At 40.5% G+C, this 72,089-nt stretch overlaps 4 protein-coding genes across 4 annotated transcripts in view; 3 read left to right on the top strand and 1 right to left on the bottom strand.

Annotated features, from left to right (window-relative positions):
* faah2a (fatty acid amide hydrolase 2a) overlaps positions 1-10 on the top strand; it is a 10,805-nt gene extending 10,795 nt beyond the window's left edge. The window contains exon 11 of the mRNA XM_079811821.1: positions 1-10. This exon is cut by the window's left edge and continues 1,094 nt beyond it. The gene's annotated coding sequence lies outside the window, so the exon portion shown is untranslated.
* A 3,530-nt stretch (positions 11-3,540) lies between these two features.
* Positions 3,541-8,897, top strand: txna (thioredoxin a). The gene is made up of 5 exons (XM_079813658.1): positions 3,541-3,846; positions 5,425-5,529; positions 5,611-5,676; positions 7,892-7,957; positions 8,120-8,897. The coding sequence occupies exons 1-5, from the start codon at positions 3,823-3,825 to the stop codon at positions 8,183-8,185; spliced, it is 327 nt and encodes a 108-aa protein (XP_079669784.1). The 5' UTR covers positions 3,541-3,822; the 3' UTR covers positions 8,186-8,897.
* Positions 8,898-18,315: 9,418 nt separating this feature from the next.
* vwa10.2 (von Willebrand factor A domain containing 10, tandem duplicate 2) lies at positions 18,316-57,555 on the top strand (the record flags this gene model as incomplete). The annotated part of the gene is made up of 30 exons (XM_079813216.1): positions 18,316-18,513; positions 26,755-27,039; positions 27,281-27,374; positions 27,523-27,651; positions 33,645-33,831; positions 33,989-34,158; positions 34,637-34,746; positions 34,980-35,096; positions 35,185-35,379; positions 35,574-35,706; positions 37,587-37,739; positions 38,757-38,852; positions 40,171-40,442; positions 40,579-40,923; positions 42,710-42,844; positions 43,135-43,428; positions 45,742-45,835; positions 45,930-46,058; positions 46,189-46,375; positions 48,476-48,645; positions 49,088-49,200; positions 49,457-49,573; positions 49,714-49,923; positions 51,927-52,059; positions 52,177-52,332; positions 53,107-53,193; positions 54,469-54,740; positions 54,908-55,219; positions 55,432-55,901; positions 57,504-57,555. 30 exons carry the CDS (start codon positions 18,316-18,318, stop codon positions 57,553-57,555), a joined length of 5,415 nt encoding a protein of 1,804 aa, XP_079669342.1.
* Positions 57,556-61,594: 4,039 nt separating this feature from the next.
* The window catches only part of maml3 (mastermind-like transcriptional coactivator 3), a 142,687-nt gene continuing 132,192 nt past the window's right edge, over positions 61,595-72,089 (bottom strand). Inside the window, exons 3-5 of the mRNA XM_079812486.1 lie at positions 67,004-67,264; positions 66,726-66,801; positions 61,595-64,907 (exon numbers count right to left, since the gene is read on the bottom strand). Of these exons, the coding sequence (XP_079668612.1) occupies positions 63,907-64,907; positions 66,726-66,801; positions 67,004-67,264 (1,338 nt within the window). The 3' untranslated portion in view covers positions 61,595-63,906. The remainder of the gene's footprint in view (positions 64,908-66,725; positions 66,802-67,003; positions 67,265-72,089) is intronic.

Here is a 72,089-nt window from a genome sequence, read left to right on the forward strand (position 1 = left end):
CTAACTCCCTAAAAAAAAAAAAAAATCACAATTTTCAAAGTCATTCAAATTCCTCCATTACGTTAGATTGTGCCAATAAAACAAGTTTTGTTGAAAAACATGTTGAATTTAAAACCACCACAATTTCTACACATTTCAAGAACCTACAAATGGCTTACTTATGTCTTTGCACAATAAACTGGTATTGGAAAAAGTATTTTAACATTAAAAAAAACACATCAAACTCCTGTTTATACATGATATGATCCTTAGTGTAACATATAAATATAATAACAATTTAAATTAAATACAATCGTATTTTTTTTTTTTTTAAATTGCAGAGTAGAAATGGCTTTTAATATTAAAAATTATCCATTTTCTCTATATTTTGTGATGGTCAGTCCAAAGTCATGCATCTTTTTGACCATAGCACTATGTGACCACAAAGTGACAGCATTACACATTACGCATGTCTATTTCTACACTATTTTGGAAAATTAAACACATTATGAAATTTGAATACTGTTTTAACTAGCAAGTTATTTTGGGTACATTTATTATTATTACTATTATTATTATTATTATTATTATTAGCTCAGTTCAGCCAGTTAAAAATTCACATGTTCCCTTTACTCTTATGTTAGAGAATGATCAGTTGCCTTGCTATCAGTTAGTTTGTCCCCTATACCGCTCTGGAAAAAATTAAGAGACCACTGCAAAATTACCGGTTTCTCTGGATTTATTATTCATATGTATTTGTTTGAGTCATTTTTTTATTTATTCTACAAACTACTGGCAACATTTCTTCCAAATTTCAAAGAAAAATAATGTAATTTAGAGCATTTATTTGCAGAAAATGACAACTGGTCAAAATAATGGGAAAAATTGCCATGTTTTCAGACATGCAATCGCAGCTTTCATTCGTCTTGGCATGCTCCCTCAGTCAGTCAATTTGCTGTTGGCCAACTTTATGCCACTCCTGGTGATAAAATGCAAGCAGATTGGCTTTGTTTAATGGCTGGCGACCCTCTTGCTTCCATTCCAGAGATTTTCCTTAAATTTAGATAAGACTGAGGTATTACTTATTGGACCAAAAACTTGTAAACAGAATCTCTTAGAATACAATTTGAATTTAGAAGGATGTACTGTTAGGACCGCAGGACAACGCTCTAATCCACACAGCCAGGCCGATCAAGGTGTCGATGTAGGACCACCAGATCCAGACCCTTTCATGTCCACCACAATCTCAAGAACCACACGGAAAACCTCTGGAATGTCACCAGCCATTAAATAAAGCCACGCTGCTTGAATTTTTCACCAGGAGTGGCGTAAAGTTGCCCAATAGCAATGTGATCAACTGATAGGGAACGTGCCAAATTTGTTTTCTTCGCATTATTCAAGGTCTGAAAACATGGCATATTTTCTCATTATTTTGACCAGTTTGTCATTTTCTGCAAATAAATGCTCTATTACAATATTTTTTTTTTTTGAAAATTGGAAATGTTGTCAGTAGTTTGTAGAATAAATCAAAAATGTCCATTTTACTCTAAAAGAGGCCTACATACAAATAATAAATACAGAGAAACTGCAAATTTTGCATTGGTCTCTTAATTTTTTCCAGAGCTGTATATATTGGGACTATTTCCATGCATGTTTTTAATCTGTTGTTTTTTCTCTTTCACTTGTTACTGTCTGCACTTTACGGCTGAGCTCAAAACACCTAGGAAATGGAATGAGCGAGACAGGTCCACTTTACAATCAATGCTCTATAGCTGCAGACTGATTAGATACTAGAGCGGTCATTAAGGTTGCACAACACTAAACATAGATTGTAAAACTGCTGGCTTTTAAATCGGGTGTGAGATCTGTAGACGATATTTTCAGGACTTGGTGCTTTGGCAGTCCACAAAATGTATTTTTTTCTGTTTTGTTCCTGCAGTTTTGTATGGCATTCAATAATATTTCTGTGAGGTTTTGCATTCATCCATGTGTTTGTAAAATGTACAAAATCATTTGTAAGCAAATTGACTTTTTATTGAGGTAATTGTGCCGATTATCTATTTGATCAGTTGTAATAGCATTCTAACATCTTTACACTGTATAAAACTGGTTGTTTAAACTTTTTAAAAAAGTATGTTTGTGCTGCCTTAAAATGTTAAGTTTAGTCAACTTGAAATGTGACTGTACTAAGTGACAACTTGAATATTTGAGTTGCCTAAACTTACAATTTTAAGGCAGTACGGACACTTACTTTTTTTTACAGTGTATAGTAGAATTTACCCTAATTCATTGTGAACAGGTTTAAATCAGATGTTTATAAATAATTTCTTGGTTCCGCAATGAAAACCTTCAAAGACCTTAAGATCTCATTATTAAACTATAACGTGATGTTCATGCCTCAGTCAAACGTTTAGGTGCTAATACAACCACACTCAGATGACCTTTAAGCGGCTGTAAGGCTCCCTTTCCAAATTATGGAGATATAGGTTCCAGGACACCTGGAATCGGTGAATAGCTGCTACAGAGGCAGTGTTTCGTATCTGTGGCAACATCGTACTCAGAGACTTCAAAGAGCAATTATTCCAGACCCTATTACAACACACTCATCACCACCATCTCATGCATTTTCATCAGTGTTCAAAGAAAATGATTAACATGTGATTCACTGAACAGGCTGAGTGAAATTGAAGGCTTTTCTAGGAACAACACTTGGCACAGACATGAGAATTACCTGTGCACAATAACGGTGACCACTGTTAACATTTTTTTTTTCTTCATAAAAACACATGCTCATTTGAATTTGCATTTATTTATTTTTTCATTTAGCCTACTCGTTGCTTTACCATTAATTTTGACAAAAAAATATTTGTCAAATGATTTTGCGTTCTCTCGCAAATGTTTGTGTTCCCCTGAGAAGCTTTATGTTCACTTGCAAAGAACACAAACTTTTTGTGTGAGTGTTTTGTTTTTTTTTCGAGCTATCGCAAAGTTTCTCAGGGGAACGCCAAAGCAATATTCAAATAATTTTTCCACCCATCTCATTTTTTTTTTCTTCACCATGTCCGTTTTGGGGCTCCATACTACGTCATCTATCACCTCTGGTAGGGCTTGAAGGTCTCAAATACTCATTATTTAGAGCATGAATATTATATGAACATATTTATTTGCATTATTTTTTTTTTCAATGGTGCAAAAGTCCACAAAAAGACAAGCTTATTAGATAAAATATCTGCATTGTGATATAGTCAGAAACCTAATAATGTGTCAGAAATCGAATTAGCCTATGTGAATGCAATTGCAATGCTAAAAAAGTGCCATTTGACAATGGCTACTAAAAGTGGTTTAATATAAATGTGCAATCACTGTAATGTGAATTGTTAGTGTCAATCAGTGTGATAAAAATTTGTTTATGCAAATGTAAAAGTGGTTCGTGTCTGTTTTGATCACAGACGAGGAAAAAATTATGCAAAAAAATGGCAATATCAACAATATGATAATGCAATATAAAATCTGGGTTGACTGGTTTGTTTGACCATTTTAACTACTTAAGAAGTATGTCATGTGACACGTGGATTTAACAACTGTAAAATATCTGACACATTTTACAACGGGAAAAAATCTACAGAAGTTTATTTTAGAAGAATGTTCAGTGCTACTCCCAGATTACAGAGTCCCGTAAAATGCCGTTATACGTAACGTTATATGGGCAGGGCTTTTTTGAATGAATCGGTGCCGTGAAGAACACGTTTGATAGTGTAAGCAAAGCAGACGACGGTCCATTTCTGGGTGAGCGTGTTGTGGAAGGTTTGTTCTCCGAGCTCGTCATAGCAGTAAAGCGATAAAATGATCATCGTCATTGAAGATCAGGTAAGAGCGTTGGCTTCATTCAACAGACATTCATGTAAAAACTTTATTTAACAAAAAAATAAGCAAAATCACGCGGTATGACTAGGGAGGACACGTTTTGCCGACTAACTACTGCACGAGAGCCTTTAGCTGCCCATCAAACCGATTTCAATTAAGTTGGTCGAAAATTGAACATCCCTGTGTTAGAATTCACAGCATTGGCAAAGGATAAGATTAAATATGTCTTCATACTGTGAAAAATATAGTAAGTTAGCCTATCTGCTAACTACTTCTTTACTCAAGCTAATGTCTAACTTACACGTGCCACAACAAAACCTGAAAGCCAAAAATGGTTTAAGCCACCCAAAATGCGGCTCTCTTATCACTCTTATCACCGTTTTGTTGTAAGATTATGAACAAATGCACGTTAAATGCATAGTTTTGCGGCAGCTGGCATGCCGCTTCATGTTACATAACTTCCTGCTCATGGCAACGCGGTGTTGTCTAAACCTACCGTTGAAAAAAACTATCGTTTACAGTGTTCACACGATTAACTAAAATATCACACTCCTGTATCATTTTGTTTATTTCTGTGATCGCGGCCTGATGAAACCAAGCGCGCCATCAAGTCACGTGGTGGGACTCTTCAGAGGTTTTTTCCGTCTTCTTTTTTTGTGTGTGTGTGGATAATTTGCCGCAGTGAAAGTCAAGACTTAATACAAGGACATCATTAACTGTCATCATGTTGATACTCTCTTACTTTTGTTTGATTTCAGTCAAAAGCCGTCATTTACAGATAAATAGCCTAATTGTAACATTACAAAAGTATTGACTGTGGTGGTCTAACGTTACCAGTGTGTTTTTTTTCATTAAAGCAAATGAGATGCACAGAAATATACATTTTAACTGAACAATAATTTATACTATCCAGTTAGGCATGTTCCTTTTAAACAACAGTTCTATAAACAACTTGAGTAACTGACAAAAATGTAGCCATTTAGTTTGTTGTATCAACTAATGTAACTAATGAAAAGCGAGCAAAGATGGGCATAACCAATTTCATCGCATATGCAGATTGATATCTAAAAGTTTATTTTTCTTCATACCACTAACATTTAGATATTTAAATCGAATAAAACAGCAACAATAAAAATAAATGGCTATAGGTTTGCTGATTACCAAAGTCCACATTTTTTGCCGTCAGTTTGTACTGCCGTTAACACTTTCTCCGACAAGCGGATGCAATGAGACCTGTTTGTACATGTGACGTCCGGCATAAAGCCTATTGTTCCAAAAGCAGACAAAGCATCAAGCTTTGTTCATCACTAAGCAAAGCACAGACTAATAAAAACTGGTCTGGAACCGCATGAGGGGCTGATTTTTATCTCTTCAACTGATTCCACTTCCGCTCCACAGTCTGGAATGATGTAAAGGCAGATAAGGTTTCACGTAATCATGTCTTTGTAATTTATTACAATCATGTTGTTTGCCTCAATAGAAATAAGGGTGCACAGCGACACTGTCTTGTTTTTTTTAAGAAATAGCTCTGTATGGTATTAGTGACAGAAAATTAAATCCAGCATTGACTTATGTTCACAGGAAGGCTTTGACCAAGCTCTGTCTAATGCAGGTGATAAGCTTGTAGTGGTTGACTTTACAGCCACGTGGTGTGGGCCTTGTCAGAGCATCGCACCTTTTTACAAAGTAAGTAACCTTTGGGTTTTTTGCATCTGAATCACTGTATTCATTGGGTTATTGGAATTAACTTATTGGACTCACTTCTAGGGTCTGTCTGAAAATCCTATCTATGCTAATGTGGTCTTCCTCAAAGTGGACGTGGATGATGCACAGGTGAGTTTTCTATTGGAGTTTTTTGCCGCCAATACACAACTGTATAATAATGCATCTTCAAACATGCAAAACGCTGTGTTAATGGCATGTCAAAATTTGGCCCTATTTATGAGATTCAGAATTGTAAAAAGCATTCACATCCTAGTAGAACTTGGAATTACAAACTCAGAATTTAAACAAAAGATATACTTTTTAGTTTATTGCAGTCATAGCACAAAGCTGGATACTTACAGGATTAGTTCTCCCAAAAATGAAAATTCTCAACATTTACCTTTCCTCATGTCATTCCAAACCCATAAGATTTTCATTCATCTTTGAAACACAAATGAAGATATTTTTAATAAAATCTGAGAGATCTGTCCTTCTTTTGAAAGTCCATTCACCCAAAACTCTGAGGGCCCTATTTTAACGATCTGAGCGCATGCAGGTGCACTTAGGGCGTGACCGAATCCACTTTTCCTAGTTTAACGACGTGAAAAATGGGCGGCATGTCCGGCAGGTGGTCTAAAAGGCTTGTACTTAGTCTCTTAATGAGTCATGGGTTTTGGGTGGAATGCGGAGTTCACACTGCCCGATTTTGTCCCCGATTTTGACTCGCCGGCAGGTTTTGCAAAATTGCTGACAAATGCCCAAAATCATAGGCAAATCGGTGCTTGTGCACCCAAACCATTTCCTTCGCCATAATCTTTTTTTTTTCTTCTCCTTTTTGTTGCAAATCAGTTATAAGAACCATTCCAGTCTGACGCACGTGTGATCTTGTGTTGTTTCCTTGTCACATCTCCTGTGTGTTTGCTTGTGAAACGTAGTTTGCGGACGGGACAGAACAGTCATACAATGTGAAACCCCATTGTCGCCGGTCCATCGCGCAGTGCAACACAGCAGCAACTGAATGCTGGCCCAGATAGTCATGCAGTGTGAAAAGAGCAGTGATCCGATGAATTTAAAAATCGTGCAGTCTGACCTCGGCATAACGTGCAATAAACCAATCATAGTCTCATCTCCCATTCCCTTTAAAAGCCGGTTGTGCTTGCGCCATGGCCGATTGCTATTTACATGGTGGAATTTGCAAGTGGAAAGACTGAACACTTCTCCGGAGAGGAATCCTTTTATTTTTTTATATTACACAATGGTTTGTGGGCTGCTGCGCGTCCCTGTGTGTGTAATAAGCAGAATGTTGCACCCGCCTATAGACGCGTATTACTAATGTGCTCTTTAAATATAAAAAAAATATATATATATTGCCTTTGGTCCAGGGTTTCAGTTGGTCAATGGCACAGTCTATTTCCGTTGCTTCAAAATAGCAACGCGCCAACAAGGAAGCGCCTGAACACACCTCGTTTTTAGACCAGCACGTCCATGGGCACACAAATGCATTTGCTATTTAAACAATGTGGCACAGGACTTAAATGATAACTCTGTCGGGCTGAAACTAGCAAAAAACACTTGCGTTGCATTGTGCCGGTTGTATGATAGGGCCCTGATGCTTAAACTTTCATTAAAATTTCATATAAATCGAACGGTTTAATCCAAGTCTACTGTTGTCTATCATGTTTTAGCTTCCCTTTACCTTATTTGAGTGATCTATGTGTGTTTGCCGATCAATGTTTATATGTGAGTAAAAGACTAAATTACATCTGTTGTTTCACAGTAAGAGTCACTGGAAATCAGTCAGAGTCTTTCATGATTTTTATTGTTCAATCCATAGTGTTTAGGCCTAAATCCCTTTGGATTTAATGAAATGTAAGCTCTCGTCACCTAACCGTTCCTTTTTTTTTAAGTTCCCTTTTGTAACCTAGATGGACAAATACTTGCTGTGTAGTCATAGCAGGTATTGTATATGCAATACAATGTGAAATGTCTGTATAGGGAAGTACCTGATACAAAGTCATTGGCAGAAAAAGAATTTGCGCTGACTAGGGAAATGGCTTCTAATTTACTTATTTTTAGCGGTCTTAACTCATGACATACACAACTAGAGGGTATGGTTACATTTCAGTCATTCTTTAATACTTTTGCTTTTAATTCCTTGCTCTGAATGTGCCCTGCAATTCATTTTCCCATGGAATCAAACAAAATGACCTTCAACATTTTAACTTAGAAACTTGTCTACGTTAAACCATACATAAAATCTGAAATTCTTTTTTAGCTCAAAGCAATAGAATGAGAGCAATAAAAAGTCCTAAGCAATAAAAACATTATATTCTGTGTTTTTCAGGATGTAGCTCAGTCTTGTGACGTCAAATGTATGCCAACATTCCAATTCTACATGAACAAGAAAAAGGTTTGTTCTGTTGTCTTTCCTGAGTGCTCCATAAAGCCTCTAGTTGAACTAATATTAGTCACACAACTGTACACAGTTGCAGATGTCTTTCTATGAATATGCAGTGTTTAAATCATCCAAACAATAACTGGAAGATAATTAATCACTTGTTTTCTGTTGTAGCTGGACGACTTCTCAGGGTCCAACCAGGATAAACTTGAAAAGATGGTGGTCCAATACAAAAACTAAGCCTGATATGACACGCATAAATGTTTCCTGTGTAGCCCGAGCTCAAAATTCACTAACAATAACTGCCCAGTTGTTGTTTTTGTTATTCACAAAAGGAACTTTCATTTTCTAAACGTTTTACGATTTTAGCAGGTCAGAATCTGACTTACAAAATCTGTCATCCATTTCCATAATAATGATTTCCTCTGTGTATCTCGGTGTGTTCACACATAACTTTTATTAAATGTCTTTTTTTTTTCAAGATCAATAAACACAATTATAAATATAAAAATCTTATTGAGAATATTGTTTTTTGTTCTTCAGAAGTTTTCAAATTAATCTTGCTGCTGAAGTGTATTTCTGCACTGATAGCTAGTTTTTTTTTGGTCCCAGTCCTTGATTATAATGGATGCCTGTTGTTTGCTTGTTCTATTCATGTATTGTTAAAGGATTCTCAAAAAAGTCATTTTTGGAGCTGTATAAATTTCTAGTGGCCAGCTTACATTGCTAGTGCCTCTCCTCCATCACATTATGATTGGATAAGGGAGGTATTACAATGCATCCACCTTGAAAAAAATTGATCACTAAGACCCTTTTATAAAACTTAGAATCCCTTACTGGCTACTATTGAGGGCCTTGTCTTATTTTGCAGCTGTTATTCCTCCTTTTACATGTCAGCAGAAAATGTAATTAAAAAAAAAAACTGTCATGTCAACAGTGCCCAACCCATCATTTATCATATCACACTTTTGCTTTATTTCTTCATACCAGATCATTTTGTATTCTTCATCTAGTTTTAGGATTATTACAAACATTGACACGAGGCATGCATCACTGGGCAAGCTTAGAGCCTGTACGATCACTTTTTATTTGTTCTCTCTCTTTTAGCATCTACTTGTTGCTGGAGGGGTTGGTGGATTCATTTTGTAATGATGACACTTGAATGCGTAGCCTAAATATCCTCCATGAATGCAGGAGGAAGAGAACTGGTTTCAGATTGATTATTAACTTAAAAACATTAGCTCAAACACTTTAAAAAGTAGACCATAAGATCTAAGTACTGAAGTATTTACATATAGAAGAGCAGTGGTGTATGTGTTGTTGATTCTGAGTTTGAATTGGCTGGATCCAAACTGGAGTCACCTCGAGGTGGGCATCCTGAACTAGAAACAAAAGCAAATGGAAAATAATTAGCATAGCTGCTGTTCATAACATTTCAACAAGCAAGAGTCATGTGCATTTGATCTGATATAACTGGAGTGCAAGGTTATAAGATGTAGCCTATTATATGCTTGGCTAAAAGATTTAAACTGGTAGAGTGAGTCTGAGCCCCGGGGGGGGTCCTGCATGCATGTCATGCACCTGTCTGTTAATGGGAGGAAGCCACGCCTTATTTTGGAGGTCCCACCCTGTTTTGGAGATCTCCAGACTGCAGCTATGTCCTTCTCAATGGATCCTTAACCCATCAACAAATCACTGAGGCAGCCTTCCTCTGCAAGATGGCAGAATTTACACTACCTATAGGAAAAGAATAAATCATGGTTGTTAACAAATTTTGAAAATGTGCATGCTGTTTATTTATGTTTAAAAATATTTGAGCAGAACTCATTTGTAGAATGTTATTAATATAATGTTAATATAAATAACAACTGGACTTATTTATATTTGTATACATTTCACCCCAATCTTAATTTGTTCATCTGCTTTTGAAGTATGTCCATTGTAACTGAGAAATACGTTTTTGTTTGCTGTTACAAACTAGGACACAATCTCTCTTTTAAAAATTTTTTTTAACACAGATCACAGATGTTGTCTATAGAATAGGCCAACGTTTGAGTAAGCTCTCTGTTCGCATTCTCATTCATCTCATTAGCAGTTGCTCAGCTGGAGCAGGACTTCCCAAAAGAGATGGCAACCACCACAAGAATGTACACAAATTATTTCACTTTTCAATGATGATGAGCAAGAGTATTACACTTGAATAGCCAAAGTGATATGTCTATAGCAATCCTCTTCTGTATATGGCCAGTATTAGTTAATATGATGTCTTATCATATTAACCATGCATTTAGTGCCAATTACAAGGTTATACAAATGATCTGAAAACTTTTAGGATCATGTAAATTTTTTTCTCTACTTGCCATTCAAATTCATATCCCTCCTTATTAAAAATATAAATTTTCACTCTGGCTATTTCTCAGACTTCTCTTAGCAATGCAGCTGTTGATAGTAAGCAGTTAAGTACTGCTCATCATTTTGATAATGAAGATTTCAGAAATGGATGGGACCTCATCACTCAGGGCATTGCTGCAGTGAAAGTCAGCATGAAACAGGGGAGATATTTGTCTGCCCGCTCCAGTCTGGGGGCTGCATGTCATTTTCCCTCCCCACACAGCATTCCAAAGCAGGAGAAATAGATTCTTGAAATAGTAATTTCTTGAAATAATTTCTGAATATTCAGGTTCTTTCTCTCAGTTTGTTTCTCATGTTTTCTCAATAGAAATGAATAAAAGTTAATTGTGCCAATTGCATCAGTGACTTTATGGAATAGCATAGTTCTAGTAGCGGGGCAAGTTTTAACGCAGTGTTAGAACGTTCCCATCTGTGCAACTGGGATTTAAACCTGGTTAGTGTCTTTTGCTAGTATTAGCATTAAAGAATTATCTCGACTGTTAAATAACAGATATAAGGTTAACCCTCAATCTGTCCTTGGGGTCAATATGACCCCAATCGACTTTTCACTAGTTAAAAAAATGGTTCCCTTCATCTCTGAGGAATAAAATTTTGTGACTTTTCCTACTTTATCTATATATACATACACAAAAAAACTGGCCTTGATTCGGTTGTTCTGAAGGTATGTAAAAAAATGTCATTAATGTTGTCTTCAAATGCTTTGGGGAAGCAATTGAAAATGAATGGGAAATGCAAAAAAAAGACTTTTTTTCCATTTTTCAAAAAAAAAAAATAATATCATTAAACCCAGCATAAATCTGAAAATTTTTACACCGAAATGATGGACTGGTACTTGAGCACAAATGCAATGTAGAACACACACACACACACACACACACACACACACACACACACACACACACACACACACACACACACACACACACACACACACACACACACACACACACACACACACACACACACACACACACACACACACACACACACACACACACACACACACACACACACACACACACACACACACACACACACACACACACACACACACACACACACACACACACACACACACACACACACACACACACACACACACACACACACACACACACACACACACACACACACACACACACACACACACACACACACACACACACACACACACACACACACACACACACACACACACACACACACACACACACACACAGAGACACAGAGACAGGACTGCCACAGAGCATTTGTATAGAATTTGGCAAATAAAATCAGCCACAAATGTAGAAAAAAGATATAAAAGAGTGAGACCTAATGCCCAAACATGCATGCACACACACACACGCAAACACTCTCACACTCTCACACACACACACACACGCGTGTGCACGGCTGCACGCACACACACTCAGAGAGAGCAAGAGAGAGATCAAATGGAGATGAAAACAACTGACCTTTTCCACTTTGAGAAAGTTTATGGTGAGATGTAAGAGTTGCATATGTCTTTTGAAAACATAGTTGTTCCCACGCAAAATAAATAAAAGAGTGCCTTTGGTGTCCTGCACCTGGATCATTCTGTGCTGGCAGTATGGCAAAGAGGTAGGCCTACACACTTCTTGAGACCCTGGACTATGTGCTGAATTCCAAAAAATGTGCTAAAAACTGGAAGACCGGGGACTCTGAGCCAGAGGATTGCTATCCCTTTTACCCGTTTATTTCTGGATAATGCTGTTGGTTTTATTTACACATTATTTATTTTATCTACATTCTAAAGTTAAATTATTATTTTTAAAATCAATAATATGCAACTATAATCTGACTCTGAGTCTTTTGACCTTTAGGTGTGGCTTTTATGGCATTTATAAACAAGGTGGCCACATCCAGTATAATGAATGGCTTTCAATGGCCCTCTGCTGGTCAAAACAAGTTATTGCTTAAATTGCTATACCCATAAATCCAACCACCAGATGGCAGAATTCTACACCCAACACCTAGATCAATATCCAGAAACAATTTAAATTAAATTTAGATCATCATTTAAGTGATTTTTTCATTAAAAAAAATGATATTTCTCATGCAAGCTAATGGTGTAGTTGCAGATTTTTGTGGTAAATTGGTACAAAAGTACTTCAAATCTCCCAAAACACAGCATTAATGTATAGATGAGGAGTAAATAAAAAAAATGATATATTATTTGTATTATTGAAAACGTTTATATTTTTTACAATTACGCTTTCAATTTTGGGGTCACACTGACCCCAAAGACAACATTTGTAAACAGTAAATGAAGACCATTTGAGGGTTAAAATAATATCAGATTTGTCTAATTTTAAATAAACACAAAAATGTAATGGTTAAAAAAAATTCAGTGATCTCTTTCAAAGATTTCTGAATTTTGTATGTAAAAAGAAAAATAATGGGTACACACACAAATAGTTAATTTACAAAAATCAACCATTAATAAAAAAATACACTTAAATTTACATCACAGTTTGGTACAAAAAATAGCAGCTGAAGACACCACTGTATGAGCCACACTCAAAAAAAAAAAAACATTAGCCATGTCTGTCCCTCCACAGGCCCAATCGCAGAGCATTACACAGCCTGTCCTATTCATTCTGAACTTTACAGTGACCTACAGTGAACACTACAGTGGCCTGTTGCACAAAGCTGGTTTCAGTTGCTACCCATGTAAGTTCGAGATTAGATTGAAATCTGTTTTTTTTCTGGCTCAAGAAGGTGGATTGGTTTTTAGCAGTGTCCATCACCATGGTAACTTACACTACACGGCTAACCTGCTCTGGAGCAGGTTTTATTCTGGTTTAGAGGTCGCAAACCCAAACTGGACCAATCAGCTGCAAGTAAAGATGTAATAAAGCCACACACCCTGTATCTCGTTCCAGATTAAAGCATTTTATAGTGAAAAAACTTTAGAGAGAAAATTGCTCATCTTTTGGTGCTAATTATTTATTATATTTATTTATATTAGGCTATATGAATTATAATTACTTTAAATTCATACAAAATATACATATAATTATTATATTAATTGACAAGTAGCCACATAATAATATAAATATAATATATGCATTCATAAATCTTTTAACCAACGTGTATTCATTTGAGCTCTTTTTGAACCTATTATGCATATTTCTTTGATTCACATCATGCATTGATTTTGTCAGATATTCTTTCAGCTGCAGCAACAGTGTTTATTCCTGCTTTGTGAACACATTTAATTTCATGAATTTTCAAAACGATCTCTCAATCTTCAGAAGAGAAGTGAATTGCGCCGTCTCTCTTGTGAGAAGTGATTCAAACTATCAGGTGCATGCGCTTCAGAGTTAATCGCAAACTCTGGATTAAACCCAAGTTGACAGAGAACGTTTATACCAAGCTTTGAGAGACCGTTGAACTTGATCTAAACCAGGTTTGTCGACTCTAAACCTACTCTGAAACTCAGAGTTTGTTCAGCTAGCTTCATGCAACAGGCTTCAGGAGGCAACTACACTATCCGAGCCAGGACTGACCTGAGGCCGGTTGCATAAAGCTAGCTGAACAAACTCTGAGTTTCAGAGTAGGTTTAGAGTCGACAAACCTGGTTTAGATCAAGTTCAACGGTCTCGCAAAGCTTGGTATAAACGTTCTCTGTCAACTCGGGTTTAATCCAGAGTTTGCGATTAATTCTGAAGCGCATGCACCTGAAAGTGTGACATGTGCGCCAAACAGTCAATCACAGTGTCCGTTTGATTCACTTCTCGCAAGAGAGATGGTGCAATTTACTTCTCTTCTGAAGAAAATGATCATGATATTAAATGCGTTTACAAAGCAGGAATAAACACTGCTGCTGCAGCGAAAGTTTGAGAAGGCAGCTGAAAGAATATCTGACAATATCAATGCATGATTTGAATCAAAGAAATATGCCTAATAATTATAGGTTCCCAAAGAGCTCAAATGAATACACATGAAAAGTAAATATAATTCATATAATATAAATATAATAAATAATTAGCACCAAAAGATGAGCAATTTTGTCTCTAAAGTTTTTTCACTATAAACTGCTTTAATTTGGAACGAGAGATAAAAGGGGTGTGGCTTTATTGCATCTTTACTTGCAGCTGATTGGTCCAGTTTGGGTTTGCGATCTCTAACCCAGAATAAAACCATGTAGTGTAAGTTACCATGGTGATGAACACTACAAAAAACCAATCCACCTTCTTGAGCCTGAAATAACAGAGTTTGCTCAAACTAATCTCGAATTTACATTGGTAGCAACTGAAACCAGCTTTGTGCCACAGGGCTTCAGTGTGTCTTTCCCTCGCTCTCTGAACCTCTTGGCAGGTATGTATGTATAGTTGGCTTTAGATAGTTTGGAAGATTCAATGAATCAAATGATTTTTGATATACCACTTAATATAATATATTGAAACAAGTTCTTTTACAACCGTTTCATCATGTGTTCAAACACAACTCTTATTAAATGTCTTTTTTTAGATGAATAAATACAATTTATTTTAGTTAAGATAAATAAATACAATTATGAAAACTTCTCTTATGAATAATGTTGATGTTTGTGCTTTTCATATCAATCTTGAAGCTGAAGTGTGTTAAACAGTGTCACCGATCACAGATAGGCGTTTTGGTCCTACAGTAGATCTAAAATTTCAATGCAAACTGAAACCTCACTAATGTAAATATCAATAATTTTAAGATATGTCATTATAAAAGATGCTCAAGCAAAACAACTAAACATTTTGTCAATGTTTCGTTATTACCAAAACGGGGTATTTTAGACTTTGTGTCTTGTGACAGCTGGGTTTATGTCAGCTAATTACATTGCATGACCCGACCGTGTCTCATTTAACACATTTAAAACGAAAGTATTATTATCATCCGCTTTCTTCATAAGTTAAGAAATTTCCACCCCAGTTCCTTTTGGGGCATGTCGAAATAAAACGACATTGTATCAAATGATTAATTAAAATGTTAGTACATAGTAGTTAAGGCCACCTAATATAAAGTGGGTCCCACATTTCTAATTCAGTCAGCTCAAATGCACAGGTTGTGATCATCAGGCAATTAAAATGTCTCATAATCTTAATTACCTGTCTAATATGCTGTCTGAACATGTAATCCTTTCTTTGTTTAGATTAAGTAGTATGTAGTATCCATCCTAGACAGGTTCAGGCATAAGTGGTGTCAAGAGAACAGAATAGGAATGTCAATCTTCATTCCCGCCCAATTTATTTTCTTCATCATATTTGGCAGTAATAAAGCTGTTTCATTATAGTCTGTGTGATTTGTAAGTACCATGCAGAACCCTTCTAATAGCAGCAGGTTGTGGGGAATGAAGTCTGTATTATCTTATCTGACATTTAAACCGTTTCGCTTGATTTGATTTCTAAGGTTCGACTGGCACGTCCTGATTTTGCAGGCATGCTCCTGGGGCAGCAGGTTTTGCTGGTCCTGGAACAACAATACTGTCAAATTATAACCCAAAACCTAACCTTGATCTAATCCTTAAACTGGAGGAACATTATAGATATATAAGAATGTCCCTATCCCCGTCCTAAGCATAACCCTAACATTAGCCTTCACCTGACTGGTTGTTAGAAATGTTGTTCTATGACCAACAAGGACCAAATCCTTCTTAAAACCATCAGGGTGTGGGGGAATGAAGACAATCTTCATTCCAGCCCAAACAGTGGGTTTGTTAAGGGATTTTAACATTGCACAGACCTTAAGCATGTTACTTTCTTTTTTCGTTCATTCTCATTCATACCTCCTTACTATTTAGGGGTTTCTGTAGGCTTATTTAATAAACAGTCTAAGTGTATGTTGAATGGGTCATTTTTAATTATGGTTAAAATGGAAACAGGTTGTCTTCATTGTTGTTAATCATTTATGCAATCTCTTATCACTTATTATGTGGCATTACAAGATTCACATTGAAGATAGACGTTGACGTCATATGTAAAAGGATATAAATATACAGACGGAACCTGAAAATAAGTTCTTCTCTACCACAAGGTAAAGAAATTATTCTTTTTTTTGTGACTGTGTAATATTAAATTTACTGAGGACATTGCTGGTTGTGTAGTATATATATATACAAGGGCATAGTTTTGGTTTGGTTGGAAGGGTGAACTGTTTTAGTGTGGTCCCAGGGCACGGGGTTTATTTATTTGTTTGCTTTGCAAAAATTGTCTTTTGTGGTATCATCCACACATGCAAAGTTGGAACATAACTGCAATAAAATAGCCTAACAATTACTTGCTTACGTTAGATATTATGATGTGTTTTATATTATTTAAGCACCTAAAACATTATTAGTTTGACAGAATGTCTAATTCAATGTGGCATGGGAAGTCAAACTAGTTTTAGCATTTTTTTGTTTGAATTTTGAGGTCTTTTTTTATTTAGAGCAGGTTTTTCTATGTGTATACTGAAGCATTCCTCGCATTTCTTTCATGGGTCAAATTGCCCCGAGGGATTTGTTACTTTTTTAAAATTCAGTCCTGTCAACTTGAGTTCAGTCAATTTTGTATGCATTCGTGGTTCAATTGCGACAAAAGTCCTAAGGTCTTGGACCACTCCGATTTTAAAAGAAAGTAAAAAAATTAGTTTCGAGTCAAAATGACCCGATGGAAGGATGAGGGTTAGACCAATGTTGACTTTTCTTTTCTTTTCTTTTTTTTCTTTTTTATTAATCTCTAGCATCTGTTAAGAAAAATAGCAGCCTATTTAGAAACTATAGCTGCAAAATGTTGTACAAGAAACAAGAAAATAAAAATTTACCACAACAAATAGGCTAGGTAAAACCTGATCAATTCTAGGGAAGGTAGTCATGAGTAGCTTAAAAAGCTTTCTAATGTATGTCTAATGATGTTTTCTCTTTTCATCAGTCTTTTTAGTTTATGTGGTTGTTTTAGATCATGTTTGACTTTCTCCATAGCGTTTAAGTGTTAAATTCTCAATAGAATTCAAATGGATTGTATATTTTATCAGGAATCATTTTATAGGTGGCCTCACGCAAATGTTTTATACTTTTTTTTTCCAAGGCATGTTTAAAAAAGCTATAGGCTATTGGCTGGTTTCACAAATAAGGCTTACGTCTCAGACTAAAATGCATGTTTGAGCTGTTTAAACTGAAAGCAACTTGGACTGACAGATTTTAAAATACGTCAGTGCCATTGTTTTGTCTCAAGATGCACACCAGTAACACTTTTTTTCTATAGAACATTTATAAAAGCTACTTAAATGTACTAATTGAAATAAGGCCTAATCCTGGGCAATCTAGCCCTTTCTGTGAACCAGGCCTAAATGTCAAAGCTGCTCGTGGGGGTATTTTGCATTTGTGAATAAAGATAGCAATGATGAGATGTTACAGTTTTGTTCAGAAATTTGGAGGCGCATATGTAGTGTAATTTTGACATTTACATTTAAATTTACATTTATGCATTTAGCAGATGCTTTTTTACAATTTACATTTATGCGTACAGGAAGCTATTGGTCGAGTAAGCGCAACAAGTGCCTGAAATACTGAGTCTGTGTACATTGCTCAGTGTAGCACAGGCTAGAGTAGGGAGGGAAAAAGGGAAGAAAGAGGAAAATAAATATTTTTTATTTATTTTTTATGAGGTTAAGTGCTCAAGGAAGAGTTGAATTTTTAGTTGACTTTTGAATGTTGTCTGATTCTACGTTTCGGATGGCGGTGGGAAGATCGTTCCACCACCTGGGAACGTTGAATGAAAATGTTTTGGAAAGGGATTTTTTGCCTCTCTTTTTGCCTCTCTATTTTGAGGCAGATAACAAGCTCTTGAGTTGTTTGACACATTATTCCCCTCACCAGGTTCAGGAACCATAAAAACATTGCATATTTCATAAAAATGTATCGTTTTGTAAGAAATTGATTAATTTTCTATTATGAATTTTCCCACAGATTGTGAACAGTCATGGTTTCAGTGGTTGTAGTGGCTGTATTTCTCCTCTGGGGGGCTCTCTTTCAGCCCCCTCAGGCTGAAGCATTCAAAATCCTCCCTTCTGATGGATCCCTCACACATCAACAAATCACTGAGGCAGCTTTCCTCCGCAAGATGGCAGAAGTGTGCCGTGACGGAGCCGCTGCGCAGGGGCGAGACTTTACACTACCTGTAAGAAAAGAATATGGGCGTGAACCTTTTCCCTGAAAAAAAACAACAAAAAAACCCTGCTAAAACCAGCCTATAGGCTGATTGGTCTTACTTGGTTTTAACTGAAAGTAGCTGGATTAAGCTGGTCTCCCAGACTGGCCAAGCTAGTTTTAGCTGATCTTTTAGCTAAAACCAGCCTGGTCAGCTAAAAAAAAGTGTCTAAAACCAGCCTAGGAGACCAGCTAAAACCAGCCCACCACCTTAGGGCAACCTAACCTAATATAGCCAACACTCCAAAAAATTATACGTTGGATTTACTTAATTTTTTAAATGTCAACAGGTTCCACGTAATTGGGTTATGTTGAATTTAATTAAAATTGGTTATTTCAGTAAATTTAAGTTTTTTACGTAAGGTTAATTCAATGCCATTTAGTTAAATCAGGTTAACATTCTTAATTTTGTCCAAAACTATTACATTTAATTATTCTAAAATGAATATAAAAAACAAATCAAAACAAAAGTAATCCAATTTAATTGATTATTTTTATTTAGTGAAATACAATTTTTACAACATTTACAAAACCTTTTACAAGGTCTTATTAGCTAGCCAGCATATGGTTTTGTTATATCCATGGCATGCCCAAAGTAGTTGTTTTTTATTATTAAAACAACTTTAATTGTTATTTGCAGGTCCTCACCCCAAGCACATGCTCTAAACTTCACCACAATGGGAACCTCCAAAAACACTAACATAACAAAACCTTTTAAATACCAACATAATAAAACATTAAGCATTAAAAAGTCTCTCCATTTTCTCATCTTCACTGAAAAAAAAGATTTTGGCCCGATTAAATTAAAGGGGCTATATGCGTTTTTCTGAAATTTAAACTCGCGACTGACACCTGTGGCCAAAAAACAGAACTGCTCTCATTTTCTGCTCGCTCTCGCAGCGGTGTAGACGTCACATCCGCACGTGTAGACAGCACGGGAAAAGACGACCCGCCAGAAAATAGGAAACGTCCGGTTACGTATGTAACCCTCGTTCCCTGAGGAGGGAACGGAGACGTACGTTAGTGACTAACGAATGGGGGTTTCGCTTAGAAGCCAATCATCTTCATCGTATTCAACAGCGCCCAATGGCAGTGCCAATGCCATGGGCATGCGGAATTTGCATGCGTAACTCCGCCCCACCTCGTGGGTATATAAGGAAGTACGCTGCGAACATCGCATTATGTTACTGCTGCAGGAGCCAAGACTGAACTCCTAGCGTTCCAGGCAGCACAGCTGACGTGGCTAAGGAAACGTACGTCTCCGTTCCCTCCTCAGGGAACGAGGGTTACATACGTAACCGGACGTTCCCTTTCGTTCAGTCACTACGACGTACGTTAGTGACTAACGAATGGGGGAACCTGTAAAACAGCGCCACTCAGCTGTCAACCAGTGCCCTGCGTAAGTGTGAGATCCCGCCACTTAAGGCCCTAGGACTCCCACTTATCACAGGATTACCAAGGTACACTGGGAAGCATATCCCAGTGAGGGAATGCCAAGATGCCTACCGTAGGGAGGACTTAGAGAATACACATATGACCCGCTGAGGGTTGCATATGGAAGATCTCTAGGGTACCAGCCGAAGGTGGATTTTTAACCCTAGGGGTGGCAGGGACTTGCCAAGGGAAAGACACCTGCTCACTGAGGAGGCTTACGGTGGGAATACTCGTGTGGGGGTCGCCAGAGGGGAACCATGCACACGGAGCACCTGGCCGGACATGAGGGTCTGGGCTCGAAAGGGCAGACTGAACTGATGTCGGCGTCGACAGTGCTGGAGGAGCTCAGGGCTCTCGGGGAGCTCACCTGAGGAAAATATCGCACGTATCCAGTCATGGGAGTGGAATGGCGAGCAAGCGAAGACACCTGAGCGTGGTCCATTACCGGCCCCTCGGGGGGGCGAGTACAAAGTCGGACACTGGCTCCACTCGGAGATTGTAGAATCTGGCGAATGTGTTGGGTGTCGCCCAGCCTGCAGCTCTGCAGATGTCTGTTAGCGAGGCGCCATGCGCTAGAGCCCAAGAGGAGGCCACACTCCGGGTGGAGTGTGCCCTCACACCAAGGGGACATGGTCGACCTTGCTGCTGGTAAGCCAAAACAATGGTGTCCACCACCCAGTGAGACAACCTCTGCTTTGAGAGAGCACTTCCCTTCCGCTCTCCACCATAACAGACAAAGAGCTGGTCTGAGGTCCTGAAACACTGCGTCATGTCTACGTAGGCGCGGAGAGCGCGTACTGGACAGAGCAATGCCAAGGCTGGGTCTGCCTCCTCCAAAGGCAGCGCTTGCAGGTTCACCACCTGATCTCGGAACGGAGTGGTAGGAACCTTGGGCACATATCCAGGCCGGGGTCTCAGGATCACGTGAGAGTTAGCCGGCCCGAACTCAAGGCACGCTTCGTCAACCGAAAATGCTTGCAGGTCCCCGACCCTCTTAAGCGAGGCCAATGCGGTCAGCAGAGCCGTCTTCATAGACAAGAACTTAATCTCGGCCGACCGCAAAGGCTCAAAGGGAGGCCTCTGCAGAGCACTTAAGACTACTGAGAGGTCCCAAGAGGGAACGAGAGGAGAGCGAGGAGGATTCAGTCTCCTCGCTCCCCTCAGGAACCTGATGACCAGGTCGTGCTGACTTACCTTTTTGTCTCCCAGGAGATCGTGGTAGGCAGATATTGCGGCCACGTACACTTTCAGGGTGGAGGGAGACAGCCTTCGCTCCACCCCCTCCTGGAGAAACGATAGCACGGACCCGATCGGGCATTTCCAGGGGTCTTCTTGGCGGGAAGAGCACCATGTGACGAAGAGGTTCCACTTCAACGCGTAGAGACGTCGCGTAGACTCAGCTCTAGCGGAAGTGATGGTAGCGACCACCGCAGGTGGAAGGCTACTCAAACCTGCCGTGTCCCGTCCAGAAGCCACACGTGGAGCTTCCAGAACGCTGGACGCGGGTGCCAAAAGGTGCCCCGTCTCTGAGTCAGAAGGTCTGGTCTCAGAGGGATAGGCCAGGGAGGGGCTGTCGCAAGGAGTAAGAGTTCTGGGAACCAGGTCTGGCCGTGCCAAAGCGGGGCGACCAAGACGACCTGCTCCTTGTCCTCCCTGATCTTGCACAGTACCCGTGCAAGAAGGCTCACTGGGGGAAACGCATACTTGCGTAGCCCGGACGGCCAGCTGTGCGCCAGTGCATCCGTGCCGAGGGTGCCCTCGGTCAGGGAATAATACAGGGAGCAATGGGAAGAGTCCTGGGAGGCAACAGATCTACCTGTGCGTCGCCGAACCGTTCCCATATCAGCTGGATCGTCTGGGGGTGGAGTCTCCACTCTCCGGGGAGAGGCTGAAACCGTGACAGCTCGTCGGCTGCACAGTTCAGGTCTCCAGGGATGTGGACAGCACGAAGGGACCTCAGGCGCTTCTGACTCCACAAAACGAGATGGCGGGCGAGTTGAGACATACGGTGGGAGCGTAGACCGCCCTGGTGGTTGATGTACGCTACTACGGCCGTGTTGTCTGTCCTGACTAGCACATGTTGACCCTTCAGCAACGCTCGGAAGCGGTGCAGGGCGAACCGTACAGCCAGTAACTCGAGGCAATTGACATGCAGAAGGCGCTGGGGTCCTGTCCAGGAGCCCGCGGCTGCTTGTCCATTGCACATGGCACCCCAGCCCGTGGATGATGCATCTGTTGTCACAACAACATGCCTGGAAGCTCGTTCTAAGGACACTCCGGTCCGTAGAAACTTGAGGTTCGACCACGGGGTGAGTGTCTGTAAGCAGGCCCGAGTCACTGGGACCCGGAGCGTGCCAGACCGCCATGCCCATCTCGGGACTCGATCGCGTAGCCAGTGCTGAAGCGGTCTCATATGAAGCAATCCGAGCGGCGTTACCGCGGCTGCAGATGCCATATGCCCCAGGAGCCTCTGAAAATGTTTCAGTGGAACCGCACTCTGGCCCTCGACTTGTCGAAGGGCAGTCAGCAGAGACTGCGCGCGCTCGCTCGAAAGCTGCGCGCACATGGCGACCGAGTCGATATCCATACCGAGAAAAGAGATCCTCTGCGCGGGGCAAAGTTTGCTCTTCTCCCAGTTGACCCGAAGGCCCAGACGGGCTAGGTGATGGAGCACCAGATCTCTGTGTCCGCAAACCTGCTCTCGAGAGGGACCCAGTATGAGCCAGTCGTCGAGGTAGTTCAGGATGCGGACCCCGTGCTGCCGAAGGGGCGCAAGGGCTGCCTCGGCAATCTTCGTAAAGACGCGAGGGGACAGAGATAGCCCGAATGGTAGAACTGCGTACTGATATGCCCGCCCCTCGAAAGCAAACCGTAGGAACGGTCTGTGTCGAGGCAAAATGGAGACATGGAAGTAGGCGTCCTTCAGGTCGATCGCTGCAAACCAATCGTGAGGACGAACGCATTCGAAAAGGCGTTTCGCTGTCAACATCTTGAACGGAAACCGGTGAAGGTAACGGTTCAGGATGCGCAGGTCCAGGATTGGCCGTAGCCCACCGGTCTTTTTGGGTACAATGAAGTACGGGCTGTAAAACCCGCAATTCATCTCGGCTGGAGGGACAGGTTCGATCGCACCCTTCGCCAGTAGGGTGGCAATCTCCGCTCGCATGACGGGGGCGTTGGCCCCGATCATGGTGGAACGGACTCCCTGGAAGCAGGGAGGAACCCGTGCGAACTGAATCGCATAGCCGCGCCTGACGGTCCGCTCGACCCAGCGGGACAGCCCTGGAAGCTGAAGCCAGACATCCAGAAACTGCACCAGCGGGGTCATACGGTGTACAGACGTACCCGGTGTGGGCTTGCAGCGATGCAGCGTCACCGGCCCGGACATGGGAGGCTGTGGGGCGTCCCGGTGCGGGGGCACGGTTGACAGCTGCGTCCTGACAGAGGAGACCAGGGAAGGACCAGCGTTCCACTGGGGTCTGCTCTGCCAGGAGGCTGGCGACAGAGTGGGATGCGAGTGGCGGGACCCGTGGGTGGCGCGCACCGTCATCACCGGACTCTGTGGGCTCAGGGATGGGAGTGTTAATTCTTTCTTTGACCAACATAGGGTGCTGCTGACCCGGGGGCCAGCAGCTGAACAAAGGATTCTCCCCCGGCCCTCCCCCGGGGGAAGGAGTGGTCCTGCTACCATCTCCTCGAAAGAATTTCCCATCCCTGAGCCGTCCGTCTCAGGAGCGCCGCTTGGCCTGGCGTTTAGCGGGGCGCGGGGCGGCCTGAGGGGACTTGGACGCCTTCCTACGGCTTCCTCCGCGACCCGGCCCGGGTGAAGGCTGCTGCTTGGACCGGGTGGGAGGGGCGGGAGCCTTAGGAGGGCGTCCTCGGCGTGGAGCAGACTGAGTTGACTGCGCCGGCGGCGGGGTGGAGGCAGCAGCTGGCCGCCGGGGCAGTACGTGCTTAATAGCCTCAGTCTGCTTCTGGGCGATTGAGAACTGTTGGGCGAAGTCCTCAACCGCCCCGCCGAAGAGGCCGGCCTGGGATATGGGGGCATCGAGGAACCGGGTTCGCTCGGTGTCCCGCATATCGGCCAGGTTCAGCCACAGGTGACGCTCCTGGACCACATTTGTGGACATCACTTGACCCAGGGAGCGTGCGGTCACCTTCGTCGCCCGGAGAGCGAGGTCGGTGGCGGCACGCAGCTCATTTAAGAGCCCCGGATCAACTCCACCCTCGTGCATGTCCTTGAGGATCCTGGCCTGGTAGACCTGGAGGATCGCCATGGCATGCAGCGAAGCGGCAGCCTGCCCCGCGGCTCTGTGCGATTTCGCCACCAAGGTTGATGTGAATCGACAGGCTTTGGAGGGGTGCTTAGGATCACCACGCCAGGTTGAAGCGCTCTGAGGACACAGTTGCATCGCAACAGAACGTTCAACTGGAGGGACCCCAGTGTACCCTTTAGCTGCCGCCCCATCGAGGACGGAGAAGGCGGAGGAAGTCAGTGAACGGTCACGGGAAGACAACGGGGACTTCCAGGACCGCGTGAGTTCCTCATGCAGCTCGGGAAAGAAAGGTATTGAGGGCAAGGACTGACGGGTGTCAGCGCGAGCCCCCAAAAACCAATCATCGAGCCTTGAGCGTTCGGGACAGGGTGGAGGGTTCCACTCGATCCCTAAACTCGCGGCTGCCCGAGACAACATGGCTGTCAGCTCTGGATCTGACTCGGGCAATGCTGGCACGCCCGAGGGCGGCAGCACAGCCGAGTCGTCATCTCCAGAGGACTCGAGCCCACCTTGTGATGCGGTGATCGACATCGCATCCTCCTCTGGAGCGCCAAATGAGATGCGCGGGGGGGCCGGAGCCGGCCCCGCGATCTGCATCTGAACACTCGCGGGTTGCAATGTGCAAGACGGGGGTGTGGCCCGAGGCATGAGCGTCGGGGCTTTGTTCCACACCGTAACCGTCAAGTCACCCTGACCACCAGCCGAAGTACTGGGCCTCTGGGACTCAGTAGATCGGGGTGTGGTAGAGGGGACTCTCACTTCAGTACGAAGGTCATGGAGTCTTGACCGCAACATTGCGATGGTCATGTTCCCGCAGTGAGAACATGACTCATCCGCGAACGCTGTCTGAGCATGCTGAAAGCCCAAACATATCAGACAGTGTTCGTGCCCATCAGAAGAGGAAAGCAACCGACCACACCCAGAAGTACACGGACGAGACATCCTGAAAAGGACGCGTCACGTGTAAGCTCTTTTATGAGAGGAAGCTTCGCAGAGAACGCCGAAGCGCCCAGGGACCACACACCAGCTGTCTAGCGGACCACTGCGCAGATCAGCAGGCAGGCAGTATGATGATCACTGGAACGCGCCGTAACACCAACGCCTCTGGAAAGCTGCTCGTCTCGAAAGCTGTCGATGACTCAGATCAGGCTTGTAGGAGTGAAGAGATCCTCTTGGCTCCAAAGCAAAAACATAATGCGATGTTCGCAGCGTACTTCCTTATATACCCACGAGGTGGGGCGGAGTTACGCATGCAAATTCCGCATGCCCATGGCATTGGCACTGCCATTGGGCGCTGTTGAATACGATGAAGATGATTGGCTTCTAAGCGAAACCCCCATTCGTTAGTCACTAACGTACGTCGTAGTGACTGAACGAAAGGGAAAATAGGATACAGACGGTGCACCCACTGTGAGCGGACAAGGTGTCAGTATGCTCATCAGGAGATGTTTGAGTCATAAATGGTAAAATAAAAAGACTATTGTTACGTTTATTTTGGGGAAAAAGTTGCATATAGCCCCTTTAAGCATAATTAATTTGTGCTCGTTTAAATCATTTAAATTTAGTTTTTTGATTTTAATTTAAAAAAATGATTTGGTTCTATGGGCATGTGTTTTTGTTTAAAATAATTGAGATAAAATTAATTGATTGCAACCACTTACGATAAAAAATTGAGTAAATTCAACAAATCATTTTTTTCAGTGTTGTTAAAAATGCATCAAATAGCACTTTATTTAAACATCTACTCTCCGAATTCAGCCCCTTTGTAAAGCATGATGGGAAGTGAAAGTCTTGTTTGATTGGGTTACTTGATTGAAATATGTTATTTCAAAATGAAAACATCAAGTTATGTCAAAGAGTAATGGTTTTAAGTCAGTTTAACGTGAATCAATTTCAACCAGAAACCTGATATAATTGTGTTAAATCAAGATGAATTGCTTAAATAAAGTGAACAGCATCATAAATGTCTAATTTTTTTTTTAATCTACACCAAATCACAAATGTTATTGATAGAGTCTGGAAGATTCCTGCAACCTTATCACACTTTAATGTCTTATAAGTGCGAAATTTTGCGTCAGGAATACGCATTTAATTTTAAAACAATAAGACAAGATGGCGTTTTAATAAAATGTTAATTAAATAAAATTATAATAAATAAATAAATAAAATAAATAAATAAATACATCCACGTTTTAATTTTTTTTTTTTACAAGTAACTACTTACAGGTAGTCTTACGAAGAGAAACAAGTCCAGTTGTAAACCTGTAAACTGATGATCTGATTATCATCATGATATTCAGTGATGATGAACATGACTTTAATCAACTTGTCTTTTAATCCTCTTCTGTGCAAGACCAGATTTATTCATTAATATGATTTTTCTTATCATGAATATTTATTATACATTTAATGGCAGTTATTCAAGGTTTGAAATTTCATAAATACACATTTTTGGAAAATTTTATTGGATCTAAGCTAACATTTTTTCCCCTCACTTCCAGATCAACAACAAACTGACTGCAACTGCCGTCCAGAGAGCCTGCTCAAATTCATATCCCTCCTTATTAAAAATATCCACTTTCACTCTGGCTATTTCTCAGACTTCTCTTAGCAATGCAGCTGTTGATAGTAAGCAGTTAAGTACTGCTCATCATTTTGATAATGAAGATTTCAAAAATGGACGGGACCTCATCACTCAGGGCATTGCTGCAGTGAAAATCAGCATGAAACAGGGGAGATATTTGTCTGCTCGCTCCAGTCTGGGGGCTGCATGTCATACTTTACAGGTAAGCTGCTAGTCCATACTAGAAGTGTGGAGTATGTTTTTAAATCCAAATCAACAGATTAGAATGCAATCAGAGGAAAAACTGCTAACTATTGTTAATGTTTGAGGAATTTGAAGGGAAGTGTGAAATGTATCGTTCGGTTAGAACAGTACTTTGTTCAGTGATTTATAATAAGCTAAAATAGGATTACATTGAGAATATAAATGTGCAATTTAGTGAATAAATGTGTTTTTGTGTGCAGGATTTCTATAGCCACAGTAACTGGGTGGAACTGGGAAGCACTGCTCCTTTCAGCACTCTGATCAGACCTGACCTTCCTCTCAACAATCTAGCAGGTATACTGTTCTGTATAGTTGTTTCTGAAGTAGTTTCTTTGTATTCATCTAAAAACCTTTACATCTGTCCACCCATGGCAAGTGACCAGTTTTTTTTTATTATTATGCCATTCCACACATACATTTGTGTTTTTGGATGGATGTCTAGGTCCCAATACAAAAACATGCAAAAGCTGTGTTGGAAAAGACTGCAGTGATAACATTCTCCAAGAGGTTCTGCAGCAGAAGATATTAACTTCAGGATATTTCAGCTTTTTACTTCCAACCAAACCTGCAGGTAGGCAAACTTAACATCTCATGCATTAGCATTATATTTATTGTGCCCTATTTAGTTACTGATTTAATGCACCTGTTCGTACTTATTTTGATTACTCTCCCTGCGTATCTCTATCTGTTCCGTGTCCGGTATCATCTATGTTTCGTGGTTGTGTTTACGATTAGCTCCTGCGATCTCCTCCCGTTCTCCTCCCGTTCCGTTGTTGGTTTAATAATAACTGTTTTTGTTTCTCTATTCTTTCGTCATGCGCATCACTACTGTCACCTCAATAGAATACCAGAACTACAGTACATTTTTTCCCTGCGTTCTTCTTACTTTTCCCCCCATTTCCCCCTAACTAACATATCTACTAGGGCTGGGCGATATATCGCATGACATTGTTAAACGCATCTCGTCAGTAAAGCCGGTTCCTTGATTAGTAGTAAATCGCTATCATCTGCTTTCAGATGGAGCGGCATTTACTACACAGAGCCGTAGTTCACTGACAAGCTGAGCCATTCCGCATTAATTATCACGGACGTATCGCCTGCGATAATTAATGCGGTATGGCTCCGCTTGTTTACATTTTACATTTACATTTACATTTAGTCATTTAGCAGACGCTTTTATCCAAAGCGACTTACAAATGAGAGCAATAGAAGCAACTACAACAGTCAGAGGCTACAGTATGCAAGTGCTGTAAAAAGTCTCAGTTAATCTAACACAGAACACACAGGATTTTTTTTATTTTTTTTATTTTTTTTTTTTTATAAATTAGACAGACAGAAAAATGAATAGAATGTTAAGTGCTATTCTCGATTGGTCAGGTGCTGCTGGAAGAGATGCGTCTTTAGATGTTTTTTGAAAATGGCTACAGACTCGGCTGCTCGAATTGAGATAGGCAGGTCATTCCACCAGGTGGGGGCAGTCCAGGAAAAGGTCCGTGACAGTGATTTCATGCCTCTCTGGTATGGCACCACAAGGCGTCGTTCACTGGTAGAACGCAAACTCCTGGAGGGTGTGTATGTCTGAACAAGCGAGTTAAGGTAAATTGGTGCAGCGCCAGTGGTTGCTTTGAAGGCGAGTACCAGTGCCTTGAATTTGATGCGAGCGGCTATTGGTAGCCAGTGGAGTCTGATGAAGAGAGGCGTGACGTGCGCTCTCTTCGGCTCGTTAAAGATCACCCTCGCCGCTGCGTTCTGGATCAGTTGCAAGGGTTTGATAGTGCATGCCGGAAGGCCTGCTAGAAGAGCATTACAGTAGTCCAGTCTGGAGAGAACAAGAGCTTGGTCCAAGAGTTGTGTGGTCTGCTCAGAAAGGAAGGCTCTAATCTTCCTAATGTTGTATAATGCAAATCTGCAGGACCGGGTTGTTGCAGTAATGTGGTCAGTGAATTTTAGCTGATCATCGATCACAACTCCAAGATTCCTGGCTGTCCTGGACGGAGTTATGGTTGATGATCCTAGCTGAATGGAGAGATTGTGATGAAGTGCTGGGTTGGCTGAGACCACAAGCAGTTCAGTCTTTGCAAGGTTGAGTTGCAGGTGATGCTCCTTCATCCAGGCAGAAATGTCTGTTAGGCAGGCAGCAATACGAACACCAACCGTGGGATCATCTGGTTGAAATGAGAAGTAGAGTTGAGTGTCGTCTGCATAGCAGTGATAGGAAAAGCCATGTTTCTGAATGACCGATCCCAGTGATGACATGTAGATGGAGAAGAGAAGTGGTCCAAGCACTGAGCCCTGTGGAACTCCAGTGGCTAGATGATGTGACTTAGACACTTCACCTCTCCATGACACCCTGAAGGACCTACCTGAGAGGTAAGACTTGAGCCACTGGAGAGCAGTTCCTGAGATGCCCATCTTCATGAGAGTTGACAGGAGGATCTGGTGGTTAACTGTGTCAAAAGCAGCAGACAAATCCAGTAAGAGAAGTACTGTGGATCTGGAAGCCGCTCTTGCCTGCCTCAGTGCCTCCGTAACCGAGAGCAGGGCAGTCTCAGTTGAGTGGCCGCTTTTGAAGCCTGATTGGTTGATATCCAGGAGGTTGTTCTGTTCAAGAAACGTAGAGAGCTGGTTAAAAGCAACTCGCTCGAGTGTCTTTGCAATGAAAGGCAGAAGGGATACCGGTCTGTAGTTTTCTAAAAGTGCTGGGTTCATAGAGTGTTTCTTAAGCAGTGGGGTTACCCGAGCCTGCTTAAATGCTGTGGGGAAGGTCCCGGTGTGAAGAGAGGTGTTGACAATGTGAGTGAGTGCAGGAGTAACAGAAGAAGAAATGGCCTGAAGGAGGTGAGTGGGGATAGGGTCAAGCGGACAGGTAGTGGGGTGGTTGGAAAGGATGAGTTTGGAGACTTCAGCTTCAGAGAGCAGAGAAAAAGAGGGGAGTGTATGTGTTATGGTTGTTGAGATGTGCGTGTCGGTTTGTGGTGCGGAGAATTGGCTGCTGATGGAGGAGGTTTTTTGTGTGAAAAATGATGCAAAGTCATCAGCTGTAAGAGTTGATGAAGGAGGGAGGGGGGGAGGACAGAGGAGCGAAGAGAATGTTCTGAAGAGTGCACGAGAGTCAGAGCAGTTGTGTATTTTGTTGTGATAGTATGTAGTTTTAGCAGTGGAGACGTTACTAGAGAAAGAAGCGAGAAGAGACTGATACAGGGTCAGGTCAGTAGTGTTTTTAGTTTTGCGCCACTTCCTCTCTGCCGCCCGGAGCCCAGAGCGATGTTCGCGGAGAACATCAGACAGCCAGGGGGCAGAGGGAGTGGTGCGGGCTGGCCTGGATGAAACGGGACAGAAGTTGTCTAAGCAAGATGTTAGAGTGGAGCAAAGAGTGTCCTACTAACTCCGAATGGTCTTTACACTCTTCGGTCTTCACACGAGGAGGGCTTCACACGAGGGCTGCCGCTTCCGCTGCCGCGGAGTACTACTCAATTTATACTCGCATTAAATGTCGTTATTGAATACAGCTGGCTACTCCCAGTGAAACGCGTTAGTTCGCACGAGGTCAAACAATAACAAACCAGACTACAACAAACAGCCAACTACAGCAAACAGACAGCGTTCTAAAGAACAGCTGAACTACAGATCAAATGAGGAAAATGTAAACAGAACTCACACACTAGCTGTTTTCCCTGATGTTCGATGCTTCTCTCTGACTCAAAGTAAACAATGAACGCTCTATATAGCACGCTGGCTTATGGCCACGCCCAGTGAAACGCGTTAGTTCGCACGAGGTCAAACAATAACAAACCAGACTACAACAAACAGCCAACTACAGCAAACAGACAGCGTTCTAAAGAACAGCTGAACTACAGATCAAATGAGGAAAATGTAAACAGAACTCACACACTAGCTGTTTTCCCTGATGTTCGATGCTTCTCTCAGTGAGAACTACGCTTGTCAGTGAACTACGGCTCTGTGAAATGCTGTTGCATCCGAAAGCAGGTGATGGCGATTTACTACTAATCAAGGAACCGGCTTTACTGACGAAATGCGCATAATGTCATGCGATATATCGCCCAGCCCTAATATCTACCATCCATCCAACTACTCTGCATGGAGCAAAAAGACCACCTTCCAGTGAATGGTCCTAGAGAGGATTGGAGTGGGTGCTGGTGAACAACAGATCGGCGTTCACCATCTGCCTAGCAGAGTACATCATCAGCCCCACTCCGGACCCAGAGCCCAGACAGACACCACCCACACATTCCACGGAGCAAACGCCAGGTACCACCACAGACAGTGAGTCCGAGCCTGCCCCAATGCACAAGCCAGTAAAGAGAACTGAGCAAACCATCAGCCCAGAGCCAGAGCCCCACATTTACCCCTTTTCCACCAAGGCAGTGCTAGAGCTAGATCGGAGCCAGAGCCTAGTTTCAAATCGGTTCTTTGTGTTTCCACACCCAAAGCCCCAGTTCCGAGCCCAGAAAAGTGGTTCTTAAGTAGCACCAAAACATTGCTGGGCTAGAACAGGGCTAGAAGTAAGAACTGATTGCGTCAGGCGCTGGGGGCGGGGTCAACAAGACGAACACAAACTTGCATGTGGAAAAGCAAACGATTCTTAGAAGGCTCCTCAGTCGAACCAACTATGAACTGGGATTAGCACTGGCTCTGAACTAGCACCCGGTTCATTCTGGTGGAAAAGGGGTAATAGAGTATGACCAGGTGTGTGAGCCAGCAATACCATAGATGGTCCCCCCACCCCCCCTGCTGGTCCCATCCAGTACGAAGTCTCCTGTGCCCCCGCTGGTTCTGCCCACCTCATAGTTTACTGTGCCCCACTGGTTCCGCCCATCTTGAAGTTAGTGTTCTATGCCCCCACTGGTTCCGCCCAGCTCAAAGTCTCCTATGCCCCCACTGGTTCCGCCCAGCTCAAAGTCTCCTATGCCCCCGCTGGTTCCGCCCACCTCAAAGTTTCCTGTGCCCCACTGATTCCGCCCATCTTGAAGTGTTCTGTGTCTCAAAGTGTCTCCAGAGTTCCCACCCAGCCTCCCTCTGCCGCATCCTCTTTAAAAGTCAGCCAGTCCGTCAAACCCGCCTCTGCTGGTCCCCGTCAGCTCCATTGTTAACTCCTAGAAGCTGCATGGATGCGCTTCGGATCTTCCAGTCATCAGCTCTGCCTTGGAAAGAGGATCCCATGGCTTTGCCTCCAGCCATTGAGTCCATCACTCCATCTCAGCTCATCGACCTGTCAGCTCCACCTTGGCTCCTCCCTCTCTCGGCTCCACCTGGGACCATCATCCTTTCAGCTCAACCAGGCTTCCTAGTCCATCTGGCTCTGCGTTGGTCTGACATCCCTCTGCTTGTGCCACGAACTTATGGGCTTTGGACGCTCGTGTTTGTGGCTCCACCTCGGTCTCCAGAACCATTATGTTGTGTGGGCTCATCAGATCTTCAGCTCCACCTGGGTCTCCTCCTCTATCAGCTTTGTCTCCACCAGTTATCCCCCTTGTGTTGTCAGCCAAGTATCTACCATAGCTCCTCCCTCGACTCTGCCATGGTCCATCTTCCTGGCTGTGCTCTGGGTTCCCGCCTGGCTACTTCTGTTCCTGGCTCCTCCTCCTGTCATTGCTGCCCTTGTCTCTCCCTCTATCATCTTCTCCAGTGTCCTGCCCTTCGCCAGCCCCTAATCCTCCTCCAAAGCCCCCTCCCTCCCTCTTCAGTTGTACTTGTTACAACGCGGGACTAATGTAACGTATATGTTCTGTTTGTTTGTTAAAACTGTTGTTTTCACTGTGTTTTCTCCACTGGTTTGCCTGTGTTCTTTGTGCCCCAATTAGTTACTGATTTAATTCACCTGTTCGTACTTATTTTGATTACTCTTCCTGTGTATTTAAACCCTGAGTTCTGTCTGTTCACTGTCTGGTATCATCTATGTTTTGTGGTTGTTTATGATTAGCTCTTACAATTTCCTAAGTTGTTGGTTTCCGTTGTTGGTTTAATAAAGACTTTTTATAGAAAATTATAGCCACCGTGAGACACATTTTTACAGACTTTTGTTCAAATCTAGGAATTGTGTTAGGCCTTATAACCACTTCTCATAATTGTCTGGTTTGAATAAAATAAATGTTTATACTTTTTGAATTTTCTCAAATTTTTCATTATAGTATATTCACTGTCAAGGTACTTCAAGAATGGTAAAGATAAAAAGAGGTAACTGTATGCAGTCACCATTGAGGGGTTTAGGAAGATCATCAGAAATCATGTTCTGTCATCATTTACTCACCCTTAAGTTGTTCCAAACCTGTACACATTTCTTTGTTCTGCTGTACACAAGGGAAGAAATGTGGAGGTATGTTTGTAACCAAGCAAATCTCAGCCCCTTGACTACCATAGTATTTTTTTTCCCTACTATTGAAGTCAAGGGCCCGAGATCTACTTGGTTACAAACATGCCTTCAAATTTATTCCTTTGTGTACAGCAGAACAAAGAAATGTATACAGGTTTGGAACAACTTGAGGGTGAATAAGTGATGACAGAATTTTCATTTTTGGGTAAACTATCCCTTTAACTCTCTCTCAGGTAAGTGTAGCCATGGCGGCTCAATTGACCTGACCAGTTATAGAGACCCCACCGGAGGCATCAATAAGGATGACATCAGCTCAAGTCATGGCTTCCTTCACCAGCGTGCTGCTGACATGGCCATCAACGCTACTATGGAACTGCTGCAAGACATCCGAGTAGCAACAGGCAATGTAGCCTTTCTTCGGTATGAGACTATTAACTTGTGGGACTTTAGTAGCATTAAAGGAAGAAACCTTTTGTGCTGGCTGAAAAATTACATCACTGTACACTGATGATGATGCACACATTAGATCAACATTGGGCAAATTATTGCTTTAATCTTTGTCCATTCTCTCTCTCAGATTGATGGGCCTCAGTCAGACCTCAGTTCTGGCTTTTGTGTTTGACACCACGGGCAGTATGTCTGATTACATCGCAGAGGCCAAGAGAGTGTCCTTCAGTATCATAGACAGCAGGAGAGGAACATCAGAGGAACCTTCAGCATATATTATAGTCCCATTTAATGACCAGGGTAGGCATATTGTGCTTAAAATGAAAACATTTATGTCACATTATATTTTTGGTCCCACTTTAAATTAGGGGTATTTAACTCCTATGTACTCATGTAAAAAAAAAATACAATTAGGTATAATATACTTATTGTATTCATTTTGTATTACAAAACACTTCTGCTACTATTGATTGAGGTTGGATACGGGTAAGGTTAGGGACAGGTTTGGTGGTATGGATAGGTTTAAGGGTGGGTTAAGGTATAAGGGAAGGGTGTAGCTATATACATTAAGTACATATAGGTACATACATTGTAAAAACATGTATTTACACAATAAGCGCATTGTATCAAATTATTAATTTAAATGTTAGTACATAGTACTTAAAGACACTTAAATAAAGTGGGTCCAAGTTTTATATAAACATGTAGATATGGATAAAATATATTGTTCCATAGATTTAAACCATCTATAGTAGTGATGTGTTTGTGTTTTTCACAGGCTTTGGACCTCTGATAAAAACTGAAAATGCAGATAAGTTTAAAGAGCGAATCAATTCCCTTTCAGCATCTGATGGTTCAAATCCAGGGATGTGTCTCTCAGGACTGCTGGTGTGTGTGTGTGTATAACAGTAGTGTAAACCTTCATTCATGCTGAGAAATGTAGAAACCAGTACACTCAAACAAATAAAATTTTGTTTGCACATAATAAGATGTTATGAAAATTTAGATTTAGAGGAAATAATTGTGTTAAGCTTTAATATCCACAACAAAGCCAGGCAGAACGTTGTTATAATGCTAAAAATGATTGCCTTTTTCTGTTTCATCCTTTCATGAACCTATAGTTGACACTGACACAAGCTCCTCCATCATCAGACATTTTTATTTTCACTGATGCTTCAGTAAAGGATACAGAATTAAAAAGCGCAGTTGAGGCCATGACACAAAGCACCAAGTCAACGGTGAGTATCTGCAGAACTGCTTGATTTGTTACTTCAGTTGGGATCAGTTATGTTACAGATATCTTGTTTCTTTCTTCCCACACTTCAGGTCACTTTCCTGCTGACAAATTCAATCCCGTCGCGTAGTCAGCAGAACGTCTCGCAATCAAGAACAGTATCTCAGTCAGACATACAGCTGTACAGAGACCTAGCCCATATTTCTGGTGGACAGACCATAGAGGTCACAAACTCTACACTGTCTCAGGCCGCTGCAGTCATTATGGATGTAATCGCCACCGGTCTGGTATGTTTCAACAATGAGATCACTTTATTAACAATACCACTATCATTATTATACAGACAGGCATTTTATAATGTAAGTGTAATTTGCTTTATACCACCAATTATAACCTAATCTAAATGCTTTAATTTGTGGAGTGCTGCTCTTTGGGGTAACTCTTTTAATCTCAAATGCAGTGAAACCTGTGTTTCTCGAAGGTGACTGTTCTTTACGTAGAGAGAAGTCCAGCCATTGCAGAGAACTTTTCTTTTGTGTTGGATCCGTCTCTGTCCAATGTGACCGTGTATGTCGCTGGAGACTCTCCAGTCTTTACCCTCTACAGCCCTACAGGTGAGCCTGTGCATCAATGAACATAATGCTCACCTACAGTAGCCTATGCGATTAATCAATCAGTTTCATAATTCTCTCATCATTCACTCACCTTCATGCTGTCCTAGATGTGTATGACTTTCCTTCTTTAGATAAACACAAAGAAAGATTTTTAGAATATAGTGCATCTCTATGAGCCCATAATGGGTAATTTACGGCCACAGTTGATACATCAATGTTGTCTGAAGCTAAATGATATGTGTAGGTAGGAAAAAAAGTAATATTTAAAATTTTTTTTAAATTATAAGCCATTGCTTCCGGTTGACTGGCATACATAAATTCATGTTTGACGTAAATGTCAGCATGTTGTGAAGCGTGATGTAAGCGTGTAGAGAAACTTGCGCAATAAATTATGTTTCTTTGTGCTTCCTTATACCACTTCTCACGTGAGCTTCATGCTGATGTAGAACTTCACAATGCTCTCAGGAACCTGTAATCATTGGCCAGAAGGAATGGTTTACTTTTAAAAAGTTTAAAATATGATTATTTTTCTTACCCACATCGTTTTGCTTCAGAAGACATTGATTCATCAATTGTGACTGTTGTGAAGAATAAACTTTGAAGGACCCATCCACTTGCATTTTATGTACTCAAAGGAATTATTTTTCTAAAATTATTTGTTTGTGTTTATCTGAAGAAAGAAAGACATATTCATCTGGGATGTCATTAGGAAGAGTAAATGATAAGAGAATTTAAATCTTTGGGTGGAGTAACCATGTAAGGCTCCATTGCATGTTTGGGCTTTGCCATTGAAAGGTTAGTTCACCCAAAAATGAAAATTATGTCTTTAATGACTCACTTTCATGTCGTTCCACACCCGTAAGATCACCGTTCATCTTCGGAATATAGTTTAAGATATTTTAGATTTAGTCCGAGAGCTTTCTGTCCCTCCATTGCAAATATCAAGCGCCAGCGTTAGTTCTGGCAGGCCACGTAGTCAATCAGCTGATTGGGAAATTCTAACTCTGCCCCTCTTTCAGCTGATCTGTTTCAGCTGATCCTATGCTCTCAATTGGCTTCTCTCAAACAGGGCGGCTTACTTAAGCATAGCTTCACTTCAATCTGCCTGCTTGGACGCTTCTGCTGCATGCTGCTTTGCAACCCACCTCCTCCCCAGCTCCTCCTTAAATTGCTAACTTAATCATGTCATTCTGTTGTCATTGATGCATGCTCTGTTCTAAATGGGGGATTTGCTCTGCCCTCCCAGTTAAATGGGAGGTCGTCCCCAGAATCTGCTGCTGTTCCCTGTCTTGGCTTTTCATGGAGCTCATGAAAGGATGGGGAATTTAGAACAGAGCCATACCGCCAAATCTAAATCTTTACAAAATATGCAATTAAAAAATTGTACTAAATGTTTGTCTATTGTGTTTTTTGACTTTAGTGGACCTGACAGAAGTATGTACGGTATACTGTCCATGTCCAGAAAGGTAACAAAAACATCATCAAAGTAGTCCATGTGACATCAGTGGGTTAGTTAGAATTTTTTGAAGCATCGAAAATATATTTTGGTATATATTATATTAAATATATTAAAGTCGTAGTTTTTGCTATTTTTGGACCAAAATGTATTTTTGATGCTTAAAAAATTTTAACTAACCCACTGATGTCACATGGACTACTTTGATGATGTTTTTGTTACCTTTCTGGACATGGACAGTATACCGTATGTACATTTTCAATGGAGGGACAGAAAGTTCTCGGACTAAATCTAAAATATCTTAAACCGTGTTCCGAAGATGAACGGAGATCTTACGGGTGTGGAACAACATGAGGGCGAGTCATTAAGATTATATGATAATTATTATGCAATTAACATCTGATTTAATGAATGCCACTTTCAGGTGTGTCTCAGTCAGGTTCAGTGGCAGATGGTCCTCTGGGTAGCATCCTGACTGTTGGGAATCTAAAGAGATTAAAAATCAGCTCTGACAACCAGACAGGGGAATGGAAGATTAGTATCAGCTCCACAAGCTCCTACACCCTGAAAGTCATCGGTAAAGTTTTTATTTCTGCGTATGGCTTGCTTTTAAGGTTACCGATATTGTTGTTGTTGTTTTTTTTTACCATATATTTTTACACCTGCAATTTAACTTAAAGGGATAGTTCAACCAAAAATGAAAATTAGCCCATGATTTACTCACCCTCAAGCCATCCTAGGTGTGACATTCTTCTTTCAGACGAATACAATCAGAGTTGTATAAAAAAAATGTTCTGGCTCTTCCAAGCATTATAATGGCTGTAAATGGCAGCCCAAAATTTGAAGCCCAAAAATTTGCATCCATTCATTATAAACGTACTCCATTCAGCTCTGGGGGGTTAATTAAGGTCTTCTGAAGCAAATCGATGATGTTTTGTAAGAAAAATATCCATATTCAACACGTTGTAAAGTAAAATATCTAGCTTCTGGCGGACCGCCATCCATATTCAACTAACGAAAAAAGTGTAACTGGCGTGACGATGACGTTGGACGTAGCGTAAGCGTTTTGAACTGCGAGAGGCATTACACTTTCTTTGTAAGTTGAATACGGAAGGTGGTCTGTTGTCTGTTTATAACATTTTAAATATGGAAATATTTCTTGCACAAACCCATTGATTCACTTCAGATGGCCTTTATTAACCCTCAAGTGAATTAGCCAGGACATTTTTTTATATAATTCCGATTGTATTTGTCTAAAAGAAGAATGTCATATACACCTAGGATGGCTTGAGGGTGAGTAAATCATGGGGTAACTTTCATTTTTGGGTGAACTAATAGCTTTTGCAATAAATAGCTCTAGAAAAGCTTTGATAAAATGTGGTATTGGACATGGAATATTTACCACTAAGTTTCTGGTGGTGATTTCCTGCCATGTACATTTAAACAATGGGGGTAAAATACTAATTAAGTTCTTATCCTGTCAATTATCACAGAAAATAATCTTTACTCTGTCAAAAAAGTAAAAATAAATAAATAAATAAATAACACCTATATGCCTGTTCATAATTCATAATTCCTTTAATTGTGAATACAGGTCAGAGTTCTGTGGACGTCCTCGTTAACTTTGTGGTGATAATTGAGGGAGGTCATGGAGACTCATGGGGACAGAGTTTCACCCGGCCTTTTATTGGTATAACATCATACATCCATCCATTCTCCAAACCAATTGTGTTCAAGTTTTTGACTTAAATTCACCAGGTTTTTACAAAATAATACTGCTTGGTTTTAAAGTGACTTCTGTGTGAGCTTACATCAGAGATGGGTAACTTTGGTCTGTCCTACAGACACCTAAATCAGCTAATCAATGTCTTCAGGATTACTATAAAGCCAAAGGCAGGTGAGTTTTGTTTAAATTTTTATCAGGGTTGGAGCTAAACTCTGCAGGACAGGGGCCCAAAAGTACCGAAATTACCCATCTCTGGATTACATCATGACACTAGTGACAGAGAACTATCACAATTTTGTGACCGCATCTTAAAGCTGCTGTCCGTAATTTTTTTTGGTTAAAAATACATTTTTGAGCGAGTATATAACCAGCCAGTGTTCAAAACGATCTCCTTACCTTAGCCCGTTTTTACAACGGTAAACTTGTAATAATGTGTTATAATTTGAGTGGTACTGGTGGATTTCTGTGGGAAATTTGAGCTTCCGCCGTTCGTCTTTGCATCATTACGTCATGTCTGTATACATAAAGAAGGAGTCCGGCTTGTAGTAGTAGTATCGCATGTGAGGATGCTGCAGGTGGCGGATCATTTATAGCCTTTTCTCTCAGCAGCTGGAATAATTAAACGTATAATTTTGATGGCGGATTGTAATCCAGAAAGGTCCAAAACAACAACCATCAGGGACAACTGGAGATTCACCTGTAGTCAAAAGCAAAAGATTAGACTGTACAGAAATTAAAATCTACAGATAACGGTAACACACACTAAATACACGTAGTCACGCAATGCTGATGTTGTTAACATTAACAATTTGAGAACAAAAATAATAATTTGCACAATTTGATGTGATATGAGCGAAGCGATCGTTAGATTTAATCACCATTGGTAGCGCGATTTATTGCTTTAATGCTTTTTTCTCAGTTGGTCAGAACAAAAGTGGCAGACATGTTACTTACTTGTCAGGATGACATTTTCCGGTGAAAATTCTTATTTTGGTCATACTTCCAAGACGTAGAATCTGTGATTCCGAAGTACAGTATCCACACCGGTGCGTCTCCTCCTTTTAAACATTAGATTCATCTGCCCTGAGAAACCATGCCGATGCACACCCAACGTAAAGACGATAATTCCACAAATAACTGCAACTGCAGGTTTCAAACAGAGATGGCGACAAAAAGGCAAAACTTACGGACTGCAGCTTTAAGTTAGAAAAAATGTTTTCTTGTTTGTCACAAAACATACATATAGAAGCCTAGTTCTGATACTTCTGTGATTGTTGATCAGGTCGGAATGCTACTTTGTTTGTCTCTGTGACCGGAGGAGATTCAGTCACAGTGACTGACGTGCTTCTAGTTGGAGCTTCAGGATCTGTTGTTGTTAATGGAACCGTCAAAGCAGTGGGTGCCACAGACTTCCTGGTGAACGTAGACAGAATCCCAGAGGGGGCATTTGTGGTCCAACTCAAAGGGCTGTTAAATGACTTGACTCAATCTTTGCCTAGTCGTTTCCAGAGACAGTCAGCCACCCAATATAAAGGATCTAGAATAACCATCACGGTAAGAAAGATTTAAGAAGATTTACAACAATTATTAAACAAACAAAAAAACACTCAAATTTACATCACAGATTGGAACAAAAAAAATCACAGCATGAGACAAACAACATACATTAACCATATCTGTTCCTCCACAGGCCCAATCGCAGAGCATTACACAGCCTGGAGTCCCATTCAGTCTCAACTTCACAGTGACCTCTAACACTACAGGAGGCAACTACACAATCCGAGCCAGGACTGACCTGGGCTTCAGCGTGTCTTTCCCTCGCTCTCTGAACCTTGTGGCAGGAGGAAGCGCTCAGGGAAGCGTCACACTGACTGCACCTTCCGATACCGAGTCCGGGACTGATGTCACACTCACTATTGAGGCAGAAGCTCCGGGATCCAACGACCTGAATTATGCCATAGTGCAACTCACCGTCTCCACAGCAAATGCTATTTTCAGTGGATTTTACTCGCTTTTCATGTCTTTCTTTCTCCTGGTTTTTGTTTCCCATTTTGTATGATTCCAAATATTTTAGCACAGCATGTACTGTAACATTGCATGTTGCTATCTTTTCTTGTCTTGATTTGTCAGGTGTAAAAGTGTAAATATTTAAGAATCAAGGTTAAGGTTTACTATTGAAATTTGACTCTCACTTTCTGTAGTAAAAAGGTGTTTTTGAGACTAGATTTTTGGGTAAACTGTGGTTTCAACAATAGCGTAGATTATAATCTTGATCTTGTTTGATCTTGTTTTAAAGTTTAATAAATACAAAGTTCATATCAGGGACAGCAGTATTGTGCAAGCTCAGGGCATTGTGTTAGTTTTCCTTATTATATTTGCTTCTACTCTCCTTCAGCCTCTCATTGGCTCAGGGACCTCACTGAACTCCTGTCACATGAGTGAGTTAATAATACATTTTGGGAGGACTGAATGAATAAAATGACATGTATGATTGTAATTTTTGAAGTTCTGGGAATGTTTGAAGCATTCCAAGCAAACTAATACATCAAGAAGATTCCTTGGAATGACATCAGGTTTTACGTTTGCAACATTATGCAATATTGTACTCATTGGTACAGATCATTAATACAATCAACAATGGGGGTTAGTAAGGAAATAAGCGTTCTTCCTTACTGAGTTTCTTTACGTCATTACGTCATGTCTGTATACATAAAGAAGGAGTCCGGCTTGTAGTAGTAGTATCGCATGTGAGGATGCTGCAGGTGGCGGATCATTTATAGCCTTTTCTCTCAGCAGCTGGAATAATTAAACGTATAATTTTGATGGCGGATTGTAATCCAGAAAGGTCCAAAACAACAACCATCAGGGACAACTGGAGATTCACCTGTAGTCAAAAGCAAAAGATTAGACTGTACAGAAATTAAAATCTAAAGATAACGGTAACACACACTAAATACACGTAGTCACGCAATGCTGATGTTGTTAACATTAACAATTTGAGAACAAAAATAATAATTTGCACAATTTGATGTGATATGAGCGAAGCGATCGTTAGATTTAATCACCATTGGTAGCGCGATTTATTGCTTTAATGCTTTTTTCTCAATTGGTCAGAACAAAAGTGGCAGACATGTTACTTACTGGCCAGGATGACATTTTCCAGTGAAAATTCTTATTTTGGTCATACTTCCAAGACATAGAATCTGTGATTCCGAAGTACAGTATCCACACCGACATGTTGTGATTTTTGAAGTTCTGGGAATGTTTGAAGCATTCCAAGCAAATTAATACATCAAGAAGATTCCTTGGAATGACATCAGGTTTTACGTTTGCAACATTATGCAATATTGTACTCATTGGTACAGATCATTAATACAATCAACAATGGGGGTTAGTAAGGAAATAAGCGTTCTTCCTTACTGAGTTTCTTAGTAACCCACACACCCTTACTGGAAGCATTTAAATTTAGCATCTCTAATTTTCATGACATATGTGTGACGCAGACATTCATCACTTGTATAAAGGGGACAGAGGCTGTGCATACATTACAGTATACGCACAAAATCTGTGAAAAGGTAATCAAAAAATTCTCTTGTTATTTACAAATTTTCTCTGATTGAGTAATATGTAATATCTTGTGAGGACATTTCCAGTTAAAGATATTCAAGTTAACTGTCTATTTTAAAAATATTTAGTTAAATGTGTCATCAAGATTTTCAAACTGAATTTCCACACAGCACCTATTATTGTGGGCAGTCATGGTTTCACTGGTTGTGGTGGCAGTACTTCTTCTCTGGGGGACCCTGTTTCAACCCCCCCAGGTGGCAGCATTCAAACCTCTTTTTCACGATGGCTCCGTCACCCATCGAGAAATCACTCAGATGGCCATCCTTCGCAAGACAGCAGAAGTGTGCCGGGACATAGCCACTGCCCAGGGACGAGACTTTACACTGGCTGTAAGAAAAGAACATGAGAGTGAACCAAACAAATTGTTCTTAGAACCAGGAAGATAAATTATTCACAAGTAAAAAGAGTCTGTGATTAAGAATCCTTGTAGAGACTTTCATAGTTTGTTTTACAACATAATTATTCATACCTCAAATGAGAATTTTGAAACTGCTGTTTTTTTTTTTTTTAAATGGCTAAGTCTCAAGTATTGCTACACAGAAATAGAAAACTGAAAAACAGAGGGGATTTGAGTTATATTTTTCATAATAATACTATCCTCCTCTTTCCACACCTCCAGATAAACAACAGACTGACTCCATCTGCAGTCCAACAAGCCTGCTCAACATCTCCTCATTCATCTTCTGCCCTCTCTTCACTGGGTTTTTATTCATCAATAGCAGAGATTTATCTAAGCAATGCAGCCATAGATGCAGTGTTTGCACTGAGTCCGGCGCATCACATCGATAATGAGGCTTTCGGTGAGGGCCGGTACCTCATCACTCGTGGCCTGGCTGCAGTAAAGGCCAGCGTGCAGCAGGGGAGCTTCATCTCTGCTCGTATCACACTGGGGGCTGTATGTCATACTCTACAGGTACGTTATGAATGGAGATTATAGTAGGGTGGTTTGTAATCTTTTTTTAAGATGGCTTTATACCAGTATTTATATTTGTGTTTTTTTTGTACATTTATGCATTTGGCAGACACTTTTATCCAAAGTGACTTGCATGCATATGTTATCAGTTCATGCATTCCCAGGGAATCGAACCCATGTTGTTTCTAGTACTATTTATATGGAGGTGCCGATTCACGCTTCTCTTATTTGATGTATTATTACCTCTTTAACCTTCCTTGTTTGTAGCTCTGGTAGTTACTAGTTGCGTTCCTCCAAGTGGTTGCTTTTTAATGTACCCTGGGTTTTGACCGTTCTGGAAAAACAGCTTTTTCCTATTTTGCACCTTGGTCATGATGGAATAATTTGCAAAAAGATTTACATTTGAACACACTTGTTTCTATTGATGAATTTAAGACAATCGGTTGTTTCTTGTAAAAGACCTCTTTGTTTAAATAAGTGTTGTAGCCCTATTATGTTGTTTTTTTAATTGCGAGTTTGCATGGCCGCTACCTTGGTCTCTCTTGTAAATGAGATAATCAATTTCAATGGGATTTCCAGGTAAAATATATATTTTTTAATTTTTTCAGTATTTTAAAATGGCTATTCTTGTAAAAAAAACAACAACAAAAAAACAACGCTTGTCTAGAATAATTCAAATCCCTCTAGTATATATTGTCCCCAAGAACAATTTTGGACACTTAGCCTAACTTGTTTGTTTGAATGAAAATTTTTTAATTGCATTGCATTGTTAAACCAAGTAATATCTGCAACATGATGCCAGAGCTTTCATAGAACTTTTGTGAACTAATTAGTTCTCAAGGTGATTTTTATGATTGAAGTTAATTCTGGTCAAGTCCATACTTACTTTAACCACCGCAAATGAATTATACATGTTACACTATGTTTGACAAGCACAGAGTGTATAAATAGCCTACTTTTAGGATTTTAGACAGGATTAGCCTATTTTTAATATTTGATTTGTAAATAACAATAAGGATAGTGATACTTGAAATGTCTGATCTTGTTGGCCCCTATGAGGAAAACAGCTTATAAATCATACTATTTGAAAATGTAAAAATGCTGAAAGTTTTCTATGATGGGTAGGTTTATATTAACGGGGGTCTACTGTTGCTACAGTGACGAACAATTTGTTGTTTATGTGGATATTTAAGAAAAAAAATCGTATATTCAGTTTAACAGCATTAGGTTCAAGAAGTTAAACTGTAACTGAACTGCGCAGTGAGCACATTTTGACGCTTGAATTATGTTCTAAATTATGAATGGGTCAAACGCTTTTGCACAATGGCCTGAATCCACTTGAATGAATTTGGACTGCTCTCTCACTGAATCACCTGAAACGATTTTTCAGTCAGTAAAATAAACAGACAGTATATTGAAAGAACAACAAGCGCTGTTTTTTAATTGTTTGAAACATGCGCTAAATGGATGTCTGACAATTTCGTTCCTTTTTGCAGTTTTCAGATTTAAAACATTTAAAACGTCTAGAGATAGAGTAGGCTTTACTCGTTCTGCGGCACTGATGCTCCGAAAGGTGTGTAATAGTTAGGCTATATGGTTATTTAACTTTATAGTGTTAAATAAAAAAATATTTTGTGCGTAGCCTACCGTCAGGTGAAATGCAGGCGTCCATGCATTCTCTGTCCATGCAATAAATGCACATCCTTCACTGAGCGCAGATTTCTAGTGTAGCCTATGTAGGCCTACTTGAACTTCTTAGGTAGCCTAATATCTATGTTTTAACCCATTTCAGAGGCGGCTAAAATCAGAATTTGAATGGACTGAATTAAGCTCTCTACTGACGTGCGATGAGATGCCTGCTGACTTACATGTATGCGCATGACTCACTGTCACACGCACAGTCTCACACAAAGAGAAATACGTTACTGCATAATAAATTTTTAACAAGCAGAATAATACAGCACCACAATGGAATTTTTTAGCTATGTCTTTTAACTATTATAGTATTTTGTAGGACAAAAACATAAACTTTAACTATTGGCTTTTACATCAAGTCAGCTTTCACTTTATAGGCTACTTTGCGCGAGGCCCTGTGCGGTCGGACACTTGGCACAGCCCTTGCGACGGTACTGTGTCTAAGACTAAAACATAGAAGCCCAAAATGCGTGTGTGTGTGTGTGCGTGCGTGCGTGCGTGCGTGCGTGCGTGCGTGTGTGTGTGTGTGTGTGTGTGTGTGTGTGTGTGTGTGTGTGTGTGTGTGTGTGAAATATGCAAACACTGTGTTGTTGGTCACAAGTGTATGTTTGTGTGCAGGATTTCTATAGCCACAGTAACTGGGTGGAACTGGGAAGCACTGCTCCTTTCAGCACTCTGATCAGACCTGACCTTCCTCTCAACAATCTAGCAGGTATGACAAAATACAATTAGCCTACCCTCATTCTACAATTTCTCAAGCGTTTAGAAACTAATTTCACATTCGTATCTTTTATCTGTATGTACAGACCGCATCACACCAACATGCAAAAACTGCATTGGGCAAGACTGTAGGGATAACATTCTCCCAGAAATATTGCTGAATAAGAAACTAACCTCAGGATATTTCAGCACTCTCTCCTTCATAAAACCTGCAGGTAAGGAAGCTTAGCATCCCATGTGTAGTGTTGATCCGCCTTTCAATTATAACTCCTGTATATCGTCACAGTCCACAGGATGTTTGAATTTGGGACCATAAGTCTATATGCTGACATCCTTTTCTTTCAGGCAAGTGTAGCCATGGCGGCTCAATTGACCTGACCAGTTATAGAGACCCCACTGGAGGCATCAATAAGGATGAAATCAGCTCAAGTCATGGCTTCCTTCACCAGCGTGCTGCTGACATGGCCATCAACGCTACTATGGAACTGCTGCAAGACATCCGACTGGCCACAGGCAACAAAGGCTTTCTTCGGTACATGGACATTCCTTTTATACCACAAATAGTTTTGGGCTCTTCTGTAAAAAGAGAAATGATTAAGCATTCAAGTCTTTCTGGAAAGTTCATATTTATGAGTTGGAAGTCGTAATTATGAGGTCAGGTGCGTCACTTTGGTCAAAGTACACTCTAAAAAAAATGCTGGGTTAAAAACAACCCAAGTTGGGTTGAATATGGACAAACTCAGCAATTGGGTTGTTTTAACCCAGTGAATGGGTTGTTTTATCCCAACAATTGGGTTGTTTTAAGCAAACATTAACCCAACCGCTGGGTTAAAACAACCCAGTTGCTCGGTTTGTCCATATTCATCCCAACTTGGGTTGTTTTTAACCCAGCATTTTTTTAGAGTGTAACATGGCGATGTAGCCTACCAGATTTAACTCTACTTATATCTACTTATACGTCCTATATTTGATCTTACGATCCTTCCACAAAAAAATTTGCGTACGCCTCTCTTCCAGATGTGAAATCTATAAATCGCAAATGATCTTGAAATTTCGACCAGGTGAATGGTTTCAGATCTCTGCCTTGTAAATGCCCCCTAATTAATTTCATAATGCCAGTCAACGTTTAAATCCTTTACTTGAAAATGGCAAGCTGCAAGAATTGCTTAGATTACCAAATACCTGCAGTACTCCAACACTCTGCCAAAAGGAAAAGTGCGTACGTCTGCTTAGAACCTGATGTGGCTCTGAGCACTTTTACACATCAAAGACCGCTTTTACACTCTAAAAAATGCTGGGTAAAAATAACACACTTTTTTATAGGGGTAAATTCTGGTAACCTGGCTCCGCCCTCCTACGTACTTCCATTCAATTTTCATTTTCCTTCAGTACTCCATCTGGGACTGCGGTATATTCTTAGGTTTTCTCCGAACAAATTTTTACCCGTCCAATCAGCGAACAGAGGGAGTGGCTGAGAGCGATGACGTTGATGTCGTGCGCTAGTTTGAGTTGTAGTTCAGTAATGGCGGCGGAGAAAGATGCGAGCGAAGCCATTCATTCCATTGTGGCACCGCTGCCGAAAATCCAGAAGTTAAAGCCGGAGCAAGAACAATCTTTGCTGAATTCTGTTGGTGGCCATGATGTTGTGGCCCTCCTCCCCACGGGGTTCGGGAAAAGTTCGATTTTCCAGCTCACTCCGTTAGTGGTGAAGGAGTTGGCTGAAGCCCCGGTAAGTTAATTGTTCGCGTGCGGTCGTAAGGCATTGTCATCATTTACAGGGGCTAGTCAGTGATTTTATTGCCGTCCGTCTCCCACCACCCGTGTAAAAATCCCTGGCCGAATGATCTACTGCTTTAGATAAAAAGGTTGTGTGGTCATTTAATTGCTGTCCGAATCCACATCTCTGAGTTTTCAAGAATATATCACTTCAAAATTCATATCCTTTTTGACGACTGCAGAACACTGTACGGTTGCGCTTCGCTGTCATTTGGATGCATTTCTAGACATCTATTTCTTCAAATGCTGGCAAGTTCAAGAGCAATATATTTCATCACCGCTCAAAAAATAAAAGGAAGAAAAGCACGTAAACATTTGAATTGGGCCGTTATTTACGGCAGCATTTATTCTTATCATACCAAGCATATGACATTTTATTTACAGCAATCATGTTACGGACCACGTGAGCAGCGCGTTCCCGATCCCAAAACTCTCCCCTCCACTGTGAATAAATCACAATCCGAATGCACGAGTTTTAGGTTTTATCACTGAGGTAGCTGCACAATCTGCAGTTATTTTGTCTATGATTTTTACGGACTTCCATGTGAGAAACAGAGGGGAACGGCGCATGACATACGTCACGACCAAACGTTAGCGATTGGTTATGGCAGATCCAGAGAGGCTCTGGGCAGATGCAACAGTTTTAAACTTCAACAGAGTACCCGCCTTTAAGGAAGTAAACGCTTGTCAATGGAGAGTGGCCAGACTCTCTGTACAAATGAAATGTACGAGAGTCTGGTAAGACCAGGCTAGAATTCTGGTTGATTGATACACAAAATACTTTAGTTATAGAGTCAGAAAACTGTACTGCTTTCAGGTTTAGCCATTTGTATTTGTTTTTTTTTCTTTTCCTCAGATTGATGGGCCTCAGTCAGACTTCAGTTCTGGCTTTTGTGATTGACACCACGGGCAGTATGTCTAATGACATCGCAGAGGCCAAGAGAGTGTCCTTCAGTATCATAGACAGCAGGAGAGGCACACCGGAAGAACCTTCAGAATACATTCTAGTCCCATTTAATGATCCAGGTAGTCATATTGTGTATGGCAGTGCCTCAAAACATTGTGTTGATTGAAAAAATAATCAACAGGGAAATAAATAACAAATTATGAAATTTGAGATTTCATATGCTATAGACTACTCATTTTTATGACCGCTTATACAGTATGCACTCACTGTCCCATTGCGACACCAGTGATGACACTCACTGAGCTCCTTAAGCGTGGCGTGGTAATGCTGTGATTGGCTGATCACGCTGTCAACACGAATGCCTGCCCGCTATGTGTGTGCGCAAATGAGCCTGAATGCAACAAACATTCATTGAGGCATTTGTATCAAGTAAAAATCGATGGAATAATTAAACTATTCACCCATTTGGAATATGTATATATTATTCAATTTAAATTATGTAAAACATTATTGTTGCAGTGTTGTTGCAGAACTGTAGTGTTCTGTGTTTGTGCCATACAGATTTTGGACCTCTGATAAGGACTGAGGATGCAAATATTTTCAAAGCGAGAATCAATTCCCTTACAGCATCAGGTGGAGGAGACACTCCAGAGATGTGCCTGTCAGGACTGCTGGTGCGTGTGTGTGTGTGTGTGTGTGTGTGTGCTGTGTTTACATATATGTCTTTTGGACAGTTTTGTAAACCTTTATTTAAACTGAGAAAAACATTCCTATTCACACTGATACCGTATAGAAGATTATATTACTGAAATAATCATTGTGAATATCTCAGCTGGGTTGAGCTTTAGGTTTTTGGGTTAAGATAAAGCCAGACTGAGAAATTTTAATAATCTTGAGGTCCTCTTATCTTATTTCCTCATGGTTCTCCAGTTGGCACTAGCAGGTGCTCCTCCATCATCAGACATTTTTGTTTTCACTGATGCTTCAGCAAAGGACTCAGAATTAAAAAGCACCATTCAGGCCATGATAGAACGCACCAAGTCAAGAGTGAGTGCCTGCAGATCACTTCTGTTCTGTATACACATGTATACATCATTGCTGTTAATTTAATGTGTTGTTGAATTGAAATTAACTGACATTTTTTCTGCATTTCTCTCTGCTCTCTGCAATTTCTCCCTGCCATACAGGTCACTTTCATGTTGACTAACCCCTTCTCATTCCGTAAAAGACGGGATGTGCCACAATCTCAACAGTTTAATTCCAGATCAATTCCTCTGTCAGACATACAGCTGTACAGGGACCTGGCTCATATTTCTGGTGGACAGACCATAGAGGTCACAAGGGCTATGCTGTCTCAGGCCACTGCAGTCATTACGGATGCATCTACCTCAGCCCTGGTACGTTCTGACAATGACTTAAAGAGAAAGCTCAAAAAGTAAAATCAGCCTTTTTTTAGAAAAAAAAAATATTAAATTCATTATTTTCCTCAAAACTCTACAAACAATACCCCATAATGACAATGTGAAAGAAGTTTGTTTGAAATCTTTGCAAATTTATATGTATATAAAAAAAGTACGTAAGTATTCACAGCATTTGCCATGACACTCAAAATGGAGCTCAGTTGCATCCTGTTTCCATTGATCATTCTGGAGATGTTTCTACAACTTGATTGGAGTCCACCTGTGGTAAATTCAGTTGATTGGACATGATTTGGAAAGGCACAAACCTGTCTATATAAGGTCCCACAGTTAACAGTGCATGTCAGAGCACAAACCAAGCCATGAAGTCCAAGACAATTGTCTCCAAAACAGAATTGTATCAAGGCACAGATATGGGGAAGGGTACAGAAAAATTTCTGTGGCCTCCATCATCCGTAAATGGAAGAAGTTTGGAACCACCAGGACTCTTCCTAGAGCTGGCCGCCCGGCCAAACTGAGCCCTCGGAGGAGAAGGGTCTTAGTCAGGGAGGTGACCAAGAACCCGATGGTCACTCTGACAGGGCTCCAGCGTTTCTCTGTGGAGAGAGGCAGGCACATGCAGAGGCGAGGGCTTTGGGGGCTCGAGCCCCCGCCCTTTTTGAAAATTAATCAAAAGTGCCCCTCTCAACAATCATCAATAATATTTTGGTCAATAAAACAGAATTTGAATCAAAATTAATATAACAATGTGTACAAAACAGCAACAAAGCGCTCAAAAGTCGGAAAATTTCCATTTAATTTTTACGTATCTGTCAGTCTGAAATGTGGTTGCCATAATGCGCTGCTATGGGTGGCGTGTGTCTTGCTTGACTGCTTATTCTGACACTGCCTCCTCTATATCCTCCAAAAAAATTTTTACAAAAATAAAACATTGCAAATATTAAAAAATGTTACATTAAAAAGTATAAAAATCACTAGTTTTTATAAAGTAACACTGTTCAACAGCGACACCCGCAGGTAAAGTTACAGCGGGTTGCCAGAGCCCATTGACTTTCGACAGACCCGCCAAAGTCGTGCTATGATTGGATATGATCGGTTATGATTGGATATGATTGGCGATAAATCCCGCCTCTTGATTTCATGCGCATTCTTGAATCAGCCTGAATGAAAGACTCATTAAAAAGTAAGTAAACAACTTGTGTTTATTTAACCAGGAAAATGAAGTGTAGAGACATATGGCCTGAATGGCAAGTGTCATGTCTGGAGGAAACCAGACACCGCTCATAACATGGCAAATACCTTCCCTACAGTGAAGCATGGTGGTGGCAGCATCATGCTGTGGGGATGTTTTTCAGCAGCAGGAACCAGTCAGGATCGAGGGAAAGATGAATGTGCAGAGACATCCTTGATGAAAACCTGCTCCAGAGCGCTCTGGACCTCAGACTGGGGCGAAGGTTCATCTTCCAACAGAATAACGACCTTAAGCACACAGCCAAGATAACAAAGGGGTCGCTATGGGACAACTCTGTAAATGTCCAGAGCCCAGACTTGAACCTGATTGAACATCTCTGGAGAGATCTGAAAATGGCTGTGCACCGACACTCCCCATTCATCCTGATGGAGCTTGAGAGGTCCTGCAAAGAAGAATGGGAGAAACTGCCCAAAATAGGCACAAAAAGACTTGAGGCTGTAATTGGTGCTAAAGCACCGAATGTTTTTTTAAACGTTTTTTTATTTTTAATAAATTTGCCAAGATTTCAAACAAACGTCTTTCACATTGCCATTATGGGGTATTGTTTGTAGAATTTTGAGGAACATAATGAATTTAATTAATTTTGGAATAAGGCTGTAACATAACAAAGTGTGGAAAAAGTGAAGCACTTTGAATAGTTTCCGGATGCACTGTATTTTTTTTTGTTTCAATTTGGAATTTTGCTGTGAAACACTGCAACATTGAAAACATCTCTATGTGTTTCTTGAAGGTGACTATTCTTCAGGTCGTGAGAAGTCCAGCCATTGCAGGAAACTTTTCTTTTGTGTTGGATCCGTCTCTGTCCAATGTGACTGTGTATGTCACTGGAGACTCTCCAGTCTTTACCCTCTACAGCCCTACAGGTGAGCCAACACAACTTGGACATTGTGTGTTGATATGAGGGTTTTATTTTCTCCAATACAAAAATCCAGATGCCAAAATCAATGTTAAAAATAAGCTATGCTTCTCCTGCCTTTCAGGTGTGTCTCAGTCAAGTTCAGTTGCAAATGGTCCTCTGGGTAGCATCCTGACTGTAGGGAATTTAAGGAGAATAAAACTAAACTCTTACAACCAGACAGGGATGCAATGGATGATCAGCATTGACTCTACAAGCTTCTACAGCCTTAAAGTCACTGGTAAGGTTTTTTTTTATCTGCCAGATATGTAAACCTCATTGCGTTATTTTTAATCAAATGTATTATTATTATCATTGCATTTATTTTTAATCTTGATCTTAGTTTTACAAACATTCATACAAACATTGATTTCAATGAGAAACCTTTGGCGTCACACACAGACGTGTTCGGCATGGGAATGTTATCGTCACGGTGAAATTATATATTGGGTTATGATTTTGCCATTATGACATGTTGGAGTGTGATTCAGCCAATTTAATAAATAATTGCATTTACATTTATTTATTTACGTTATTTAGACACGTTTGAACATAACCCAACCCCATCCCATCCCTAAACCTACCCATTTGTTTATTATATGATATAAAACACAGATATAACAGGCAGATACGACTGCATGCACAATTTATTCAAAAAGTACAAATATTCCAAGTGTTCCGAGGCCAAACGATTGATTTGTGTGAAAAAAATCCCAAAAAGCGGTCAGCATTTCCATTCACCGAAGATCATGCACACATTCAAATTTAAAAAATTCCCGCCCGAAGAAACGTTACATCAGATTTCATAGTGAAATTGCATTGGCTCTCGGATGTCGTAGCGTCTTCATTGTGACGTGGAAGGCACTTGACCATGCTTCAGATTTTGACGCCTTGGGAGTGAGAATGGGTTGTTTTGAAAAGCAAATCAGTCAAATGTTTTCATTTGGAAGATTGCAATAATGTTGTATCTTGCAAAAGTTGTGCTACATTCACTATGTTTTAACTGTTACTGCAGGTCAGAGTTCTGTGAACTTTCTCTTTAACTTTGTGGATCAGTTAGAGGGAGGTGACTTCACACCGAAAGCCAATCGTCCATTCATCGGTATGATGCTATCTTTTTTTCCCATATTTCTTCTTGATTATTCCTAGACAGTTGATCATTTCTTTTGACACTACAATAAAAAAGAAAAGATTTTCGGTAAGATTTTTAAAGTGTTTTTGAAAGAAGTCTCTTATTCCCACCAAGGCTTTTATTTTATAAAATATACCGTAGAAACAGTAATATTGTGAAATATGATTACAATAACTTTTTTCTATTTTAAAATAATTTAAAATGTAATTTATTCCTGTGATAGTAAAGCTGAATTGTCACATGATCCTTCAGGAATCTTTCTAATATGCCGAGTTGGTTCTTAAGAAACATTTCTTGTTATCGATGTTAAAAGGATAGTTCACCCAATATTGAAAATTAGCCCATGATTTACTCTCCCTCAAGTCATCCTAGGTGTATATGACATTCTTCTTTCAGACGAATCAAATCTGAGTAATATTAAAAAAGTTAAATCCAAGCTTTATAATAGCAGTAATAGTTGCTCTGTTTTTGATGTCCATAAAAAATGCACCTGTCGGTCGAATAACGCGCTCCACACGGCTCTGGGGTGTTAATAAAGGCCTTCTGAAGCGAATCGAAGCATTTGTGTAAGAAAAATATCCATATTTAAAACTTTATCAAGTAAAGTTCCAGCCGACCACCTTCATTGGAAAAGTGTTGAAAGTGCCTTCTCGCAATTCAAGATGCGTACACGACGTCTGACAATCGTACCTGGTACCATTAGCATTTGATCGGCAGGGGCACTTTCAACACTTTTTTCATAAATTGAACACGGAAGGCGGTCGGCCGAAACTTTACTTTATAAAGTTTTAAATATGGATATTTTTCTTACAAAAAATGGATCGATTCGCTTCAGAAGTCCTTTATTAACACCCCGGAGCCGTGTGGAGCATGTAATTTGACGGACAGATGCATTTCTTATGGACTTCAAAAACAGAGCAACAATTACTGCTATTCTAATGCTTGGAAGAGTCAGGACTTTTTTAATATAACTATAATTATTCGTCTGAAAGAAGATTGTCATATACACCTCGGATGACTTGAGGGTGAGTAAATCATGGCCTAATTTTCATTTTTGGGTGAACTATCCCTTTAAAAACAGTTATTCTTTTATGAGATCATTATTAATGTGTCACTTTTAATTAATTTATTCTGTCCTTGCTGGATACAAGTATTAGTTTTTTAAACAATCTTACTGACACCAAAGTTTTGAACAGGATTGTTTAAACATAACTGAATTTTTTTTAAAATCTAATTGCTGATCAGGTCGGAATGCTACTTTGTTTGTCTCTGTGACCGGAGGAGATTCAGTCACAGTGACTGACGTGCTTCTAGTTGGAGCTTCAGGATCTGTTGTTGTTAATGGAACCGTCAAAGCAGTGGGTGCCACAGACTTCCTGGTGAACGTAGACAGAATCCCAGAGGGGGCATTTGTGGTCCAACTCAAAGGGCTGTTGAATGACTCGACTCAATCTTTGCCTAGTCCATTCCAGAGACAGTCACCCACACAGCAAATAGGCTCTAGAGTTACCATCACAGTGAGTAATCAAAATTACTTAGGGGATAGTTCAGCAAAAAATCTTTGACCCATGACTTTTATATAAGTTTAGTATAACCAGCACGGAATATTCAAATAAATATATATATATATATATGCGAAATACATTGACAATATTTCTAACCATATTAACTATGTCCCTTGCAGGCCCAACCAAATAGCAATATAGAGCCTGGAATTCCCTTTGATCTCAACTTTACATTGGCTCAACTTTCTCAACTTTACAATAATGATACAGGGAGCAACTACACTATCCGAGCCCGGACTGACCGTGGCTTCGACGTGTCTTTCCCCAGCTCTCTGAAAGTGGGGACAGAGGGCAGAGCTCAGGGAACTGTAACACTGACCACACCCTCCGACATAAAGTCAGGGACAGATGTTACTCTCACTATTGAAGCGGAAGATCCAGGCTCCGGTGACTCGAATTACGTGGCACTGCGGTTCAGCGTTATGACTAAGGTAGCTGTTATGAAAGCAGCAAAAGTAGACATGATTGATAATTACCATCAGTTTGACTTTTGTTGCATTTTCATTATACTGTAACTGATCTCCTTTGAAGAGAATAGCTTTCTTCGTGACTCATTGTTTTGGATGCAAACAGTATTAGCAGTTGATCCTTTCATTGACTCTGATTAACTTCAATTATAATTTTTTTGTATTTTCTTTGGCAGGTCACTGATATTTCAAGCCCTGTCTGTCAGGTAGTGAGCATCAAAGCGGACTGTCCTGGGGAATGCAGTAATGCATCATGGGAACTCTCCGCCAACTTGACGGATGGTAACGGTACAGGCATATCCAGTGTGTCTTTCAACCGTGGGAACGGCTCTCTCAGCACAAGCATTGTGATAAGTGAGGATGGCTCAAATGTGACTGTGGCGTCTTACAATGCTTCCTGTTGTTCTCAGGAAGTAGAGCTGGTAGTTGTGGACAGGGTGGGAAATGTGGGCACATGTTTCACTTCTATAAAGAGTCCCTCTGTAACTCCAACCACGATCATAACCACACCAACCACGATCATAACCACACCAACCACGATCATAACCACACCAACCACGATCATAACCACACCAACCACGATCATAACCACACCAACCACGATCATAACCACACCCAATAGAGGCTACTTTGTGTCTTTCTCAATGTCTGTTTTGCTCTGCAACCTAATTGTTGTTTTTTATGTGAATATGAGAAACGTTAGTTGAGTAGAAACTTCAATTATATTATGAGATAAGAAAAACATGCCTCCGATGTAGATTTACATTAATCGATGTCTACATCATGTGAAAATGCTTAGATTTAGGAGAGCATGGTTGTATTATAAATTCTTACAAAATATTGAAAATATGTGCAATAATCATTGAAAATGTATTATAGAAAACATTTATTATAGCCTCTCCTGATTGTTTAAAAATATTATTCTTAGAAAAAATAAAAAAATGTAATTGTCTTCGCTCCCCTTCTTATATGATGTAGTAAATTATGAGGTTGCAGAAATAATTAATCTTTATATAAAATAAATTGGTAGGGCCCAACCTGCACTTTGAAGCAGCGTTACATCCTGTCCGTTCCTCCCAAATAAATGTTCCAAAGAGAATTAGGGTAACACTTTAGAATACTGTTCCGTCATTAATGAATACAGGAACAAATGAGTAATGCATTATTAACATGTTTTTCACTTTAGAATACTGATCCAAATAATTAGTAATTCATTATGAAGGATTTGGTAATACTTGAGTCATTACTACTGGGTTACTATGAACTTCACTTTAGAATAAATTGTATTTAATGCATTATTCACATTTATTATGAACCTGTATATAGTAGTAAAATAGTAGTTATTGCATTACTCATTTCTCTTATGCTTATTACTCATTTGTTCCTGTGTACTTGTTCCTAAGAGTTACAGAGGATTAAAATGTTTAGAGTGATATGCTTAAAAAGAATGCAGAAACCAATATGCTGGTCTGAAAAACATTTAATGTAACATCGGTATTCAAACTACAATATTACAGACGTTTGGTTTAAAAATAAACATTGTATATATAATTATAATCTGGTTACCCCATTTATTTAATCTTGTTTGGTTTGTGTATCTGGCTCTCAATCAATGGGCTCTGTTGGCATTTTGGAGCTTTAGTAAAAAACATTGCTGCCATCTAGTGTTCATTACAGGAACGAGTATATTAGGGAAAATATTATATTGCTAGATTTAGGATTATGTACAGTCCAATAAAACAGTTAAGTATCTGTTGGGATATTTAATTACAGCTATATTTTTGACAACGAAGTTCAATGATGAAGTGAACAGAAATTACTGTCATGTTTTGGCAAACTTGCAATTGGCGTTACACATCCTGATGCGATCTTTGATTGACTTAAATATATGCAACTAACATTTAACAGCTATTTTTAGTGAATGACGACTTGAAAATTTTAGTTCCAGGCTCTCTGAATGTATTAACTCTGTTGTCCCTTTAAAAACAAAGACTGTCTCTGAGACCATTAAAGCCCCATAGAGAAATAGTAGGCCTATCCATTGTAAAATTAAGAAGAGACTCCGGGAGGGCAGAGGCAATGGAAGTGCACAAAGCTTACAGTTCATCATGATACCTATAAGACTCATCTGAAAATGTTAAATAACGCAAAGAGGTCTACCAGAAAAGCTTATTTTTCAAGTTTAATTGACTTGTCCTACTTGTAATGTCTCCAACTCGCCAGCAATGTAATCTTTTCTCCTTCTCAGCTGTCAGCCCCTGTACACTTACACAGGCCATATCACATATGAATTCCTCTAGACCCATTACCCACTAAATTTCTCAAAATAGTTATGAATGGCTTATTACCAGATATCCTGAATATCGTCAATCAGTCTCTACAGCAATGAGTTTTTACACATATTTTTAAAATTGCAATTGTTAGGTCCCTGCTGAAGAAACGTAATCTTGATTATTCTGTGCTCAGTAACTACAGACCAGTCTCTAATCTTCCACTTCTTGTAAAATAATTGCAAAAATTGTATCCATATATACATCTCGATAACTATCTCAATGCCTATACACTAAATTAAACATTTGATCTGGCTTCCAAGCAAACCACAGTACAGAAACAGCCTTGATGAAGGTTTTAAATGATCTGCAAGTTATTTTGGACTCAGGAAACTTGGCAATCCTTGTTCTTTTAGATCTGAGTGCGGCTTTTGACACCGTTGATCATGAGATTTTACTCGACCGACTTCAGAGCTGGGAGGTCTATGAGGTTTTACTGGTTCAGATTCTACTTAAGCAGCAGGGAATAATATGTTCCACTGGGTACTATGTTACTCTGTTACACCTCCAGGCATTTTTTTTGTGGTGTTACTCAAGGCTCAATCTTAGGTCCTCTATTATTTAACCTTTACATGCTTTCAGTTCCATAAATTATTTCCTTTCACCATATTTCACTTGCACCAGATGCCCACAATTCAACTTCCACCCTACTGGACTGCATAGAAAGCATAGAATCGTGGATGTCACATGACTTTCTACAGCTAAACAAGGATAAGACAGAGGTACTTGTTATCGGAAATGATGCATGGGGAACATCTGTTGCTCCATATCTTGACTCTCTATCACTAAAAGCCAGTAAACAGTTCAATAACTTAAGAATCATGTTTGACAGTGACCTCTTTAATATATATATATATATATATATATATATATATATATATATATATTAGCATTGTAACTAAAACAGCATTTTATCGCTGTTTTATGATATTTTCTCCCCTTCTGACAACGAGAAACTTATTAAACACGGCTAAAATTTGCGAGTCAGCATTTTGGTCCCAAGCTATGGAACTCTCTTGCTGACAACCTATGAACAATCGACTCACTATGCACTTAGAAAAAAGTATCTCAAAACACATTTGTTCACTAGGACCTTTGCTTTTATTTATTTTATTGTATTTTTTTTATTCCTATTATGTGTATGCATGTTTTTTTCTTCTCAGTGAATGCACATATGTATTTCTCTTCTGTAAAGCACTTTGTTTTTAAAAGGTGCTATAAATAAAGCTTTACTTACAATATCCATATATTCCTCCCCACACAATTCTCTCACATGACTCCAGAAAACTTGAATATAGCTCACAAATAATATGGCTGTACTTTTGCTTAACATGTTTTGTAGATTTAGTTTTTACTTTATTTAGAATCAAGCAGTAAATTGTGGGGTGGGGGTACTTACACACGCACCTTTGCTTGTGATGTGTTCTTCCAGATGGTTGCTAGTTGATTTGCAGCAATGGCGGTTTTATTAGATCAGATTAAAGGACGATTTTATTTAACTAATGGACGAAGTGCTGAGGGACTAGATGATCCCATTTAGAAGGAAACCCCTTGGGACAGGGCAGTCTGTGTGTTTGTTCCATCTCTTCTCCTCTGCAGCCCAGCCCAAACAAACCTCCGTCCTCCACCCCCATTTTTTCTCCCTCACATTTCTCACGGCGAGGTTGTCTCAACCCTGAAGATGAGTAATGGCAGTGTCATAGTGACACCTCTCCATTCATCATAATCAGAAGATAACACGAAAGAAGCACCGCGCAAAAGAGAAAGATACAAAGAGAAGGAGAGTGATTCATTGCGGTAAGATGTTAAACAGTGCTCTTTAGCATATGTGGCTTTAATTAGGATAGTGAGACACCCGCCCCCTGTCTCTCCCTTAATTTACATCTTTAACTAACAACTCTTCTCCTGGATTGTATTTAAACAAGCAACAAGGTATATTTTATATCTCCCATTTAGTTTATCTTTAGGCCTATTTAGCCTGCTTTCAGACTTTAATCAGAGTAGGCGGCAGTTTAAATTGTTCGCTAATGGAAAATTAACCATGGTTTTATTATTGTAAAAGTGTAGTAACTATGTTTTTTTTCTTTGGCTAATTGATTACCATTTGTATAACCACAGTTTTACCACAAATACCATGGTTAAACTAGTAGCAAACCCATGGTTTAACAACGATCAGGCATTACATTGTGAAATGAAGTGAAGCGTGATCAAGTATGGTGACCCATACTTGGAATTTGTGCTCTGCATTTAACCCATCTAAGTGCACACACAGTAGTGAACACACACACACACACACACACACACACATGGGTCTCACCTCAGTCGTGGTATTGAGGATGGAAGAGGATGCTGGTTATTCACTCCCCCCACCCACCGACAATTCCTTCCGGACCTGAGACTTTGGGTTACAAGTCCGACTCTCTAACCATTAGGCCACGACTGCCCCTAAAGGTGTGCTGTGGTATCTGGCACCAAGATGGCACCAGATCCTTTAAGTCCTGCAAGTTGCGAGGTAGGACCTCCATGGATCGGACTTGTTTGTTCAGCACATCCCACAGATGCTCCATTGGATTGAGATCTGGGGAATTTGGAGGTCAAGTCAACACCTCAAACTCGTGCTCCTCAAACCATTCCTGAATCATTTTTGCTTTGTGGCAGGGCGCATTATCCTGCTGAAAGAAGCCACAGACACCAGGGAATACCGTTTCCATGAAAGGGCGTACATGGTCTGCAACAATGCTTAGGTTGTTGCTATGTGTCAAAGTAACAACCACATGGATGGCAGGACCCAAAGTTTTCTAGCAGAACATTTCCCAAAGCATCACACTTCTTCTGCCGGCTTGCCTTCTTCCCATAGTGCATCCTGGGGCCATGTGTTTCCCAGGTAAGCGACGCACAGGCACCCGGCCATCCACATGATGTAAAAGAAAATGTGTTTCATCAAGCCACCTTCTTCCATTGCTCCAAGGTCCAGTTCTGAAGCTCACATGTCCACTGTTGGCGCTTTCGGCATTGGATGGGGGTCAGCATGGGCACCCTGACTGGACGGCGGCTATGCAGCCCCATACACAACAAACTACGATGTACTGTGTATTCTGACACCTTTCTATCAGAACCAGCATTAACTTCTTGAGCAATTTGAGCTACAGTAGCTCGTCTGTTTGATCGGACTGCACGGGCCAGCCTTAGCTCCCCACATGCATCAATGAGCCTATTGTACCCTTTAGCCTCCTAACCCTATCATGAGTCATGACCCTGTCGCCGGTTCACCACTGTTCCTTCTTTAGGCCACTTTTGATGGATTCTGACCACTGCAGACCGGGAACTCCCCACAAGAGCTTCAGTTTTGGAGATGCTCTGACCCAGTCTTCTAGCCATCACAATTTGGCCCTTGTCTAACTTGTTCAAATCCTTATGCTTGCCCATTTTTCCTGCTTCTAATACATTAACTTTGAGGTCAAAATGTTCACTTGCTGCCTAATATATCCCACTAACAGGTGCCGTGATGAAGAGATAATTAGTATTATTTACTTCTCCTGTCAGTGGTCATACGGTAATGCCTGATTGTTGTATAATAACCGTTTTTTTTTGTAGATTGTAGTAAAACATGTAAGCACAGTTCATTCAATTTCAAAATCATATGAAGAGTTCATATGCAAAAGCCTCTAAATGCCACTACGGTAAAAAATGAGATAATACTGAGTGAATGCTCTCCGCATATAGTATACGTTCATACAATACTTTCACTTCAAACCCACTAAATCCCAGCCTCAACCCATTCAGAAGTACCGGTAATTAGGTAGAAACCTATACATAGAAGCCTGACAAAAATGCTTATTTTAAAGAAAAACGACAGACTTAGAGGCTTTTGCATCTGGAGTCTTCATATATTGTGTATATTTTTCACATACTTCAACCCTTTCTTTTCTTTTCTTTAAATGTTCCATATACCTTTATAAACAGGTCAAACTCTTGTTTTTGTATCAAAAAAGTTGCAGAGACATATTTTAATGAGAACATTTTTAATGATCAATCTCTTTAATGTACTTTTTTCTGAAAAACAAATTCTTTGTAACTCTCTGGCATTACCATTTACATAATTCTGTACATGAAAAAGAAAAGAAAAAAAAGCACTGCTTTAGATACAGATTAAAATTTGAAAACTAGAAAAAACCTTCAAAATAAAAATTAGAGGAGGTTTACATTACAAATTAGTAGTAAGACATTGTCTGAAGTGCAATGGTATAGCTCAGATGAGTTTAAAAGTGGAAAAAAAGATGAAATAAAAATACTTCTCTATCTTAAACAAACAGCAATATCTTTACAGTTAGTAGAGACGTATCCTCTGATGTATTTAAAATCGTAAAAACATATTTACATATAACTGTATCTGATATATATCTTTTTCCATCACATATATGTCAGCACCAGTACAAAATAAAAAGGAGAAAAAGATAAGCTCGATGACTTCAACAGAAATCAAAAACATGTTAATCTTGGTCCCAGATTGTTGATATTTGGTGAGACGGCAGGAGAACGTGGGATTTACTCTCTCCAACTGCGATCCTCTTGACACAGAAACAATATAACACTGCGAAACACTGAAGATGTGAATGCGTTCAATCTCCCATTAAGACAGAAATTTCTCAAAAAAAAGGGGCAAGTCAGTCACAATTCAAGTCAGTTACATTCCTCATAGAGCTGAAACAATCAAACTAGAGCTCGATCACAGAAAGAGACACCATGACTATAATACCATAAAGGAACACACAACAAGGAGAAAAGACCGATATTCTTTGTGTGGCATTTCATGGTAAACAACAGAACTAAACAAGTCTGGCTGTTACCATTTTGAAACTTCATTTGAAATTAGTTGACAGACCAGGTTAAACTCGTACACAACATAACACAACAAATCATTCTTTATGAGAACTGTAAATTTTAAGTCGATGGAAATGGATCGTAAATAAATTTAAATTCCCAATACAGAGCAGAGGCTTACATGTACAAATTAAGTCCTTTTTTTTTTTTTTTTTTGATGAAATTGTGTCAGTTGAAAGGGAAAAAGAAAGTTGTCTGGATTACAAACGGCTTGCCGGAGTCTTGATGTGCTTGTCTTTCCTCTGTCAGGCATTGTGTAACGGGTGTGTGCAAGAGCTTGAAGTGGTGCAATGATTGAAGTAATAAATATCTGTCATTTGACTGGTAAAATAAAAAGGAGGAAAGTGGTATGACCCATCAGCGGAAATACAGTATGTACTGTTCTCTTTTATTAAAATATCTTTACCCAGTGTTCACAAGCAATTATGTTCAGTCAAAGAAAAGAAACAAAAAATAGAACGTTGTGAAGCATTTTAAATGATAGAATCAAAACACTGAATTTGCCTCAGATTACTTTCACAAATGTCTGGGGTGTTACATCAAAATCGCATAAACATTACTTTATACTTGGTGAACTGTTTCTTGTAATCCAGATGAGTTCGTATATCCTTTCTAGCTGCCATTGTGACTAAAGAAAACATCTTTCTCACAGTTTTAGGGAGGGGTGGGAGAAGTTTGTAGCTGCCAAATCTCTTCAAGCAATATTAACAAACACCTAGTTGACAAACACACACACATGGCTTCACTCTTCTACTGACACCGGTCGCCTAGCGACAGCAGAGCATCCATCTTGCATGCACAGAGCACACAGAGTCTGATGTGTTTTGTTGTGATGCTCGTAGTGCAAATAAACGCGCACACACACACGCACACACACACGCACACACACACACAAGCACAAAGCAGAGCAAATCAACACACATCAAGAGCAGCGAGAGAGAGAAGATATGTGAGAGAAGAAAGAGGAGGAGGTGTGTTGAATTGTTTGGTTTGGGAAAAGGGATCCATTGGTGACAAAGGCCCACCTCAAATTTCCACACACTCTTTAATACATGGACAGGATGTCAGAACAAGTGAGAACTAAATACATAAAAACATCCATAAAATCTTTCCCAATGTCATTTTGCAGGTTTTCAGTGCCTCTTGCCCTTAGTCCAGCACAAAGGACATAAGAGAAAAAAAAGACATAAATGGATCAAATCCAAAACGGGTATTTCTTTAAAAAAAAAAGAAAAAAGAAATGACCACCGGATCCTTACTTGAGAAGCAACCCAAACAGAGAGGAATTGGTTTAAATATTGTGACAGCACACACATGTAATACACAACATGTAATATATTTCTTAGATTTGTCGACCATGTAATAAAAAAAAAAAAAACCCAAAACAATAAAACAAAATCACATTTTCCATAAAATTGTCCTATTAAAAAATCCCTTAGGCTATTGGTTGGGGAAAAACTCTTCCATCCAACCTTCCGATGAATCCAAATCTGTCCCATCCGACAGTCCGAACGAAACCCCGGCCCCAGCCCCTGATTGGCTGCCGTAACCGTATGCCAGGTCCTGATTGGACGTCCTCTGGTAGCCCTGAGGCTGACCCCCTGGCATGTACGACCCACCCCCTCCCGATGCTCCCGGTATGCCCTGAGCAGGGCCCTGTCCAAAAGCGGCCATGTTGGGCACTCCCTGGTTCATGCCTGGCATTACCATCCCCCGCGGCTGGTTGGTCCTTGGTTGCCCTGCCATGTGCGGCATCATCGGCCCACCCATTGCAGCTGGGTTTATTGAACGTGGGTCCACCATAGTCTGTCCGCCCATCGCTTGTGCGAAATGCTGCTTGGCCATCCTAGGAGGCTGGCCACCTTGCATGGCGTACGCAGGGTTACTGTTAAACGCCACCATGTCGTTTGAAGTCCTTCCGCCCATGGCCTGCATATTTTGCTGCTGCTGCTGCGGCGGCCACGTCTGGCCTCCGCCTCCCATCATGCTCTGCAGTCTCTGAACTTGGGCTTTGGCCATCGGTTGCCCACCAGGGGCGACACCGGCTGATTTTATTTGCTGCTGCGGGAGGGCCTGGTTCATTAGCATTCCCTGTCCATACCCGCCTCCCGGGCCTCCGCCGACCATACCTTGCCCGCCGGCAGCCACTTGTCTTTGTGCCATCGCCATGCCGGGCTGATTGGGATGGTGCTGCTGTTGCTGCTGGAGCATTTGGCCCATGTTTGGGTTCATACCCTGGTACATGCCAGTCTGTGTACCAGCCTGGCCTCCGTATGCCATGCTCATGTCACCCTGCGAGGGCATGGCGGCGGAATTCTGGACGGGCGTCATCTGCAGTATCCCCGGGTTCTGTTGCTGCTGCTGCTGCTGCTGCTGCAGAAGTCGAGCGTTCCGCATGTTCTGCAGCGTCTGGTTCCTTGCTGCCATCTCCTGGGACGTGCCTAAAATAATATAAAATTCAATAATATTAACTGACATCTGTTGTTCTCATTACATTTCCAGTACATCAAAGGCTTGCTTCAATTAAAGCCAAACAGCATAAATACACGCTCACATTAGCATAGCAAATCACTGTCAATTGTATATAATGACATAAACTGCACATTAAAATCTCCAGATATCTGTATGCGCTTGAAATTAATGATTCCATGTTCGACTTAGCCCACACTTGAATTTCATACTTCATATTTAAATTATGTTGACAGGCATCAGGCACTTTTTCCCACCGTGGTAGTCAAAGGCTGCCGAGATCTGCTTGGTTACAAACATTCTTCCAAATATCTTCCTTTGTGTTCAGCAGAACAAAGAAATGTTTGCAGGTTTGGAACAACTTGAGCGTGACTAAATGATGACAGAATTTTCATTTTTGGGTGAACGATCCCTTTAAGGAGCTACATTTCTGATATCGTTGCCAGATTTTACTGCTGATATGAAATAATGTTATTTAAAAGATAATCTTGGCAAACTGTTTCAGAGATTTTAGGAGATAGAAGCTGTACTTGTATGCTTATTACCTATATTGAAAGTCACTGACTTAAAGTCAGATGTCTACACTAATAATAATATTTACATTACATAAATGTTAACATTACTTAACCAAAAAGCAGACCAAAATATTATGTCCACTTGAATTTAATATTCAAAACAACAAAAAGTATCAATAGATTGGTTTCCTGTCAAAGCGTAAAAGGACATATAATACCGTGTACCACATAAAATTACTGGATTAAATATTCTCCAAAAGTTTACAGACTTCCACGACACGTTTTCAACTAAAAACGGAAGATTTTTATGCACTTTGGCCATTCGTTTACATGACAATGGCATTTTGGAAAACAACACCCATATCTGTGTAAACTACAAAAATGTAAATCTGTAAAACGGTGATGCCATGCACATGCGTAGGCTATTACATGTTTAGTCTATAGCCTTTTTTTTTGCAAATGAAAGGATACAGATATTAAAAGTAAGAAAAGGGGAGGGTTGGCATTGGACATCATCACATGTTGTTATAACAAATCAACACAATGTAACAAATATAAGGTTAGGTTCCTTACAACAGACTCAAGGATGATTGTGTTCAAACATTTTCTTAAAGGAAGTAAAAAGGACTTTATATTAGAGGAGAAAATTCTAAAATTGGGATTACAGTGAATGCTTCTGGCTTTGTGAAGATGAAATTTACCCAGAAGACAAAGTAATAATACAGTATTATCAAGATTAACATCCTTAGAATGAAAATCGGACAAAAATGATAGATTACGTAATTTGTGTCTAAAGGTTCATCTCGTGTGCACTGTAGTAAAAAAATCTGTATGTGCGCAGACACGTAGTGGTTCTTTACAAAGTGACATCGCCAACTACTAGTTTGGGATGCATAATACAGTGTTATTAGTCATTTTCGCGGATCCGTGTGAACGGGGATCGTTTTGATAACGTTCTCATCGGCTAAAAGAATGTATGTCTTATACTGCTTGATGTGAAATGCTGGCACTGGGTGTTAAGTGGCCAGGCAGTAATTTGAGGAGCAACAAGAAAAACGTTTATTTTCCGGTTTAAATAGAGGAACTGCACTTAGAGGCTTAAAGGAGTTCGGATTTTTCACATCAGAAGTCACTATCCACTTCAGGTCCTTAGAGACATAACACTATAAGCCCTTTAGCCGCATAAAGTAATATGGTCATTACAACTAGTGGCAAAGCATTTAGATTCTAGGTATGGATATTATCCTCCTTTCTTTGTATATGTGTGTGTCTTGCCTTGAAACTGCTGGAGTGGGTATGGATTCCTCTGTGCCTGACTCATCTGTCTGGGGAGATGCTGCTGCTGTTGTAACTGGAAAAAGAGGGAAAGCAAAGCACAAAACTAGATGAATATCACAATTTCTCATCAATAATCACAAGCAACTGAACAGAAAGCAGAACTCTTAAGCCACGAAAGGTCAAGAGCTGCTTGAACACTCAACAAGGATGACTATTTATGAGCATAAAGAAAAGTCAAGCACTGTATGTCTATGGTGTCAATCAATGACACTCACCTGTTCTGCCAGCATGTGCTGCTGCTGCTGCTGCTGTCTCTGTTCTCTAATAAGCTGTGCTTTCTGCTGCTCCATCAAATGGAGCTGGACCCTCTTTTCCTGCTCCATAGCCATCATCTGCTTCATCATGGCCGCCTGCTGTGGATTGGCCAGATAACCAGCAGGCCCCGCCCCATTAGGCCCCGATGAGGCCACACCCCCTGGTCCTCCGTGAGGTGGCTGGACTCCACCAGCCTGCCGCGGCAATCCAACCACACTTTCCTACAAATGCAAGAAAGGGGAGATGATCAGACAGTATAACTGATGATTCACTTCATTTATTCAGTCATTGAATTACTGACACCTAATACACACAAAACGGTTCTAATTGCTTCTTGAATGTAATAACCGATTATTTTCAAACTGTGTCAATTGATCTCCATCCACTGTGGACTGGCTTCATTGGTACTAAATTAATATTTATAATATATTACATGCACTACTGTTTAAAAGTTAGCGGTCGGTATGATTTAAGAAACATTTTTATTCAGAAAGGATGCATTAAGCTGATCAAAAGTGAAAGTAAAGCCATTTATGATTATGTTACAAATGATGTTTATAATGTTACAAAACTGCCATTTCAAATAAAAGCTGTTCTTTTTTAACTTTTATTTTCATCAAAAATCCTGAAAAAAAACCCAAAAAACAAAAACCTATCACCGTTTCAGGGATATCAAGGATCATGTGACACTGAAGAATGAAGTAATGGGTGCTGAAAATTGTACTGTGCCAACACGGAAATAAGAATATGAGATTTTAAAATGCGTACATTAAAAATATTGAACAGTTACTTTAAATTGTAATATTTCACAACATGTATTTATTTAAAAAATCCAGCCATGGTGAGAATAAAATCCTTTTTTTTTTTTAAACATTTAAAAAAATCTCACGACCACAAATTTTTTAACGGTTGTGTATCATACACATTTATAATGTAATAAAGCAGTAAAAACATTGTTAACGTCAATAAAGTAAATGCATGCATGTGTCCTTTCCATTAGACATTTATTTTGTCCAACAATAACACATCCATATCACATTTTACAATGTCATAAATTAAACTAGGAATCAAAATTCTGCATCAAAATGCCCTAATGAACAGAAAAATAAAACTTCGGATCCAATTTCTCAAACAAGGTACACCAAAGATAACAGGAGCCGTGGAGACCTCTTTTTTATTGTGTGGGGTCAGGAAAAGATACCCCTCTCTCTGAGTAGTAGTGGCTGAGGTAATATAAAATTACCCTTAATGCACTGTGGTGTGAGACGATATATAAATCAAGATCCACGACATAGAGTCCCGAGACCCAGACTGAGACACCAAGTAACTATGGTTTTCTTTTATAGGAACAGTCTGAGATAGGACAAGGGAATGCTATGCAGAAGAGGGGTGGTGGGGTGCAACCTGTTGCAAACTGGATTTAAACTCGCACCATCCACACAAGCACCCCATCCTGTAGCTCAACGTGCCCGAGCACATTCACTGACCGCAAGCCCACGACTCCAATCTAGTGCGAACATTTGAACCTTCCCTCCATGAGGCTTTTAAAACAGCATAAATAATGAGGCGCAAACATGCACACGCCACAGGAGACTGTTCAGATAAATCTAGACCAGACCGGTCAATGAGCACAAATCTGTGTGTAGACAGCTGGATCTCTTCTGTTAACCAGTCATGCTGTCCAAACGAGCGCCGATCGGCACGTACGTATCTGTGTCGAGGCCGGAAAGGCCAGAGGGGGGCAGTGTTGATCTTTTTTCCCCCCTCTCCTACCATCTCTTTCTCTCACTCCCTCTTTTGAGTCGTCATCTATCTCTATTTCTTCCACCTCTGTGCCCATGTCTCCATTCCGTTCTCCGTCTTTCCCTCCTTCCTCCACATTTCCCTTTACCTCCTCTCTTTTTCTTCTTTCACCCTCACCGCCTTACATACTCTTTTTCATTATGATCCCCTCATCCCCCTCTCCCTTCAGCTCTCTCTGCAGATGGCTTAATCATGAGTGGTGTAAAAGATGTGTCTCCTTCTTCCTGCCGGATAATGCGTGTGAGCCAAAGAGAGAGAGAGAGAGAGAGAGAGAGAGAGATGAGGGGCGAGAGGAAAAGACTCAAATGACAGAAAAAAAACATTAAAGAGAGGAGAGAAAAAATACAGAGAGATAGAGAGAGCAGGTAGCCAGGCAACAGTGGCTGTAATGTTGAGCAGATGGTGCTCATAGGAGCCATGATGGACGACAGCGGGCTGCAGCCGAGAGAGAGAGAGAGAGAGAGAGAGAGAGAGAGAGAGAGAGAGAGAGAGAGAGAGAGAGACTCAGAGGGAGAGCAGCGTAAATTAAGTCTCTCTCTTTTATCCTCTCTTCCTCCTCTTTGCGTCTCTATCACTGATTCCATTTCCATCTTTTCTCCTTTCGTTCACACATGTGTGAACCCTTCTTGATACTACTATTCTTGCTTGGTCATTTATCTCTCTAACTAAACTGTCAATCATAAACAGACTGTATAGGAGGATCAATGCAAATACAGCAAGAGTGTTTTGGATATCACAAGACCAAAATATTGTTTAAAATTTGAATAATTATTGAATTTAAAAGCGTCACTGAAAGGTGTAATGTGTATTTTACTGCATCACAAGCAACTACAAAAAAAATTAATTGGGGGGAGTCTGTTTTCAAACAGGTTTCCAGAACACTCGCACTGCGCTTGTTTAGGGAAGCAGGTAGCCCCGCCCTCAAACTCATGCCATTGGTCGAGCAAGACCATGTTGGATGTTGGATGGCTCAATGAAACAGCAATGTTTTGAAAGCAACAGAACTTACACTCTTCATAAAAGTCAAACTACAAATGGTTTGCTTATAAAGTTTAGGTCGAATGGATGTTCAATAGATGGACCAAAATGTTGAGAGAATATTGAAAATATATTCATCTGCCATTGGTCATGACAAAACAGATAACCCAAACACCCGTCAACGGTCGAGCAAACGTTGCTGTTGTCAGGCTGGTCAGGACTCAAACAGACAAAACAATGTTTCGATAGACTTTTTGGGGAAATCAACATACAAATGACTGACTTACAATTGTCCAATTCATTAATTTGGGACAAAAGAAGGTATTTTAAAATCAAAATGACACACCCTGAGCAATGTGAAAGCATTAAAGGTGCAGTATGTAAGATTGACAGCTAGTGGTTGAAATGGGTACTGCAGTCCAAATTCAAAATATTAGAGAGAGAGTTGATTCCCTGCCCCCTCCTCCTTAGACTCAATGGTCACGCGGGTTGCCAGTTTGAGGACACGCAACAGGAACGAGCGCAAATGACAATGGAAGCCGAGGAGACTTGCACACTGCAAGTTGAAGAGTTGATTTATTTATGTATGATGAGTTGATATCACGTTTTAATATGTATCTGTTGATAGGCATTTTTAGACGGGTGCTTAGGCTTTTTAGGTCGAGTGATTCTGCGATCTATGATCCAGTTTGTTCGCTGGCTTCCATGGCAGCAACACCCTGTGTTTTCCGCCAGCTGGCAACCTTTGGTGTCGAAAATTCTATTGGGTAAATTGGCAACGTGCGGTATCGCACAGATCAAAACAAAAACAGACATTCCGACACGGAACGCACATTTCAAAGTAAAATAACTGGCTGTAGCAGTGCTTTTTAGAGTCAAAAACTTACAACACCTTTAAGTGTGAGGGTTTACCGAAGCAAATGTAAACAGGCAAGACTATCCGATGATTGTGAACTCTAAAAGTTCAGCTCATCTTCAGTTGTTAAGATGCGTGAAAAAGCTCACTGCACTTTGCACAGAGCAATACATAGTGCAATACTGGAGTGATTGCTTTCATTGATCTCATGCATACACACACAAACACACATTGATTACCAGTAGTGAGCCTTGGCCCAGATCAGACACTAATCTGAGGGGCTTGCTCACAACATCCCCTCTAATAATACACCACGCGCCAACACACGCCCCCCGTGAGGGCGTTTGTGTGTGTGGGTGGTGGTAGTAGTGACTGGCCAATTCAAACAAATTCAAGCTATGACATCTTAAACGTGTTGAAGAATTTTGGCATAAAATGTTGCATCGGCTGATCATTTGCAAGTTCAACTCTCAATATGGCAAAAAAGACTCAAGAGAGAAAGTTTGAGCTGCTCTCTAATAGTTTGCCAATGGCTGATATCTAGAGAGCAGAGTGACCAGTATATACATAACAGGGGCGCTTCCTCCAAGGAGGCAAGGTGTCTCCTCAAAAAATACTGGATGAGAAAATAATCAATATTACAAAAATAAAACAACTCAAATATTACAAAATGGGACATTAAAAAGTGTAAAAGTCACTCGTTTTTATAAAGTAACACTGTCCAACAGCGACACCCGCAGGAAAAGTTACAGCGAGAGGCTTGCCACCCCTGAGCCCATTGACTTTTAAAGGGATAGTTCACGCAAAAACAAAAATAACGACTTTATTCAACAATTTCCTTCTAGTCTGTGCCAGTTGAATAAAGTTGTTTGTTTTTAAGCACAAAAAATATTCTCGTCACTTCATAAAATTAAGGCTGAACCACTGGAGTCACACGGACTATTTTAACTATAGCCGCGTTTCCACCGCAGGAACTTTCCCCAGGAACTAGGAACTTTGGGGTGGTACTCGGTGTGTTTTGACCGCAGGAACCAGGGTCTAAATGAAGTACCGGGTAAATATTTCCCCCTTCGAACGGCCCTGCTCCCTAGGTAGTACTTTTACAAAGTTCAGGAACTTTCGGGGGTGGGACTTGGGCGCTGAACACGCTGATTGGTTGAACTCATGCAGCATTTTATTTCAACCTGCATTTTTAAAAGTCTTTTGCGAGGTTCGTTCTGCGTTCAGTCTTGATCTTTCTGTCCGATGGCGCGCGTTCGTCTCAGCCATCTCACAGTCAATGTCCGTAATAGCTGATAATAACCTACGTTGTCTTGTTTTAAATCTAGCTTTACGAGCTTTCAGAATACGCTTTAGTATCAGTGCTCTTCTTTGCTCCGATTTTGAAAACTGCTTTATGAAGCTTTGGA

Source organism: Gobio gobio (genome assembly GCF_949357685.1).
Source record: "Gobio gobio genome assembly, chromosome: 3".
Classification (NCBI taxonomy): domain Eukaryota; kingdom Metazoa; phylum Chordata; class Actinopteri; order Cypriniformes; family Gobionidae; genus Gobio; species Gobio gobio.

What these genes read in the sequence shown, in the direction of transcription:
- txna (XM_079813658.1), top strand. Translation starts at nt 3,823, where the DNA reads ATGATCATCGTCATTGAAGATCAG. An exon ending in GCATCGCACCTTTTTACAAA is followed by an intron (nt 5,530 to 5,610) that starts GTAAGTAACCTT and finishes ACTCACTTCTAG; the next exon opens with GGTCTGTCTGAAAATCCTAT. An exon ending in TCTACATGAACAAGAAAAAG is followed by an intron (nt 7,958 to 8,119) that starts GTTTGTTCTGTT and finishes TTTCTGTTGTAG; the next exon opens with CTGGACGACTTCTCAGGGTC.